The 54,068-nt window shown below is 37.2% G+C and overlaps 4 protein-coding genes across 4 annotated transcripts in view; all 4 read left to right on the plus strand.

Moving 5' to 3' along the window:
• The first annotated feature begins 17,522 nt into the window (after window positions 1-17,522).
• On the plus strand, window positions 17,523-19,232 carry LOC112045078 (catalase-like). Its single transcript, XM_024081144.2, has one exon. The coding sequence runs from the start codon at window positions 17,749-17,751 to the stop codon at window positions 19,084-19,086; it is 1,338 nt and encodes a 445-aa protein (XP_023936912.2). The 5' UTR covers window positions 17,523-17,748; the 3' UTR covers window positions 19,087-19,232.
• Window positions 19,233-20,315: 1,083 nt separating this feature from the next.
• On the plus strand, window positions 20,316-29,766 carry LOC112045079 (catalase-A-like). Its single transcript, XM_052882611.1, has 4 exons — window positions 20,316-20,432; window positions 21,092-21,340; window positions 21,680-21,850; window positions 28,330-29,766. Exons 1-4 carry the CDS (start codon window positions 20,316-20,318, stop codon window positions 29,764-29,766), a joined length of 1,974 nt encoding a protein of 657 aa, XP_052738571.1.
• A 14,555-nt stretch (window positions 29,767-44,321) lies between these two features.
• On the plus strand, window positions 44,322-47,311 carry LOC112045081 (catalase-like). Its single transcript, XM_052882612.1, has 2 exons — window positions 44,322-44,378; window positions 45,845-47,311. The coding sequence occupies exons 1-2, from the start codon at window positions 44,322-44,324 to the stop codon at window positions 47,264-47,266; spliced, it is 1,479 nt and encodes a 492-aa protein (XP_052738572.1). The 3' UTR covers window positions 47,267-47,311.
• Window positions 47,312-52,428: 5,117 nt separating this feature from the next.
• Window positions 52,429-54,068, plus strand: part of LOC112045082 (catalase-like) — a 2,778-nt gene continuing 1,138 nt past the window's right edge. The window contains exon 1 of the mRNA XM_052882613.1: window positions 52,429-52,536. Coding sequence (XP_052738573.1) covers window positions 52,429-52,536 — 108 coding nt within the window. The remainder of the gene's footprint in view (window positions 52,537-54,068) is intronic.

Consider the following 54,068-nt stretch of genomic DNA (forward strand, 5'->3'; position numbering starts at 1 on the left):
GCGTAAAGCCCTGTCCCCTGTGTGGAAAGGACCATTCAAAGTTGTGAAAATACATGGTAACCACACATTGTCGTTACTTATAAATAGACGACATGTTAAACATCATTATGATGAGGTAAAACGCGTCGAAAACAATGTCGCGGACGCGAACCCTTCCTAATTTTTAAAGTTAAATTTAGTTTAGTATTTAGGATATTAGTAGAATAATTTAACTGTTAAGTTCAATTTCTTCCTTACAGCATACTGGCCCAAGGACAACAATATGTTCATCCTATCAACGCAAGCGCCGGTATATATTTCGATCCTATGGGCGAACTCAAAATTAATAATGGCCATTTAGATGTGGTCACTCCTTTCGACATCTCACACATCGAGCCTCATTTAAAAAATATTAACTCTGTTTTGGGTACAACACGTTTCCTATGTAATCAGATTGAGATCGAAACTACAAGCCAGTTAGAATGCCAAAATGCATTAGAACCACTGATTGTCAGGTATAATGATATATCATCCATGTATTCCTCTATTGCTCACCTTATGGGTAATAATAAATATAAACGTAGTGCCTGGATTGGTGGAATAGGTACTCTATCCAAAACTATTTTCGGAACTTTAGATGAAGATGATGCTATTAAGTACGATAACGCCATACAAAATTTACATAACAATGAAAAGAAAATAAGCTCATTAGTAAAGGAAAACATCCTAGTCACAGCCTCTATCTTTTCCAAATTCAACAATTCAATTCGATCAGTAACAATTAATGAAGCCAGGCTCAACGAAGGTCTGGACGTACTTTCATTTAAATTAAAAAATGTAACAAAAAATTATAACAAATTATTAGTAAAATCAAATATTGACTCTATCCTCCACAGTTTGGAAACCTCTGTCCTAACTGTATCATTTCAATTAGAAGATATAATGAACGCTATCATGCTTAGTAGTCAAAACATTCTACACCCGTCTATCTTAACTCCTACGCAACTGTATCAGGAATTGGTTGATAATTATAGGTACTTGCCTACCGATCTTAAATTACCCGTAGCCTTAGAATTAAGTCGTATCCATTTACTAATGAATATATCGAATATTATTTGTTATAGTTTAAATAATAAGATTATCTTTGTATTAAGAATACCTTTAGTATCTTCTAAAGAATTTAGTTTGTATCATAGTATAGCATTACCTACACCCCATGATAGTTTTAAGCCAGATTCCTTTATTTTCATTGTACCTAGTAGTAAGTATATCGCATTGACCAAGGATAAAACCGAATACTGTAACCTCGAGTCTTTGAAAGAGTGCAAAGTAATAACCCTCCAGGAATTCTTATGTGACGTCAAGACAATTTACTCAACAAGTGCAAACCCGAGTTGTGAAAGTGAACTTATTTCTAGTGTTGTCAGCTCATTACCCACTCATTGTCAAACCGACCTCCTATATGGACATTTAGACATTTGGAACCAACTTTACAATAACAATTGGATTTATGTACAATCGGAAAGTAATAAATTATACATAGAGTGTATTTCTAAAAGAATCGTAGAAATTAATATAATTGGTACAGGAATTATAAACCTACCTAATAATTGTAATGCCTATTGTAAAAGTACTAGATTAATACCTAAGTTTAATAATATAAGAATTAATGTATCCAATTTCCATAGCGATTTCAATATTATAAATGACTCTTGCTGTAAACTAAATAAATTTAAGAATCAATTGAATAATGAACCTCGTATTAAATTACAAAACGTTGACTTAGACATCTTCACCCCTGAAACTAAATCGAAATTAAAATCAATATCCGTTGAAGCGGACAAAATAATTAACCAACACTCTTTTATCAAATACGAGGCCCACTATTCTATTATTTTAATATTAATAATATGTATAATCTTTTTGTTTATTATAGTTAAGTTGATCTTTTATATTAAAACACGCAACCGTCCTTCCCGCAGCTTTCCAATACTGTTTTCCCGATCATCCCCTGTGGACATCCCTATCAATCAAACACCAAAACCTGATCCCGTTGTCCCTACTAAGGCCAACAAAATCAACCAAACTCCAGAAGATATACCATCCCCTAGCATCAGGAGTCACATCTGACCTCCTGCACACCACCTTCCTAAACTTCGTATTTTCATCCCCGAAGTTTAGTCTACCCCAGGGAGGTGTTATAACTGTTCCCTGCAACCCTTCCTGCTGACCTTTTCACCACCTAAGCCTCTTCCTAACCGAACTAGCTTCCACCCGCCAGACTAGCCCTCAGTCTCATCCCGGATTCCATGCCAGACGGTTGTTTAAATTAATTTGTCAATTATTTCTTTTTAAAAAGGCCTAATCCAGGTCCCTTCCTGCTGACCTTTTCACCACCTAAGCCTCTTCCTAACCGAACTAGCTTCCACCCGCCAGACTAGCCCTCAGTCTCATCCCGGATTCCATGCCAGACGGTTGTTTAAATTAATTTGTCAATTATTTCTTTTTAAAAAGGCCTAATCCAGGTCCCCTCTAACATTTGGTGGCAGCGTAAAGGGATTTCTTGGAAAGTCCCCGGTACCGTCTCCGTATCTGTAAATCGTTTTGTGAAAAATCTGTAAAACAAAATTGTGTACCTATATGTGTTTTGTGTTTTGTATTTTGTGAGTGAAACTGTGAGTGAAACTTCTGCAAGATCCTGTGCCTTGCTAAAGGCCCTTTGCTGCGCACTGCTCGTGCTGTAGCCGGCCTTTCTCCATTGCAGCTGGTATAGCGCCGGCTAGCAACAAATAACTACTTCCGTGAAACGTCTCGCACACCGTGTACAATGATAATACTAGTCTTGTCAGCACTCATGTGAGTAACCCTTGGTCATTGCGCTTCTCAAAGTTGTATTGTGTTATTTTATAAGGTCTTTGTAATTCGTTTTTAATTTTAATTATTCAATATTAATATCTAATAAAATGGCAGAAAGTAGGTCGCAAAGTCCTAAATTAGAAAGACCCGAAGTCACTGTAACTGATACAGAAGAAGAAACCTTTTGTGCCCCAGGGCCTACCACAAGATCAATTTCAAAAAAGAAAGTTGCCGCAGTTGCTAAAACAGAAATAGATTTGTCAACTTTATTACAGTTCATAAAACCATTCGATGGCTCTAGGGAAACCCTAAATTCATTCCTCGTAAATTGCAACAATGCTTACGAGTTAGCTTCTGAGGTTCAAAAAGATATCCTCTTTAAATACATTCTCTGCCAATTACAAGGTAAAGCACAAACAGCCTGCTCAGTAAAAGAGTTCACAAACTGGCTCCAACTGAAAGAATTCCTAAAGACCCAGTTTAGTGAAAGAAAACATTACACTCATTTATTAACAGACCTGCAGGAATGTAAACAAATAAACAACGAATCCGTGAGCCAATATGCTTTAAGGATCGAAACGTACTTATCCAAATTACTAACCGAAATTTCTATCTCCCACGGACATAAAAGTAGAGAGATGATAGGTCGAACGGCAGCAATGGAGGAATTAGCACTCCATCATTTCCAAATGGGGCTAAGTGCCCGAATTTCCAACATAGTCAGGTGTAAATCTCCAAAGACCCTTAATGAAGCGATCAATATTGCCATCTCCGAAGAAAAAATCCAACAGTTCTTAAATAAACAAAATACACTCAACATGCGCGATAAACCCAATTTCCCAAGGCCGAATCAACAATTTGTACGCCGTGGACCAAATCAACCGCTTTTTTCAAATTTGAACCGCCGCGAACAAGCGCGCCCATTTCTCAACTATCAACCTAGGCCAAATGTAACCGTTGGGTCTTCTCCTATTATTTGCCGGTATTGCAGAGCTCCTGGACACACTCTAGAGCAATGTCGTAAAAGACAGTACAACAACTCTCGTTACACAGCCGAACAAAATCCAACAAGACCACCTCAACGAGTCCACTTTATGTCCCCCGAAGATGAAAACCTAGTAGAGCAAGGTTACGACACTGTCGATGCAACAACCGAACAAAAAAACGATCAACCATCCCGCCTCGGTGTCGGACGGGACTTCACCATGGAGTAAATGGCACCAAACACTGTGTCCCAAAATCAAAAACGAGTCCGCTACATGGACTTAACACTGTATCCGCTGTATCCGCTGTATCCACTGTACCCGCTGTATCCGCTGTATCCGCTGTATCCACTGTACCCGCTGTATCCGCTGTATCCACTGTATCCGCTGTATCCGCTGTATCCGCTGTATCCACTGTATCCTCTGTATCCACCGTATCCGCTGTATCCACTGTACCCACTGTATCCATACAGCCTTCGAAAAGGCCAGCTGAAGTATTCGAAATCTCTAACGATCCTGCAATAATGTTATTACCTCATGTGCTCGTAGAATCTCCAATATCCGACATACCACTGTCCCTGCTAGTAGATTCAGGATCATCAGTAAGCTTAATTAAACACTCCTGCCTATTGCAAGGACATCCCAAACTGGTGAAAGAAATAATCCAACTAAAAGGTATCGACTCATCCCAAGAATCCTTAGCAACTCGAGGTCACTTCCAGTTGAAACTACAATTACCCAAATCCAACATCACACACCGATTCCATGTCATTGATAAAATACACTTACCCTATGATGGAATTATAGGTTCCGACATGCTCAATACACATAATTGCAACATTGACTACTCCAATAATTTACTTCACCTCGGTAAATCATCCTTAAAATTACATTTTCATGAACCATCATATCTGATTCCTCCAAGGTCCGAATTCATAATTGAATGCTCAGTTCGTAACCCTCAAGTAAAAGAAGGAGTAATACTAGATCAGAAAATCTCTGAAAGTCTTTTGATAGCCAATAGTGTAGTTCGTGTGAAGAAAAATAATAGGATAAACATATCAGTAGTAAATACATCGGAAGAACCCGTAACTCTGAAATCAGACCTTAACTTAACGCTGACTCCTATCGACTCATCTGAACTCAATAAATATCCTTATATTCCTGTAAACCACGTTAACACCTCACGCGACTCTTTTACCCGAACCGAAGAGGTACTCGAACAATTACGTATTTCTCACTTAAACAACGAAGAAGCAGAAGCTCTTTTGCAATTATGTTCCGAATTTTCCGACATATTTCATCTTCCAGGTGAAAAACTAACACACACTGATGCTCTGAAACACGAGATAAAAACAACGTCAGAAACACCAATCCATACAAAAACCTATCGTTTCCCAGAGATCCATAAAGCTGAAGTACGAAATCAAGTCAATAAAATGCTAGATCAAAACATCATTGAACCATCAAACTCCCCATGGTCGTCACCAATATGGGTAGTCCCAAAAAAACTAGATGCCTCTAATACACAAAAGTGGCGAGTTGTAATCGACTACAGAAAACTTAATGACGTCACGATAGGCGACACCTATCCTATTCCTCAAATAACGGAAATCCTGGACCAACTTGGGAACAGCAAATATTTTTCTACACTAGACTTAGCGTCTGGATTTCACCAAATTCTGCTAAACGAAGCCGATAAAGCCAAGTCTGCATTTTCGGTTCCCGAAGGTCATTTCCAATTCTTAAGGATGCCTTTTGGTTTAAAAAATGCACCTTCGACATTCCAAAGGCTTATGAATTCAGCCTTATCGGGACTCCAAGGTATCCGGTGTTTCGTCTACCTAGACGACATAGTTTGTTATGCTCATGATCTCCAGTCACATATTTTCAACCTAAGATCCATCTTCCAAAGAATTAGAGACTTCAAATTAAAACTCCAACCTGATAAATGTGAATTCTTAAGGCGAGAAGTGTGTTATTTAGGTCACATTATCACAGAACAAGGCGTAAAACCAAATCCTGATAAAATTAAAGCAGTCATTGAATTCCCAACACCAGAGACCCCCAAAGACATAAAATCTTTCCTTGGTTTGGTCTCATATTACCGCCGCTTTATTCCAGATTTCTCAAAAATTTCTAAATCCCTTACCAACCTCCTCAAAAAAGAAACACAATTTAAATGGGAAAACCAACAGCAGCTCGCATTCGACACCCTTAAACATAAACTAACAACTGCTCCTCTACTAATTTACCCCGATTTCAGCAAACCGTTTATATTAACATGTGACGCATCGAATCATGCAATAGGTGCTGTCCTCTCTCAAGGACAAATCGGCAAAGATCAACCAGTGGCATTTGCATCACGCACACTTAATAAAAGCGAAATTAATTACAGCACAACCGAAAAGGAGTTATTAGCAATATTGCATGGTTGCAAAACGTTCCGTCCTTATCTTTATGGCAATAAATTCCAAATTGTTACCGACCATAGACCATTAAAATGGCTCTTCAACCACAAGGACCCAAGCAGTAAATTACAACGCTGGCGATTAAAGCTCGAGGAGTATGATTACGAAATTATTTACCGTACAGGGAAATTAAATTCAGCAGCAGACGCTCTTTCCAGATATCCAGTAAATCCTATTCTTCCTGAAAACAGGGAAAATCTAAATCCCAACACTACAGATAATATCCACCATGATTCCGACACTGAAATGCCTATAATCGCTCAAGAAAGCCTTGAGGAAATGTTAGGAACAGCCATCAGCCCACTTGATAACACTAACTTAGATTTTATTCCCCTAGATCTTCCTACTCCTACAGAACCCATTCAACCTGTAAGTCCGCCCAATTTAAATTCCTCTCCTGCTGTAGACCCCCTTTCAATATTAAATGAATTTCAACCAGATACCCAACCTTCGACTAGCTGGCAAAATTTAGATAACTTACCTACAACCATACCAGAACAACGCGATCCAGTTTCTCCAATTCCAATACCTGAGAATTTATCTTCTCCACTTCCCTCTCCAATATCCGAAGGTTTACCTGTATCCGACGAGAGTAGTAGTACAAAAACGGAACCCTTATAATCTCACTCGCGCACATTTTATGTCTGTCTGTTTTCTCCGAATATACCAAACCAATCCAGTTGAAATTTGGTACACATATCAATTGGTGTGACCCAAATACAGGGATGTATCGCGAATAGGTAAAATTTAAATATAGGGGGCACTTATGGGGGTAAGATGGAAAGTTTAAAAATAATACTTTTACAAACATCATTGTGTGATACATCAAATGAAAGACCTTATTAAGAGCATTTTAAGGTTTATTTTTTTTTGGAATTTTGAAATAGATAGTTTTTAAGTTGTCCAAGAAAATAGACCATTCCCCCCCTTTCTAAAAAACTATCAAACCTGAAATTTTGAAAAAAATACAGAAGTTAGCTTTTTACTTAAAAAATCCAGAAAACCTTAGAAATATAAATTTTTGAATACAAAGGTCACTTCTGGGGGACAATATGAAAATTTCAAAAAAAAAAAGAACTTTTTTAAACTGCATCGTGTGGTACATCAAACAAACGAGCTTGGCATTGGATCGTAAATATATATTTTTTTGTAATTTTGAAATAAATAGTTTTCGAGTTATTCAAGAAAATAGACCAGTTCCCCCCCTTTTCTCCGGAACTACCAAACCTAAATTGTTAAGTTTTGTTAAATACTGTACTACTATACTATCATAATAATTTAAAGTCAAATCAAATAAACCCAGAAGAAACGAAGAAAATTATATAATTATTAATTAGTTAAAATTTCAGGTCAGTTTTCAAAAACATGATAGATTAACAACGTTCGGAACCATCGTCACGCGAGTTCAACTCGCACTTGTCCGATTTTTTAATATTGTATGTGTGTGCTAATAATAACTTGCTCATTTTACCAGTTATAACTCATTTTACCATTTAACAGTTATAATGGTCATAAGTCAGTGACGAATTTTGTTTTTAACCGACTTCAAAAAGGAGGAGGTTCTCAATTCGGTCGGTATTTTTTTTTATATGTAGGTACACCGATTATTCAAAGACGCCTGGACCGATTTCAAAAATTCTTTTTTTTGTTTGAAACGGTATAGTCTCCATTTGGTCCCATTGCCATCATGTCAAGATCTAATGATGGAATCCTGGAGAAATTGAGGGGAACTTTCGAAAATTATATGGGTATCTAGTGTGTTCGTAAACTTTTCCATTTAGTACTTTTAAGCACTACCATTTCATGAAGGTTTAAAATCGATCTGATGATGGAGCCATAAAACAGACGAGGGGACTTCTCGGCGATTTACAGCAGTTACCTTGTGTTTGGGCTTGATTAATTCGTATTGCTGATGAGTTGTGTCTGTTATTAGGGGTCTGATGATGAAGACCAAGGTCAATTAAGGGAACCCCTTAACGGTTTACGGTAGCTACCTTGTGCTTGGGCTTGATTAATTTGTATTGCTGAGAATTTTGTACCAAGATGGGTTGTGACTGTCTTTAGGGGTCTGATGTATTCGTTTGAGATCAAATTTTACACTAAAAATGGAAAAATAATAAAAATTTTAATAAAAAAATACAACCGACTTCCAAACCTAAAAACGTACCCACTAAACTAAAAAGCGAAAAATAACGTCATAATATTGCCTTACCTGCTGATCAGTATGCAGGCGGTGCTTAGCCGGTGTTGTCTTACTTTAAGCCATTTCTGACAGGACCACATGAAACAACATTGTCTGCAAAATCTAAATCTATAAGATATTCTCACATGGCTTGAATTAATATATGTATGATATTGCGAGCTATGCAAGGAAATACACATTGAACACATTTTCTGAAAATGAATTTGTTGTTTTCCATAAGATGACATTTTGATGACATCTTAACATAACATTGTCATTTTTTCACAGATAGCGACGCGCGTTCGTTTTTTAGGGTTCCGAACGTACGTAGTACAAAAATGGAACCCTTATTTTTTCGGCAAATGCACTAAATACAGCCAGTATTACTAATAAAGTACACAACAGTCTGACCTTAGATACATAAATAATAGTCTGACCCACCATGATATTGATATCTTTCAGGACACCTTGTTAAAAAAGAAATTGACATCATTTCTGTAAATATTATTATTATTGTTATTTTTATTAATTAATTGTATTATTGTTTATTTTTATCTAATATATAAAATTCTCGTGTCGCGGTGTTCGAACTTGAACTCCTCCGAAACGGCTCGACCGATTTTGATGAAATTTTTTGTGCATATTCAGTAGGTCTGAGAATCGGCCAACATCTATTTTTCAAACCCCTAAATCCTAGGATAGGGTAGCGGTAGGGTAGCGGTAGGGTAGGGGTAGGGTAGGGTAGGGTAGGGGTAGGGTAGGGGTAGGGTAGGGTAGGGGTAGGGTAGGGGTAGGGTAGGGGTAGGGTAGGGGTAGGGTAGGGTAGGGTAGGGGTAGGGTAGGGGTAGGGTAGTTGTAGGGTAGGGTAGAGTAGAGGTAGGGTAGGGGTAGGGTAGGGGTAGGGGTAGGAGTATGGTAGTGTAAGGTAGGGATAGGGAAGAAGTGCAAATAAATAAATTAATAAGTCAAAGCGAAGCTTGAGCGAGTCCGCTAGTATATATATATTTTTTAACTTGAAGTGACATTTATTTTAAATTTTAACTTTAGCTTATGTATTAATTAATGACATCCCTTTCTTAAGCTCAATTATTTGATATTTGATTTTGACATTCTAATTAATATTGTAAACCTTCTTGGTTTTGACATTTTAATTAATATTGTAAACCTTCTTGATTTTGACATTTTAATTATTTTTTTATTATTGTAAATTTTTGGTAAATTATTTTAGATTGTAGGTTAATCTTTTACTTTAAGTTTTTAACCGGACTCTGCAGTGTTGTGAATGCCTGTAAAAGATGGCTGCAGTAGTTCAAGAATTTTGTAACTCACTTATTATAATGTTTTCTGCTGTCATTGTTGGCGTTACAAATAAATAAATAAAGTAAATTAATATTTTAGTATTTCTGTTACAGATAAGGTTGTCATATAATGTCAAAATTAATAAATTGAAAGAATTACCTAAATGTTTTTTTATTATAATTTACCTCACAAAGTTAATTTTATTCATAAAATGTTAAGCACTTATTTGCCATAAAAACTCTTTGCTAAGTCTTAAAAAGTACTGTTCGTATTTAGACGGATGATTAACGTTTTAAATTACATTACATGTGCGTTTTACTTTACATTACGGTACGGTTCGTAATGAGATACATTACAATACTGAAATTGGTGAAATTAGAGATACTTTACGAGCAAATGTGTTATAAATATACTTACGTAAAACTTGTCATGTTTAATTTATCACAATATGCAAATATTTTTTTTCATGAAAAGTTCCTTTTTCCTCTGGTTTGCTTGAATAACAGAGGCACATAAGAGTTTATCAGTTCATAGCAATTAGAAGATTTTTATTAGAGCAAGTTCTAGCTTAATAATATATTATACTTATGGAATTATAAATAAAAATATAAATATTTCTTTGCTTTGTTTTATAATGTGCGACCATTACTGGTACGTTTTTGCTAAAACGTGGAGTGCGCCAGACCTATGCAACGCAAGTTACAAACAAAACCTTATAGGTACTGTAGGTTTCAACTTTAACTTCCTATAGGTATAATATTTGTTATATCTGGCAAAAGGTTTCTTCAAGACCCAAGTCGAATTCTCTGCTATCAACTGGAACTGAACTTTAAGTTATTGACAATTATTTACGTAGGCTATAATATTATAAGATTTTATTATCACGGAACCCTTATAGTTTCGTCATGTCTGTCAGTCTGTCCACAGTTTAGCGCAGAGACTTTTAAGTACAACTAGAAAGCGATAACATTATCCTACTAATATTATAAACGCTAAAGTTTGTATGGATGTTTGGGTGTTTACTCTACCGCCGCTACTACTGAACCGATTTGGATGAAATTTGTAATGGAAATACCTTTTACTCTACGCTACATACATTCACATAGGCTAATTTTTATCCCTAAAAATAGGTTTATGTAGAAGTACTGTTATAGAGGAGGGTAGTAGTAGAGAAGGGGTAGGGTAGGGTATAAGTAGGGATGTTTGTTTGGATATATGTTTGGACGTTTGTCACTCTTTAACGCCGCAACTACTAAACCGTTTTGGCTGAATTTTGGAATGGAAATACTTTCTCTGGATTACCACATAGGCTACTTTTTATCCCGGAAAAATCCATGGTTCCCGAAGGATTTGTGAAAAACAAATTTCACGCGGACGTCCGCTAGTTTTCAATATGAAACAGCATTCATTATAATGTAATGAGCGTATCAGTCAAGTAACAAAACCATTATCCATATTCATAGGTTATTATTGATAGAGAAATGAACACTGTACACATAGATATGGTGAAGTAAATTAATATTCATTATCCTAATTTATTAAGTTTCACTTTATCATAAACAGGTAAATTGCCATACAAATGACGCAGGAGGTATTTAGGTTATATGCTCGTATTATAAAACACTAGCGGACGCCCGTGACTTCGTCCGCGCGAAATTCCATTTTTTTACAATATTCGCAGGAATCGTGGATTTCGAGAATAGAGAATAGAAGACGGTATAGATAACGTCCTCTATTTTTTAATGAAAGTCCTATTAAAATCGCTTAACCGGTTTCGGAGATATATTATGCACTTGAGAAAACACGGTTTAAAATTAAAGATAGATATTTAGATAGATAATAATAATTACCCCTTACATAAGGGTAAAACAGTTTCTATACGGCAAATAGGAAGAAAAGTTATGTTCTGGGCATACAGTATAGGGACACGCAGTGTAGGGTTCCGTAGATTACATTAGCATTTTAAACCCATAGAATGCACAAAAAAGCCAATAGCGATGCGATACTATAGATGTATGCTGTAGTATAGATGAGAAAATATTATCGTCTTCACTTTACATGAAGGAACGGAATCCCAATTTTTTTTTAAATTTTTCATTTTACCACTTTATGTTAGACATTGGTGTATCTAAGATTATTTCCTGGGGTGGGCCTGGGTTTGGCCTACATATCACTGAACAGAGTCGACACTCAATATTAAAATTTCGTTAGCAATATTTGTGGATGAAACGGCTCGACTTATTTTTTTTTTTGTATCTATGGTAGGTATTAGAAAAGGTCCTAATATATTTTTCAAAATCTTAATTACTTATAGGTTTTTCTTTATTATAAGTTGTAATTGTTATTATTTGATATTTAAAATGATTTTGTGTAAAATTATAAGTATTTCGACGTATATAATAGAATTTTCTATTACACTGGAATATTCTAGGGTGGGCCCGGCCCACCCGGCCCACGCGCTATATACGCCTATGTATATAGACGATATGCTTATGCCAAATTTTAGCTTTCTAGTTTTGACTCTGAGTTATCTTACTAACAACTTTAACGTTTTTATTAACAGCGGAATTTGTATGTTTCTTGCTGCAAGTACGTTTTTCAAGGTGCTCTACAAATGGCCATCGGGACTAACTGTTATAGTTTCTCTTCTGATTTCATAATGTATCCTACTTCCGTGAATTTTTTCACGAATCCATATTCAACTGTTTAGCTGGTTGACAGGAGGGAATGTCCCCATTTGACTCTTAACAAAAAATTGCACTTAAAACCTTAATATCTTACAAAGGGATGACTAGGTTTAAATATATTGATGTTAACTAATTTATACAGAAAAAGCAAAAATTGTCTGGATATTTGCAAAATAAATAAGATTAGAAAATTTAAAAACCTATTAAAAATATTTTATCGTAATTAGATGAAAACTCATACAGTTTTAGTTTTACATTAATTTAGACATTTTTAAATCTACGAATATATAAACATATAACAAAGATATTAGTAATTTTGTTTGAACGCCCATACAAATCTAACGATCAATAAGACCTACGACGTCATTAAATCGTATCATTTAGTATGGGGCGTTTTTCAGCAGCGTGGCAGCGCCGCAAATCTGACCCTGTAAATCCCTGTAGCTGCGATCATTACGCAGTTACCCTGCTACTTTTACAATTTATATGAAATGAAATGAAAAATGAAAATTTATTGTTTTATCAAGTTTACATAGCTGATTGGGCTGGGACCTTCTATTAAGTACTAGACCTGTATCAGAAAGCCCCGCTCTTCCTTAACTATAATATTATTATAATTATAAAACAAAAACAATAATTTTAACATAAATCAAATAATACATAATTTTCTTACAATTCTAACATGCAAAATAAATGAGAAATAAGAATAAAATTGTTTGCATGTGCATGCGTGCGTGTGTGCGTGTTTGTATGTGCGCGCGCGCTTGCGTGTGTGTGTGTGTGTGTGTGTGTGTGTGTGTGTGTAATTGAAACTGAAGTGGAATGTGTATCCAATCTAATATTCCTGTTTATTATCTTGTCTTCAACAGATCTTCGGTTTCATCATAGGTAAGGCCCTGTAACCATGGAGAGAGCTTCCCCTTGCAGTCAAAGTAGTTTAAGGGGTAAATACCCAAAAGTTTATTAAGTCTATTGTATAACATACTTGATCGTTGCTGATTCGTTGCTTTGTATGATTTATATACAACAAATACAAATACAAATAGCCTTTATTACTGATAATAAGATACATTTATCAATTTGCCTTTTGGCATAGGCCTCCCCTAGGCTTTTCCATGTATCTCTGTTTGCAGCTTTTCTTTGCCATGTTGTTCCAGCTACCTTTCTGATATCGTCCTCCCATCTTATTTTTTGTCGTCCTTTCTTCCTTTTTCCATCTCGAGGGTACCATTCAGTAACGTTCTTTGTCCATTTTTCCTTTTTATTTCTTATCATGTGGCCCACCCAATTCCATTTAAGCTTTTTCACTGTGTAAGTGACATCTGTGACTTTTGTCTTACTTCTTATATTTTTAAGTTTAATTTTATCTTTTAACTTGAAGTTTAGAATGCTTCTCTCCATTTTGTTCTGACACACTCTGAGTGCTCCACCCTGCTTGCTAGTAAGGGCCCAGGTTTGTGCTCCGTAGGTTAAACATGGTAATGATTTATATACCTACAATTTAAATAACTGTCATCATCCCTAAGAGTGTTTCCAAACTCACCATATTGTTTAAAGGAACTATCCAAAAACACCCCCAATCCCCAATTTACATGTAGGTACTCTAAAAAATATTTTTTAAGAATTAATTTTACGACTTAGTCAAAAATTTACATACTCAAAAAAAAATTACATGGTAAAATTACTGCTTTCTGCTAGTAATAGTCTCTGAGTTAAGCCGCGAACAGACAGACGGACATGGGGAAACTATAAGCGTTCCTTGTGGGATACGGAACCCTAAAAACGGCCAACTGCGTGTCGCGCAGTGTAGTGTTCCGCTACGATTCAATATTTGTAAGGTTATAGGGAGTAATATCTGGATCTACTAAGCCGATTTAGAAAATTCCATTATCAATAGAAAGTCAAGATATTTGTGAGTGCCATAGGCTATATTTTATCCCCTAAGGGGAATGCCCACCGGGCCATACAACATACAACAGTATATGGAGATGATAATGTGATGTCTATAAAAAAAATATATATTTTTTTAACACTCTTCTTGGGCAAAATGTTTGCCGGTGTACCAAAGCGGCGCCAAAATTTGAAGCTCTACCTATTTTTTTGTATTATTTTGTTTCCTTTACTGACAAGCTTAACAAACAAGAAATCGAACAAACAAATAAATTAAAAGTCATTAAAAATATCCTATAATCAGGCTGTATGGTCAACGATCTTAGCTTATACTCCTTGTGGACAAATTAAATATGAATTAAAATGTCATAAAATGTTGCAGAAAACTTTTTTTGATAAAATAAGGATTTTATTAGATATAAGTAAATTGTTATTTACTTAGTCGAGGTTACCACACCATTGATGAGTTCCTTAATGATAAAGATGCTTGGAGGTCGTTGGATCAGGTTCCACCTGCACACAGGAAGTAAAAGAAAACTGTAAGAAATTGTAATGTTGTCATCAATAATTGTAAATTATAATACTACATGATCTTTTTAAAAATAGCAACTGTTGAGTTTCTTGCCGGTTTCTTTTCAGCAGAACCTGCCTTCCGAACCGGTGGTAGAATCTTTACAAATAGTCAGCTGACGTATCAAAAGTGCTTGTAAACTGAGCCTACTTGAAATAAATGAATAATTTTTTTTGGGATTGCCGGGTGGTTAGGAAAGGCCTAGGCCGGGAACAGGAATTCCCCTTTCATGGGAATGGTAACTCGCGGTTGAAACGGTAGGTAGCTGTCAACCCAAAAAAATATACAATATAATAGAAATTAAACTAGATATTAAAATATGTTAAATAACTACCAACATTATCTTAATTATTATTTGTAGTCTATTATAATAGTTAGTTGCACTATCAATTACGCAATACGCGTGCAATAAAAACGTAAGTATATATAATAAACTCCGTACTAGTTTATAATGTTGCGTATACTGTTGGATGTTCAATCCAATACATTTTAAATAATTAATTCAAGTAGATGGTATTGTATGAACTAAGAATGCTTGTCTTAGTTCTAGCAATGTCGGTATCGGTGGGAGCAATGTATGAGGAACCACTGGACCCGGTCAGTGACCAAATACAAATTTTCAAGCAAAAGACGGAGGTATGTTAATTATTTATTTATTAGTCCACTAGTGACTGTTACAGTTCGTACATCATTACAATCTAAAAATACAAACACAAGGCTCTGTACAAATTTTAATAAAGCATGCCTTTTTCCGTAATATTTAAATCAGTTTACAGTTTACAAATGAAAACAGTTTACAGTTAAAAATAGTTACTTTCTAAATGAGAAACATTAGTTTAGTAAATCTAGTAAAACTAACTTGCGATATGTCCTTGATTAGTCTATGTTGATACTCGATAGATCGGCTTAATGCGTTATATAATTTAGATAAGAATGTGAGATCCAATAAGTTCCTTCTTTTGTCATCTATCATCTTCTATCGTCATAAATCTAAAGTGTCTTATTCGGTCGCTGTACGAGACGAGTGTTTTGTGTATAATCGCTGCTTAAAATGCCTGATCTTTTGTGAACATTCTCTAGTCTTAGATAGTGGGTAGCATATTGTGTCGCCACACCACACTGAAAGAGCAAATACACACTGCAGTAATCTAGATGAAGGCGGAGTAGAGAGTTCTACAATAATTAATCATAAATATTATAATTATAAAAATAATCATAAAATTAAGGGGCGTCTCCTATAAACGCGCTGACGTACAAGAAGATATTTACTGCCTCGTTGATCCAATGGTTAGACTTCCGATAACAAGTTCGTTAGTTCGAGTCCTCGGTCGGGCTGTGATAAATTGAGCTTTTCATATCTTCCGAGAAATTATCAATATCAGCCCAGAGTTGGAGTCCGTTCCGGTCATTATCATTATCATATTATTAATATCAAATATAAATGGGTTAAGCTTTTTTTCACTAGGAACCCTTATAGTTGGCCATGTCTATCTGTCCGTCTGTCCTCCATCTGTCCGCTGTTTAGCGCAGAGACTATTACTACTAGAAAGCTGTAAGTTAGCATGAGTATGTACATAAAAAATATGAACAAAGTCGTAAAATAAAATTTAAAAAAATATTTTTTTTAGGGTATAAATGAAGTAATGTCCCCTACGTGTAGTGATGATTATTTTATTACTCGTTTATATCAAAGTGTGGGGTATCGTTGGATAGGCCTTTGAAAGACTTAAGGGGTCTTTTACAAATACTTTTCGATTTAGGGCCCCTTTGTAAAATTCAAGAGCTTTGTTAGAGTCGAGGCTTAACGGTTGTTTATGGATACGTGAAAACATTAACAAAAGTAGGATATATAATGAAATTATAAGGAAAACTATAACAGCTAAGTAGCAATTGCTATTTAAAGAGTCGACCAACTTAAAAAAACTTAAATGGAAACCAAAAATTGCATACTAATTCCGTTGTTAATTAAAAAGATAAAGTTGTAAGATAACTCAGAGTCTATTAAAACTAGAAAGCTGAAAATTGGTTTGAGTATGTATATTTACGTCTCGTGGTAAAGGAAATTTGAAAAAAAAAATTAGGAAAGGTACCCTAAATTTTTTTAAACATTCTTTTTACCATTTTATAGACGTGATTAATAAGGGTATATCTCATATCAGTCTATAATAAATAGACTCTTGAGTTATCTACTAAAAACTTTTTCGATTTAATTTTCGAATTCCGTCTCGTTTTGTAAGTTGGTAGTCTATAACTCTTTAAATATCAATAGCTACCTAGCTGTTATAGTTTTCCTTGTAATTCCATTAAATATCATACTGTTGTAAGTTTTTCACGGAACCTTAATGTTTTATAAATGGATCCTAAATCGAAAAAATTGTGGTAGAAAACCCCTCATATCTTTCAAACTATTTAACGATATCCCACACTTTGAAAAAGATATCATGCCCACTTTAAATGTAGGGGAGGTAAAAAAATATTTTTACGACTTTGCAAATTTACATGCTAAATTATAGCAATAACATTCTTTGCGCTAAGCCACGAACCGACGGACGGACGAACGGATAGATAGACGGACATGGCGAAACTATGAGGGCTCCTTGGGGAATACGAAACCTTAAAAATATTTGTGGGTTTTATGATACATAATATGAACAACATATATCGCAACGTATCTTAATTGTTGTAACAATAATCTGGATAGTATAACAACTTACAGTTCTTACCTTTTCAGGGTCCTATAGGAGTTTTAACTACAAGTGCTGGCAAACCTATTACCTACTGTGAAGCTACCAGCACGTTCAACACCCCGCTGGTGAACAACGAATTCTTCATGGACATGATGACTCATCTCGCTAGAGAGAGGATTCCCGAACGTATAGTCCATGCTAAAGGCGCCGGAGCTTTTGGTTATTTTGAATCAACAAAAGATATTTCACATATCTGCAAAGCTGACTTTCTAAAAAAAGGAACGAAGACTCCGGTAGCTATGAGATTTTCAACATCTCGAGGATTCAGAGGAAGCAATGATCTAGACCTAGATGTCAGAGGATTCGCCGTGAAGTTTTATACTCGCGAAGGAAATTTTGATGTGCCTGGATTTAACACTCCTATCTATTTATATAAAGAAGCCCTTCACAGTCTGCCTATCTTCCATACGTCGAGAAGAAATCCAGCGACTAACGCTCTTGATGCCAATATGTTGTGGGATATGATAACTTTGATTCCTGAGTCAATTCATATGATGATGTTCGTTTTCGCCGGTTATGGTCTTCCAAAAAGCTACGTATATATGCCCGGTTTTGGAATTCATACGTATCAGGTTGAAAACAAAAAGAAGGAGCAATATTTTATAAGATTTCACTTTTTGCCAGATGGTGGCATCAAAACCTTATCATCTGAAGAAGGTGTACAACGCGGAGCTATGAATTCTGACATATTGACGATAGATTTATACGGGAGGATTGCCAATAAAACGTACCCTAGTTGGACAGTTAGTATACAAATATTAACTTTAGACGATGTTAAAAAAGAAGGGCCTAAAATATTTGATGTCACAAGGACTATACCACTCAAAAAATATCCATTACATAAAATTGGTAAAATAGTGTTGGATCGAAACCCTAAGAATTTCTTTGCGGAAGTAGAACAGATGGCATTTTGTCCAAATCATTTAGTACCTGGTATAGTTGGAGCGCCTGACAAACTATTTGAATCACGTAGAATAGCCTACAGAGATACCCAATTGTATCGTTTGGGAGGGAATTTTAACAGTATTCCTGTTAACTGTCCGTTCCAAGTCGAAACACATACGTATAATAGAGACGGCGTACCTCCAACAGGAGATAATCAAAGAGGCGTTCCTAACTACTATCCTAATTCTTTCCATGGTCCTGCTCCAGTTATGACAAAGCATTGTTCAAGTTTAATTAGCATCGTAGAGACCGAGGCATATAACTTTGACCAAGCTGCTGAAGTATACGCCGAAGAGTTTACAGATAAACAGCGAGCTGAATTAATTAAGAATGTTGTTTTTGCGTTGTCTACCGTGGTTGAGCCTATTCAGTTTAGAGCGCTGAGATGGTTTACTAAGATTCATCACGAGTTTGGATCTCTTGTAGCACAAGGGTTGAATATAACCATAACGGACAAAACGATGAAAAAATATTAATAAAATAATCTAGAGTAGATGAAATATTTATGCTGGTAAATAATACTTTAAGCTTTTGTTTATTTCATAATTTGATTATTGGAGATTCGTGATCAAACAAGTACTATTGTTTCAAACAAGTTTCAATTTCAAAATTACCTTAAAAATGGGCAGATATCTGCAAATTTATTTTACCTAATTTTATAATTGACGTTATTATGTTAAAATTATAATGAAGTTTTGTAATTAAAAAATCTGTCAATCACTGAGACATTTAGTCGTACAGCATGGTTCAGCGCAGTTTGCTCCATTCACCTGTATTACTCGTTAACTCATCATCCACTCTCTTTACGCACAAGTCCTCTATCACACACTCCAATCTTCTCTTCTTTGTCCTTACTCTCCTCTTGTGCCCCCTCCAATTGCAATTTCATCATTCTTCTGGTAATATGACTTTCATTCCTCCGCATTACATGTCCATACCTAGCCTTTTACTTTCAGATTTTCTGTCACTGGCGCCACATTCAGGCTGCCTATTAAATACTCATTCCTTATTTTATTCATTCTTTTACAGAAACTCATTAGTAGTGTGAAAGTAACATACGTATTTCGTTGGCATGCATCCTTCTACTATCCGTCCCTTTTACCGCCCAACATTCCGATCCATACAGCACGACAAGACTTATAACCGTTTTGTATATTTTATCTTTAAGTCTAAGAGGCATTCGAGGGTGACGTAGTATACCTGTCGACCTGTCACCATTTCATCCATCCCGCATTAGATCTACTTTTCACGTCACGGTCCACATTGCCGTCGTTTTGAAAAGCGAGCCGAGGTACCGAAAATCTAAGGAAGCTGGTAGGATTACACCGTTCTTCCTGTATGTTGCAGAGGGGCCAGGGTAATATTTGAAAATAAAGGTATGTTCAATTTAAATTATAAGTACATTTTCTTTCTTTTTTGACGGTTTTTAGAAAAATGTATATAAATGGGTACAATCGATTTATGGAAATTAAATTAGATATTAAAATATGTTGAATAATTACCAACATTATCTTAATTTGCAGTTTGTTAAAATAGTTGGTTGCACTATCGTTTATGCATGTTATAAAAACGACGTATATAATAAATTCTGTTCAAGTTTATAATGCACATCCTGTGTTGGATTTCGTTCAATCAACACATATCAATTAATTGATTCAAGTAGATGGTATTGTATGTACTAAGAATGCTTGTCTTAGTTCTAGCAATGGCGGTATCGGTGGGAGCAATGTATGAGGAACCACTGGACCCGGTGGGAGCAATGTATGAGGAACCACTGGACCCGGTCAGAGACCAAATACAAATTTTCAAGGAAAAGACGGAGGTATGTTATTATAAAAAAACCATTGTTTTTGTTTTTTCTTTGCCCGTAGATAAGAATGTATTGTATATCGCCTGCAGCATCATAAAAAGTATTTAGCAAGAATTTCATCTAAATATTGTGCTACTTGTTTTTCTCTTTTCAGTTCAATACACTTAAGCAGTCGGGGTTTTTGTTTTTTTAAAGAAAAACTTCTTTAATGGCGTTGTGCACTATTTTTTTGGATGGGTAAAAAATATGATTAATTCAAGCTACGGTAACGCACCGTGAGGCTTCACTTCGGCCGCGCCGCTAACTCATAATCACAATGTAAAATGCAAAATTGGTAATGATGTAATTGTAGATTTTTCAAAATTTTATCCGTGAGGGTTGAAGTTTTTTGATTAAATCGTTCTAGTTTTGAGTTCTATTTTTGTAAAATGATTAGTAGACTATTTAATATATGTATATACATATAAATCATGCGAAAATATTAATAGAAGGGGCCAAATAAAGTTTGCTAGTTATGTTTAAAATGTTAGAGGTACGTTAGTGGGTATTTATGATTACTTTATGATAAAAATTAAATATATTACGACAATCGCATCGCAATCAACGACTATCGTGACTGTTGTAACAATGATATGGATAGTATAATATACTAACAGTTCTTATCCTTTCAGGGTCCTATAGGAGTTTTAACTACAAGTTCCGGCAGACCTGTTACCTACTGTGAAGCTACCAGCACGTTTAACAAACCGCTGCTGCGTAATGAATTATTCATGGATGTGGTGGCTCATCTCACTAGAGAGAGAATACCCGAGCGTATAGTCCACGCTAAAGGCGCCGGAGCTTTTGGTTATTTTGAATCAACAAAAGATATTTCACATATCTGCAAAGCTGACTTTCTAAAAAAAGGAACGAAGACACCGGTAGCTATGAGATTTTCAACATCTCGAGGATTCAGAGGAAGCAATGATCTAGACCTAGACGTCAGAGGATTCGCCGCGAAGTTTTATACTCGCGAAGGAAATTTTGATGTGCCTGGATTTAACACTCCTATCTATTTATATAAAGAGGCCCTTCACAGTCTGCCTATCTTCCATACGTCGAGAAGAAATCCAGCGACTAACGCTCTTGATGTCAATATGTTTTGGGATATGGTAACTTTGATTCCAGAGTCAATGCATATGTTGTGTTTCGTTTTTGCCGGTTATGGTCTTCCAAAAAGCTATGTATATATGCCCGGTTTTGGAATTCATACGTATCAGGTTGAAAACAAAAAGTTTGAGCAATATTTTGTGAGATTTCACTTCATGCCAGATGCTGGTATCAAAACCTTATCATCTGAAGAAGCTGTACAACGCGGAGCTATGGATGCTGACACATTGACGTTAGATTTATACAGAAGGATTGCTAATAAAACTTACCCTAGTTGGACAGTTAGTATACAAATATTAACTTTAGACGATGTTAAAAAAGAAGGGCCTAAAATATTTGATGTCACAAGGACTATACCACTCAAAAAATATCCATTACATAAAATTGGTAAAATAGTGTTGGATCGAAACGCCAAGAATTTCTTTGCGGAAGTGGAACAGATGGCATTTTGTCCGAATCATTTAGTACCTGGTATACTTGGAGCGCCTGACAAACTATTTGAATCACGTATATTTGCCTACAGAGATACCCAAACACATCGTTTGGGGGGAAACTTTAACAAAATTCCTGTTAACTGCCCGTTCCAAGTCGAAACACATACGTATAATAGAGACGGCGTACCTCCAACAGGAGATAATCAAAGAGGCGTTCCTAACTACTATCCTAATTCTTTCCATGGTCCTGCTCCAGTTATGACAAAGCAGTGTTCTAGTTTAATTAACATCGTAGAGACCGAGGCATATAACTTTGACCAAGCTGCTGAAGTATACGCCGAAGAGTTTACAGATAAACAGCGAGCTGAATTAATTAAGAATGTTGTTTTCGGGTTGTCAACTGTGGTTGAACCTATTCAGTTTAGAGCGGTGAGATTGTTTAATAAGATTCATCAGGATTTCGGATCCCGTGTAGCACAAGGATTGAATATAACGATGACGGACAAAATTATGAAAAAACATTAATTAAATATAACGCTGTGCCTAAATCCCTTAAGACTAACTGAAGTATAAGCTGGTAAATTAGTCTTAGCATTTGGTTATCTGATAAGGAACTATTTTAAATGAAATTTTAAACTACTTAATTTTTATTTGCTTTAGAGATCTAGGTGATCAAACAAGAACGATTGTCTGAAACATAATTATATATGACATTATCGTGATATTGTCATTTATAAATATCCGCAAATTTATTTTACAAAATAAAAAATACAGAATTTTTACTTAAATAGATATCCTTATATACCTACCTCTGGTTCAATCGTGTATGAAGTAGGTACTGCTCCTATTTATGGGATATATTATGTGGATAACCATGCTAAAAGGCTCATTATCAATGAATAAATAACAAACTCTAAACTTCAAAGTTAAGAACAGCGCCAAAAGGTTGTCCGTCTTTTAGGTTTTTACAAAATATATGTGCTGCACTGTTACGATGTTAATCTATCATATAATTTTTTTTAAGTAAAATTATACAGGCTGTCCCGTAAATGGTACGAAATACTCTACAGGCTTACAGTTGACACCAAGGCCTACTAAAATAAGAAAATAAGTTTTATTTAGCCGAAATCTACGGTTTTTAGGTTACATTGTTTTTTCTACAAAATACTAAAATCCCTACCTTCAGTGCAATTTAGTCGTACCATGTGTTGGATAATTACTAATGCATTTTTGTTATAAGTACTCGGAAAATAGTTTTAAATAGTTGTTTAAACTAATGAAACTATAATTTTTTCTATTGCAAAGTAAGTTTTTTCCGAAAAAACAGTCCTAAATTTTTTCATATTAACGATTTTCTTTATAAGTACTTTTAACGGTTAAAAGGTTAAAACAATGTAAGTAGAAATAAATTTTTGTAAATTTTTTTTGAATAATTTGGAAACTATTTAATATACAAATTCCAAACAATACATTTGGGACAATTACAGCTCTTCCATTTGGTATGTAACACGATGCAGTTTGAATTTTTTTTATAATTTTCCAACTTAACCCCAAAAGTGACCTTTAAATAAAAAGTTTTAAAGTTTTCAGTTAATCATTAAGTAGAAAGTTATTTCTATATTTTTCTCAAAATTTTAAGTTTAGTAGTTCGGAGATTCAAGTTTGACCTAACCACGAATAGTCTATTTTCTTGAATAACTTGAAAACCATTTATTATAAAATTCAAAAAAAAATTATATATTTATGATCTTCTTATCTTTCATTTGATGTAACACGCAATGCAGTTTGCAAAAGTTTTTTTCAACTTTCCATCTTGTCCCCCCATAAGTGCCATATTTAGATTTCATCTATTTCTGTACATTACGAATATTATTCAAACGAGTACATACTACGATAAAACGACGAGATTTTTAATGTCGATATTTCGACGTAGTTACATGGATCGTGGTCACGACGGGACAGAGGTTTGTGTCGGAATGGTCCCCTTGTATTAAAAAATAGTTCACATCAACGGAGAGAACGACCTTTGGAAGTCAAAAGAAGAATGGTCTACTTACCTTTTGTGAATGGGGTAACTGATAAAATTGGATCGGTGCTAACAAAAACTACAACATCAAGACTGTGTTTACTCCTTTACAAAAGATCGCCCACATGATGCGTTCTCCAAATGATCGTTTGCCATACCAGTGTCCGGGTGTGTATAAGATCGATTGCAGCTGTGGTAGCTCATATATTGTACAAACGAAAAGGCCCATAGAAAGCCGTGTAATGGAACATATACGAGCGATAAAAAACAACGACCCGCAAAAGTCAGCGATAGCTGATCACATTCTATAACCGGGAACTAAACATTGGATCGAGATCCGTAGCCCACGCATCCTTTCCACGGACCGCCATTATATACTCCGAGTAGTTCGAGAAGCCATTGAAATTCGAAAATATAATAATTTCAATTGGGAAGATGGTTTCCAATCAGCCAGCGAGTGGAACCCAGTTGTAAACTGTGTAAACCATGAGGGCGCCCTGTAAAGCTGAATAGCAAAAGCGATGTCGTAAGTGTGGTTTGCCGGAGCAGCCAAAAGCGTGAAGTTGTTGAAAAAGAACAAGAAAGAGGGTAGATCGTTTCTGCCCTTAACATCTGCTGTCAATTTCGCATCTCGCAAAATTCAGTCCCGGCGTGACGTATTAGTATATTAATCTATGGTCGTGACCACGATCCCTGCAACTCGGTCAAAATATCGACATTAAAAATCTCGTCATTTTATCGTGGTATGTACCCTTTTAAATAACATTAGTAATTAACAACCACGAAATAAGTTTAAATTCATTTATTTCTGTACACCTCTGCGTACCAAATTTCAATTTAATTGGTCAAATAGATTTGGAGATAATTGACTGGATGGATGGACATTCGGATGTGCGTGAGTGATCATATAAGGGTTCCGTTTTTACGTTCCGTTACGTTCCATTACGTTCCGTTACGTACGTTCGGAAAACTAAAAACAAAAATTCAGACAGACAGCCGGACCGGGTAAGGTTCGTTACTACTAACCGTAGGCACTTAAGAACACAGTTATCTTGATATGACAGACAGACACTTAAATTTTATTTATATGTACCTATTGATAAACTGATACCGAGATAAACAAAGAGTTGTTGTTTGAACGAAATTGAATTTCCTCTCTGTCTTAAAATTATTAGTGAAAGAAAACCCAGAAATTCAATAGGTCGCAGAAGAAGTAATATACCTACCAATAAAACATTTGCATGTAAAGTTGAGGGTTGAAGAAGTCGCCAGGGTCATCATCATATCAGCCAATGGACGTCCACTGCAGGACATAGGTCTTTTGTAGGGACTTCCAAACATCACGATACTGAGCCATCTGCATCCAGCGAATACCTGCGACTCGCTTGATGTCGTCAGTCCACCTGGTGGGGGGTCGACCAACACTGCGCTTTCTAGTGCGGGATTCCTATTTCGGCAGATGCCAGGGTAATATTACCTATTTAACATTTTATGGTGCGTGTAAAATTTCCAAGTAATGATATTGTCTTTCTGTTTTTCGGTCCTTAGAAAAAGAGTAAATTATGGAAATTAAACTAGACAGTAATAAAATATGTTGAATAATTACTAGGTAATATTATCTTAATGGCTATAGATAAGTTAGTTTACACTGTCATTAATTTATGTAAGAAAAATCCGACCAACTGCGTGGGGCCACGCTTAATTACAGGGTTCCATAGATTAAATCAGCACAGGAAGAAACCACTAAATGTTTAACATCTTTGTGGTACCAGCTGACGAATGTACTACCATTTTACAGTCAGCTAACATTTTTACTATGATAAATTTTCAATCGAGAAGAATAAAAGTTTTTTTTCCTCTAAAATGTGTTTCATTTTTAACCGACTTCAAAAAGGAGGAGGTTCTCAATTCGGTTGGTATTTTTTGTTTTTATGTATGTACACCGATTACTCAAAGACGCCTGGACCGATTTCAAAAATTCTTTTTTTGTTTGAAACGGTATAGTCCCCATTTGGTGCCATTGCCATCATGGCAAGATCTGATCATGGAATCCTGGAGAAATTTAGGGAAACTTTCGAAAATTATATGGATGTCTAGTGTGTTCGTAAACTTTTCCATTTAGTACTTTTAAGCACTACAATTTCATGAAGGTTTAAAAGCGATCTGATGATGGAGCCATAAAACAGACGAGGGAACTCCTCGGCGATTTACAGCAGTTACCTTGTGTTTGGGCTTGATTAATTTGTATTAATGAGAACTTTCCACATAGATAGGTTGTGACTGTAATTTAGGGGTTTGGTGATGAAGACCAAGGACAATTAAGGGAACTCCTTAACAGTTTACAGTAATTACCTTGTGTTTGGCCTTGATTAATTCGTATTGCTGAGAACTTTGTACCAAGATGGGTTGTGACTGTCATTAGGGGTCTGATGATGAAGACCAAGGTCAATTAAGGGAACCCCTTAACGGTGTACGGTAGCTACCTTGTGCTTGGGCTTGATTAATTTGTATTGCTGAGAATTTTGTACCAAGATGGGTTATGACTGTCATTAGGGGTCTGATGTGTTCGTTTGAGATGAAATTTTACACTAAAAATGGAAAAATAATAAAAATTTTAATAAAAAAAATACAACCGACTTCAAAACCAAAAAACGTACCCAGTAAACTAAAAAGCGAAAAATAACATCATAATATGTTCTACCTGCTGATCAGTATGAAGGCGGTGCTTAGCCGGTGTTATCTTGATTTAAGCCATTTCTGACAGGACCACATGAAACAACACTGTTTGCAAAATCTAAATGGCTTGAATTAATACATCACCGGCTTAGCACCGCCTTCATACTGATCAGCAGGTAGAACATATTATGATGTTATTTTTCGCTTTTTAGTTTACTGGGTACGTTTTTTGGTTTTGAAGTCGGTTGTATTTTTTTTATTAAAATTTTTATTACATATTCACTGTCTAGCTGATGCGCATTCCACCGTAATGTTTCTGGTAACTTTTATCCCTGCAATGTATGTCGTTAACTATAATAATCTAATAATTGCCCATGCCAATGCCCATCGGCCCATCGGCCTATCGGCCCATCGGCCAATACAACGTCGGCCCCAGGAACCCAGGTGTAGATGAAGATGATAATATGACTGTATTGATAAAGATCTGGTTAAATAATAATTGGTTTAATAAAAGTATGTTTCTTGAAGAAAATTATATTTTTGCTCAAAAAGTTCGCCGGTGTACCAAAGCGGCGAAGTAACATTTGAAGCTGTTTTGTTAATTCTGTTAATAGCAAACTTAACAAACAAGCAAACAAACCAACCATAAATAAGTCTTCAAAAAATGTCGCAAAACTCAGGCGATGTGGTCAACGATCTATGCCTGTTATCCCCGTTGGGATAAATTAAAGATGATTTAAAAATGTCGTAAAACGTTGTAGCAAACTTTTGTTTGTAAATTGCCGGGTGCTTAAGCCATGGCCGGGAGTTAGGATCTGGAATTCTTTTACTTCTTTGAGAGGCTGTATCTCGTCTACCCACAATCAAATCCCAGCTGGCTATTCTAAGGCAACACAGAATGACACTGACAACGTCTGTTCTTATGGGCCTGAGGTTATCGCTCGTGAAATCTGTTCCTTGCTCGGGGACCATCGTGCTAAATTACAACTTTCTAGTTGTAATAGTCTCTGAGCTAAACTGCGGACGGACGGACGGGCATTGCAAAAGTATGAGGGTTCCTAAATGACTACGGAATCCTAAAATTAACGTATAAAATATTCTCTGAAAAAGTATATAACGCAATGTGCTATATATTTTTAACAACTCGTGTATTAGATTATGTTCAATTTAACATTTATTTCTATTAATTGATTCAAGTATTGGATGAATTAAGAATGCTTGTCTTCGTTCTAGTAATGGCGGTATCCTTGGTGGTGAAGGGAGATGAACCATTAGATCCAGTCATTGACCAATTACAAATTTTTAAAGAAAAGACGGAGGTATGTTATTTTATAATTACTTATTCTAAATTTTGATACTATATCTACGAATTCAATGGAAAATCTACATATCGTACTATTTATATTATTTTCTGTGATATAGTAATGAGTATTTGGTATCAAAAAAAATTCACAAAGTGAAAGAAATGTTAACGTAACTAACGTTAACGGAGTTTTATAGTTATCTCAAAGAAAACGTTTAATAAGTAAAATAAGTAAAAATATTGGATCCTATTGTAATCAATCTTGACAGTTTTGAATAATAATCTGAATAGTACAAATACTTACAGTTCTTAACATTCCAGGGTCCTATAGGAGTTTTAACTACAAGTGGCGGCAAACCTATTACTTATTGTGAAGCTACCAGCACGTTCAACACCCCGCTGGTGAACAACGCTTTCTTCATGGACATGATGACGCATCTCGTTAGAGAGAGACTCTCTGAGCGTATAGTCCATGCTAAAGGCGCAGGAGCTTTCGGTTATTTTGAATCAACAAAAGACATCTCACATATATGCAAAGCTAACTTTCTAAAAAGGGGAACGAAGACGCCAGTTGCTCTTCGATTTTCAACATCCCGAGGATTCAGAGGAAGCTCTGATCTAGACCTAGACGTCAGAGGATTCGCAGTGAAGTTTTATACTCGCGAAGGAAACTTTGATGTTCCTGGATTTAACACTCCTATTTATTTATATAAAGAGGCCCTTCACAGTCTGCCTTTCCTTCATACGTCGAGAAGAAATCCAGCGACTAACGCTCTCGATCCTAACATGTTTTGGGATATGATCACTTTGATTCCAGAGTCAATCCATATGATGATGTTCGTTTTCAGCGGTCGTGGTCTTCCAGAAAGCTACGTAAATATGCCTGGTTTTGGAATTCATACGTATCAAGTTGAGAACAAAAAGAAGGAGCTATATTTTATAAGATTTCACTTTTTGCCAGATGCTGGTGTTAAAAGCTTACCCTCCGAAGTAGCTGTACAACGCGGTGCTTTTAATGCTGACATATTGACGGTAGATTTATACGGCAGGATTGCTAATGGAACTTACCCTAGTTGGACAGTTAGTGTACAAATTTTAAGTTTAGATGATGTTAAAAAAGAAGGGGCAAAAGTATTTGATGTCACAAGGACTATACCACTCAAAAAGTATCCATTACATAAAATTGGTAAAATAGTGTTGGATCGAAACCCCAAGAACTATTTTGCGGAAGTAGAACAGATGGCATTTTGTCCGAGTCATTTAGTGCCTGGTATAGTTGGAGCGCCTGACAAACTATTTGAGTCGCGTCGACTCGCATACAGAGATGCCCAATTGTACCGTTTGGGAGGAAACTTTAACAGCATTCCAGTTAACTGTCCGTTCCAAGTGGAAACACATACGTATAATAGAGACGGCTTATCTCCAGTTGGAGACAATCAAAGAGACGTTCCAAACTACTATCCTAATTCTTTCCATGGTCCTGCTCCAGTAATGACAGAGCATTGTTCAAGTTTAATTAGCATCGTAGAGACTGAGGCAGGCAACTTTGACCAAGCTGCTGAAGTATACGCCGAAGAGTTGACAGATAGAGAGCGAGATGAATTAATTAAGAATGTTGTTTTTGCGTTGTCAACCGTGGTTGAGTCTATTCAGTTTAGAGCGCTGAAATTATTTGCTAAGATTCATCAAGACTTTGGATCCCGTGTGGAACAAGGATTGAATATAACGATGACGGACAAAACTATGAAAAAATGTTAAGAGATTCATTTGTGCCTAAGTTTCATAAGAATAAGTGAAATTTAGCTGGTAAAGTAGTTATCGCTTATTTGACAACTTGATTAAGAATTTTTCTTCACCAAAAATGTAAATGTTAATTGTCTAAAAATGGACGATACGTTCTCGTTTCTCTTATATCCCCTAATTTATAACCTAAGAGACTTTGTTTAAGTTTTGTAATAAAAACAATATCCGTCTGTAATTGACAATTTTATTCGTATACTAGCTGACGCCGCGTGGTTCCCATACCCGTAGGAATATAGGGATAATATATAGCCTATAGCCTTCCTCGATAAATGCGCTATCTAACGCTGAAATATTTCTTTAAAATCGGACCAGTAGTTCCTGACATTAGCGCGTTTAACCAAACAAACAAACTCTTCAGCTTTATAATGTTAGTATAGATTCCAGCATGCTTTAGCGTAGCATACCTCGTCATCTAATCGATAATGGCACAATTATTAAATGTTAAATTAAAAGGTTATATATATATGATGACATGTTTAAATAGATAGACCGCCGATAGACGTTCATGCTGTATCAGATGCTGGACATGGCCTCTTGCATGGACCTCCAAGCACAACGATGTCAAGTCGTCAGCATTTGACTTTCCTTAGTGACATTAAGCACAAAAAACTTATATAAACAAGCATTATGTAACATCGTCACGTCTTTTTTAATTTTTTTTTATTCTTTACAAGTTAGCCCTTGACTACAATCTCATGGTAAGTGATGATGCAATCTAAGAAGGAAGCGGGCTAACTTCTTAGGAGGAGGATAAAAATCCACACCCCTTTCGATTTCTACACGACATCGTACCAGAACGCTAAACCGCTTGGCGGTAGGTAACTAGCCACGGCCTAAGCCTCCCACCAGACAGACCTGGCCCTCTACCCAAGTGGCACGTCTTTCTACGATCGCAAACGCTTCAAAAACTAGAAAAATGTATGGGAATGACAGATCTTGATCACGTGACCTGTCGATAGCAAATCTCATTTTTCTAATTTTCGACGCGTTTATGATCGTAGAAAGAGAATCGACGTGCCACTTGGCTACAGCATCTTGACCAATTAAGACAACCTCAATAGGCTCAGCCGTGGATCGGCCCCAGGACCTTCGTCTTGTAAATCCACCGCGCATACCACAGCGCCACGGAGGCCGTCAATAATTAATAAATTTTAATGCATTAACAATATCTTGCAAGTATTAATTATTTCTGATGTTTGTTCAAGTGTAGACTTAAATAAAATTTTGCAACATAACCTTGAAAAATATTACTTTTTAACTTACGTACAGCACAAACGTAGGTAGCTCTGTTTATTGTCTGTCTGCAACTTTATTTAGCTAGTCAGTTTGGTCGATTTTATTTATTCATCTTTGTATTCTCTCTTGTTTGTCTATTTTTAATATTTATCTTAATATTAGCCGTCCAAGTAAACGTTTTAATGATCCTATGTTACGGATTAACTACAGTTGACTATTTGTGAAGACTCTACCACCGGTTCGGAAGGCAGGTTCTGCTGAGAAGAATGCACGGCAAGAAACTCAACAATTGCTTTTTTAAAAATAATCATACAGTATTATAATTTACAATTGATGACAACATTATATTTTTACTTCCTGTGTGAAGGTGGAAGCTGATCCAAAGGCCTCCGAGCATCTTTATCATTAAGGAACTCACCAACGGTGTAGTAACCTCGACTAAGTAAATGACCTCAGTAAGCTATAGACTAATCTATACTAATATTATAAAGCTGAAGAGTCTGTTTGTGTGTTTGATTGAACGCGCTAATCTCAGGGACTACTGTCGATTATAAGCTTATAATTGACTTGCGACCGCCAAGACATCGTCCGCATGGAAATTTTAGAATTGTAAAGAGTAAAGACAGAGTAAAGGTGAAGATGATTGTTGCATAACTTCAAACGTTTCCTGTTTGCCACATTTTATCATTGATGCTCCGCTCCTATCGATCGTGCCTATCCTACAGCCTTCCTCCATTTATTACGTCTATCTAATACAAAAATATTATTTTGTTTAAAAATTAAATACAACTTCTTCAAAGACTTCAAAATGTAAAGTCACTTACCTACCTACGAAACAACTCTATCTGAATAAGGGTTATATTGTTAATAATAATGCATGTGGGTAATAGGTATTTTTGTTCGGGAGACATAAGAAAAAATAAATAAAAAGCAACCTTGATGCACATTTCCATGAGAATGGAGCGAGTTTCGTTTGATATTCAAATTGGTGAATTTAATTATTTCTGATGTTTGATCAACTGTGTGAAGACAATAGTGGCCTGGAACACAACCTTCAAAACTGTTAATGATAATACACTTTTATAAACAAAGTGTTTCAAGTGGATCATACATACTGTCTGTACATACACACACTGTTTATAAAATAAATATATACACGGACAATACACACATTGATATCTAGCACCAAACTAAGCACACCTCTTGTTATAGGTAGGGTGTTATTCAGATAGCATGGGTACGGTAAACAGTTTGCCTGTATGACGTTCATAATACGAAATATTATCGTGAATCGCGGAAAACAAACAAAAAAGAGAAACACACTGTCACCCGCACCATCCGCACCTACATGAACCGAACTGTAAGATACTATACTAGTAGGTATACATATACACTTTAAGCCAAATGCCTGATAAGCCTACGACCTACGAGAAATTAATATATCCGGCATTCCACGGAATTCCAACAACTTATTAGTAGTACAATCTATACTTATAATAAATCTGTAGAGAGGTCAATTCTGTACATGAAATACATTTCCAAAATAACTATCAGGGGGTGATTAGTGATCGATACTGATGCCAAAAATGCAATCAGTAAAATTTTTGCCTGTCTGTCTGTCTCGCTGTCTGTCTGTCTGTCTGTCTGTATGTTCTTTATAGAAACAAAAACTACTCGACGGATTTTAACGAAACTTGGTACAATTATTCAACATATCCTGGGCAGGTTATAGTATACTTTTCATTACGCTACGATCAATAGGAGCAGAGCAGTGAAGAGAAATGTTGAGAAAACGGGAGAAGTTACTCAATTTTTTAAGCTTCCGTCGCGTGTACTGCCTTAATGGTTAAAGCTACATAGAAATCATGTATGACAGAAATGTTCTCCTTAAAATTATCTATAAAAACACAATAGCATATATATGTCTATCTTTTATGGTTGACTCACAATAACACGTGTAACTCCCGATAGCTTAGCAGTTCGGAGCTTTCTAATTATATTTGTCTACTCTTATGTTTATAACACTCATCACTCATAAGAAAGTTAACATTATTACCTATTCAATAAAAAAATAATCATAAAAATCGGTAAAGAAACACCAAAGTTATACATGAAATACGCTAAGCCATCGCGCGTGAATACTTTGTTAATGCTTTAAGGACTTTAAGGATTATTTTTGTGTAACGATTGCCGCGCTCGACGCGACTCGCGGTGGGAGGAATAAATAAAGAAGTGCAGCTTTAACGAGTAGGGTAGGGGTAGGGTAGGGGTAGGGTAGGGGTAGGGTAGGGGTAGGGCAGGGGTAGGGTAGGGTAGGGTAGGGGTAGGGTAGTGGTAGGGTAGGGGTAGGGTTGGGATAGGGTAGGGTTGGGGTAGGGTAGAGGTAGGTTAGGGTAGGCTAGGATAGGGGTAGTAGAAAGTTTACAACGACTTTCGACGAACGAACGAACGCGGACGAAGTCGCGGGCGTCCGCTAGTGATAAATAAAACTTATAATTTTTATATTCAACAGTTAATTATTATCTTAGCAGATATTTTGAAGGCATTCTTTCTTGTATTCCTGATAATCTTGATGCAAAGTCGCATGAAAACACTAGTTTATTCATAAACAAATAACTCTTTTGCTGCATTTCATGCAGCGAGTAAATAATGAATGATCCGGTATATAAGAGCAAAGACTAATAGTTATTGTGTACACCACTTGAGAGTTCAGGTTGGTGAAGTACACCAGTTCTGCCGCGAGCATGTTTGCCTTACTGCTGTTGATGGCCGCGTCGGCGGCGGCGACTGAATACGATCTGGTGAGTGACGTCATTGATCAGCTGACGGAGTAAGTACCTGCCAGCCGACTGCTGCTACACGTGTCGTGTGCAGCTCCTGCAGTTGGTGCTAATGCTGAATGTTTATTACACTCAGCAAACTTTCCCACAGTACCCGTGATAGATGAAGAGCCAGCGATACCAGATCTTCGTCATTATATAAAAGCTGAAAATTTGTCAGCTCTTGCTTCTACCGACATCGAACCGGAACGCTAAATCCCTAAGCGGTACGTCTTTGTCGGTAGGGTGTTAACTAGCCACGGCTGAAGCCTCCCACATGCCGAAAATTGATCTCCTACTGTTGAGTTTAGGCCGTGGTACTTTAGGAGTAGTAGTATCTAGAATCCAGACTCAACCGTTTAAATATAATGTATATTTTTTTATTGTGTCCTCGGCATACTACGTATACTATTTATACGTATATATATTTGGGGCTAGATAGTGATGTGTGTATTGTTTAAATATATTATATATTATTACATCCCCGATCACCAGTCGCTTAGAAACGTTTCGAAAAACAATCAAGATAAAGTCCTCTAAAGTTTAAAATAAAAATTTAAGGGTCTCTAGCGTTTGGTCGGTATAGAATCTAGTGTCTACTGAATAGGATATAATTTCTCATATTTTGCAGAAGAAAATATAAAAAAATTACACTTTGTACCTACATAAACTGTTCAGGGTTTGGATCCTTTAAACAAACTTTCAGCCTTTATAAAATGACGAACGGCTGTCGCTGGCTATACCGAGAAACAGTAAAAGTTTCTCAAAACAGGAAGTCATTATTATCAGCCCGCTACAGCCAGGCCTCTCTCCATACATCAGAGGGGATATGGAGCTTACACCCACAACACAGCTCCTATGCTAACCACTATCAGATGTTAGTGATAATGACCGGAATCAATTCAATCAAATCAAATCAATATGCAATTATTTCAAATAGACTTAGTTTACAATCTTTTTTGAAACGTCAGGTAATAATACAAACTCGCCTTGGTCCGAAAAGAGCCCACAATAAACTCAGCCAGGCTTTTCCACGATTTGATTAATACGGCTTAACGCGTTCTCCAGGGGTGTAACACCTCCGGTGTGTAACCGACTTCTCAATTCCGACTTCTCAACTCCGGGCTGAGTTTATCTAAAAATTACCTAGAAGAAAGAAAAACTCAGTACCTCATACAGCCCGATCCATTTGAACTCTAAACCTCGTGAACCAAGAAGGCCACCTACGAGAGGCGTGCACAAGACTTTGACCACACAAATAGGGTACTCTATATTATGTACCAATAGTAAAAAATGGAAAATTATTTCTCCATTCCTCAGTGTAACGAGTCCTTACAATGCTTTTAATATTTATGAAGTGCACGCTACTGCTAACCTCTGAACCAACGGTAAGAGTAGTTTATTATTTGTAGGGTCCGGAATTTGGTGGCGACCTTTGCTACGCGCAACCTTTTGAGGAGCCGATAACTAACAATGCTGAATTTGTGAATGACATCACCGCCTTGGTTCGGGAAAAAATTCCTGAACGCGTCGTTCACGCCAAGGGCACAGGAGCGTTCGGCTACTTCGAGTTGACACATGACATGTCACGCTACTGTAGAGCCGACTTCTTGCGGGGGGTCGGCAAGAGGACTCCGGTCGCCGTGAGGTTCTCCACGGGAGCAGCGGAACGAGGAAGCTCCGACTCCATCCGGGACACTCGAGGATTCGCAGTCAAGTTCTACACGAAAGAAGGGAACTGCGATATGGTCGGATTTCATACAGAAATGTATTTTTACAGCGATCCACACCGTTTCACTACAGTTGTGCACGGAGTAAAGAAAAAACCTGATAGCGGTATGTATAATTATGATACATACTTCGATGCAATTACTGAATTGCCAGAGACGTGTAATTTTTTCGTGAATCTTTATTCTAGTCACGGTATACCACTCAACTACCGACATATGCCTGGCTTCCCGATTCATACGTATCAACTAGTAAATAGTTGTGGTGAGTACTATTTTTCCAGATTCCATTATATGCCCGATTTAGGCGTTAAAACTTTGAAGACCATGGACGCTTTAACACTAAGTTCAACGGATCCCGATTACTCAGTGAGAGATTTATATGAAGCAATTCAAAGAGGCGATTACCCATCTTGGACAGTCTACGCTCAGATTTTAACCATGAAGGACGTTAAAAAACACGGTGCCAAAGTTTTCGATGTAACAAGAAGCCTTTCTATAGATGATTTTCCCTTATTAAAAATAGGCAAACTTGTTTTAAATAAAAATGCTAAGCACTTCGATAAAGAAATAGATCAGCTAGCCATGAATCCAGGTAATGTGGTAAACGGAATACTCGGAGCGCCCGATAAATTGTTTGAAAGTCGTTCATTTTTATACAGGGACGCACAGTACCATCGTTTGGGTAAAAATCACAATAAAATCCCTGTTAATTGTCCCCTTCACAAAATATTAACTTATAACAGAGATGGAATGTATCCAGTAGGGGACAACGAGGGATCTGCACCCAACTACTATCCTAACACATTCGGAGGGCCCCAGCCCTTCACGCCTGCATGGCCCAGCAACTGCACAAGAAAATACAGGAAGGAAGGCTTAATCCAAATAACAGAAAGCCCGGCCTATAACTCTGACCAAATCGTAGAGTTTTACAACCAATTGACCGACGAAGGGCGGCAGATATTATGCGATAATTTGGTGATGGTCTTAAAAACAACAAGTCCAAGAATCCAAAAGAAATCCGTCTATTTGTTTGGTAAAGTTCACGAAGACTTAGCAAGGCGCTTAGCCAAAGGTTTCAATAGCACGGTATCAAACTATGAATAAATAATGCATTGAATAAAATAAATAATTATTTTTTTATATGCATCTGATATGTGAGATTTATTTTTAATAATACAAATGTTGCTAAATCAAATGTTGTTGTATTTAGATTTTTTTAACTACGAAATAACCTACAAATAACACTTTGTAAGTTTTTTAATTTTGTAATATTCTTGACATTTGTATATAACTGTTTCGAAATAATTATTGTAGCTACTGTTTTTCTAAAACATTCCTGTTTTGTTTAATATTTTAACGTTTTTCATTTATAATAAATATAAATAAATAAAAATATGCATAAAAATTTCACTTTAATTTCTTGTCAAGGTTTGTAAATGTATTCTTCTTTCACCTCGTATATGCCGTGTCTGAGAGTCCCAGTTCTTTCATGGCTCCTTCCTTTAAAGCTTTGCCTCGTGACAGGTATACAAAAATTACCTTAGTTTTACGCTCGGTTGCCACCTCACAGCAAGCCGTGGGCCTCCTCGAGACCTGAGTACCGTCGATGATCAATGTCGGTTCATCCGCCGCCATCTCTAATGCATGCCCCGGCAGACATTAAGACATAATAGTGATTACAGCGAAATTTACGAAATAAATAAAAAATAACAACATTTAAAAGTCTGCACATTCCAACTTTTTTTAAACTTAGTATCTACTACTAAGCCTAAATTTACAAATTGCGACACAATGCATAGAAAACAGTTTCTGGGCAATTAAATACTTAAAATTACTTACAAACGTGTAGCGTTTGTAAGTAATTTTAATAAGAAACTTTTGGTCTAATATAATAAAAAAAGCAAAACGTTTATATGATTCTCAAGAAATGAATAAGGCAGGAAATAACATTAAGCATTATGGAATACTCTTAAAAATATATGTTTCACATCTAAACCAAGGAACAACTGTAGTCAGTTACTGGTTAGTAATTCAAATACATATCTAACGTGTAACAATGTAAATAAATTCTTTGTTACTATAGGTAAAGAACATGCAGACAAAGTCTCATTGAATTCACAGACATCGGCTTTTTCTACAACATCGACGTCGGTAAATTGTCTTTCCTGATTTGTCCTGGAACAAACCGACACTGATGAAATTGTCGCTACCATTGGCACCTTAAAATCGGATGCTGCCACTGGCTGGGATGGGATCTCTCCAAAAATACTCAATAGATTCTATTCTACTTTGGCACTTATTCTTTGTCATATTTTTAATCACTGCTTTGCTTTAGGATCCTTTCCTAAGGCTTAAAAAAAGCAATTATAAAAATATTATATATTAAAATGGCAACGAAAAAGATATAAGTAACTATCGTCCTATTGCCATTCTTTCAGCTTTAATAAAGGTGCTCCAACGTTTAGTGTACAACAGGCTAATTCGTTACCTTGAGCACTTTCATTTAATATTGACTCAGCAATTTGGCTTCAGAAAGAACAAAAGCACTGTGGATACTATTCTAGCACTCACTAATAACATCATAGACCAGCTAAATAAAGGTATAAAAGTAGTAACAGTCTTTTTAGATCTTGCAAAAGCGTTCGACACGGTACCTATCCACATCCTATTACTCAAGTTGGAAGGAATGGGCATACGCGGCAATCAATTAATTTTTTTTCGTAGTTACCTTACAGATCGAACTCAGATTACGAAAATTGATAAACACATGAGTGACGAGCTACAAATAACATATGGCGTTCCGCAGGGCATCATCCTAGGGCCACTTTTATTTCTCATCTTCATAAATGATCTTTCTAATCTATGTTTACCCAATGCGCAAGTAACCTCCTTCGCAGATGACACTGCAATTACTTTTTCCGGCAAAAGTTGGTCTGAAGTTCAGACTACCTCTTAAAGTGGATTTGATCATGTATACGGCTGGCTACTCTCCCATGCGTTGACTATCAATATTTCGAAAACAAAACTAATAACTTTTTAAATCAGCCTTTCTTCTCAGCTTAACATACCCATATTCCTGAAAGTTCACTGCCGTTGCGATAAGTTGCTGTAAGCTGCCAATGCGCAACCATAGTTGCAACTAATCAAATTAAATACCTTGGCATTATCCTGGATAATCATTTAAACTTCAAAAATCATGTCGATTTAATTAGTTGTAGGGTTCGAAACTTAATTTTTATTTTTAAAAATCTGTGATATGTTGCTAGGTAATCAACTAGTGATACGTAACGTGTATTTCGTATCTATTATTTTGTATTGCATTTCATGGTGGGGTGGAACTGCCAAAACTACATTGCGCAACGAGCTATTTTAAAAGTAAACCAACCTTTCGGCCATTTTTGTATCCTACCACTGCACTATACAAAGAATGTGCTGTGCTTACTGTTAGACAATTGTTTATTAATAACGTAATTCTACATCAGCACAAAATTACGCCTTTCACACGTCAACAAAATATAAATCGACGCAAATACAGAATTTGTACTTTGCCTGCTCCTAAATTTACCTTTACCAGACGCTTCTTCTACTTTCCTGGGTCACACCTATACAACAAAATAAGTACTGAAATCACCATCTACGACCTGACACTCACAAAATGTAAAAACAAATTTAAAAAATTTCTTATGAATAAAACATATGAACAAACTGAAGATATGTTACAATCTAGATTAATTTAACTCAAATTCTCATCATAATAATTATGATAGTATTATAATATAAGTATCAAAAGACTCACACACAAACACACACACACACACACATACAAATAAACGTTTTTTTTCTTTTTTTTAAATTCAATAATATTTTGCCGTCATCATCGTCATTAACAATCCTTAATCGCCACACTGTTGAGCATGAGTCTCCTCTCAGAATGAGAAGGGTTAGACTAATCCACCACGCTGGCCCAATGAGGATTGGCTAGACACGAAGAGAATTTAAAATATTCTCAGGTATGCTTACGATCTTTTTCCTTCACCGGTTGAGACACGTGATATTTAATTTATTAAAATGCACCTGAAGGTAAGTGATGATGCAATCTAATATGGAATCGGGCTAACTTTTTAGTAGGAGGATGAAATCCACACCCCTTTCGGTTTCTACACGACTACGTACCGGAACGCTAAATCGCTTGACGTACGTCTTTGTCGGTAGGGTGGTAACTAGCCACGGCCAAAGCCTCCCACCAGCCAGACCTGGACCAATTAAGAAAACCTCAATGGACCAGCTGGGGCTCGAACCCAGGACCTCCGTCTTGCAAGTCCACTGCGTTACTGCGCCACTGAGGCCGTAAAAAATGCTCTGGGCCGGATTCAAACCTATGCCTGCCGAATCAAAGGCAGACATCATATGCATTAGACTAACATGGCTGGTTTGATATTCGAAACTTAGTCGATTTTGAGTCCGGGAAAATGGGTTGCAGTTAAGCGAAAACATAAAGACCAATACGACTAGTATTCGACGAAGGAACATTGGTCACAACAATAGCTAACCCGATGGGATGGTCCATACAAGGTGGTCACCCGGATAAATAATGTGCCATACAGGATCCAGCGACAACCACGGGGACCCTTCAAAGTGGTTCAAGCTATCATCAAGGCGATGATCGAGGAAAAGAAGAAGCTGCGTAGGAAATGGCAAACCATACGGTGCCCGACCATGAGGTTGCAGCTCAATGCTCTGGCAGCCAAAATGTCGGAAGCGCTCGAAACTGATGCTAACGAGTCATGGCACAAACACACACACACATACAAATAAACAATTGAGCGAGCTGGCGATGACTGGTCCGGCATTCACCGCCTCTGCCGCCATCTCTCCGGAAAACCCCCTCCGATTAGATACCCCCCGTTACCGAGTTCCTGGATTTCCTAGGGACACAGTTTACACCGAACCCGACCACCTATGTGCAGCAAGAAGAGACCATCGAGCAGCACTTAAAGAATTACTTCGAGTCACCGATAGAACCGACAGAGGACCCCGTCGTGTTCTCCCCCGGACAAGTCCTAAGGATGATTCGACGAACTAAACTGCGCAAAGCACCCGGCTCTGACAGAGTCACCAACGAAGCCCTACGTCTCCTCCCTCCGCGAGCAATCGCGACGCTGACGCGGCTATTCAATGGCATCCTTCGCACCGGGCACTTCCCCTCAGCGTGGAAGCTCGGCCGAGTCATCCTTCTCCCCAAACAAGGGAAGAACATCCTGCTGCCTGGAAGTTATCGTCCAATCACGCTGCTGTCAACCACCTCGAAGGTCTTCGAGAAATTGCTCCTGCGGCACATCACACCCCATCTCCAGCCACGCGACGAACAGTTCGGATTCCGTGCCGAACATAATCAAAAAAAATCAAAAATCATTTATTTCAAGTAGGCTCAGTTTACAAGCACTTTTGACACGTCAGTTGACTATTTGTAAAGATTCTACCACCGGTTCGGAAGGCAGGTTCTGCTGAGAAGATACCGGCAAGAAACTCAACAGTTGCTCTTTTGAAAAAGTCATACAGTATTATAATTTACAATTAATAACAATTACTGTTTACATTTTTTATAGTTTTACTTTCTGTGTGAAGGTGGAAGCTGATCCAACGACCTCCAAGCATCTTTATCATTATCATCCAACATCTACTTAGTCGAGGGTACTACAACATTGATGAGTTCCTATCAATGTTGTAGTACCCTCGACTAAGTAGATGTTTTTTAACACATTGCTTAAAGCTATGCATTGGCAGGTCCATCACAGTCTTGGGGATCTTATTATAGAAGAGTACACCCAAACCTACAAAAGATTTTTTTACTCTTTGGAGATGATATGCAGAAATAACTAACTTATGCCCGTGTCTAGTAAGACGTGGGTTTAAATCTCCTTTTCGTTTGTACAAATTAATATTTTGTCTTACATATACTATACTGTTATATATATATTGACAGGCTACTGTTAGTATACCTATTTCTTTAAACTTTTGACGAAGGGACTCGCGTGATTTTAATTGATATATTGCTCGAATTGCTCTTTTTTGAAGAACAAATATAGATTGTATATCGGCAGCCTTGCCCCACAATAAAATACCGTAAGACATTACGCTGTGAAAGTACGCAAAATAAACAAGCCTAGCTGTATCAACATCAGTAAACTGTCTTATTTTTCTCACGGCAAATGCCGCTGAGCTAAGTTTACCAGACAGTTTTTCTATATGTGCACCCCACTGAAGTTTACAATCCAAGGTCACTCCCAGGAAAACTGTGGAACTCTCCATTTCCAGTGTTTCACCATCGATCATTATAGACTTATCTAATTTTTTAACATTTGGCAATGAAAACTCAATACATTTAGTTTTCTTGGCATTCAAAAGTAGATTATTTGCAGTGAACCAATGCGACACATGCGATATGGCACGGTTTACGTCGTCAGAGTTATCTTTATTTCTGTCGGACTTAAAAATTAAGGATGTGTCATCAGCAAACAGTACAATCTCACATATGCCGCTGACATGGTATGGTAAATCGTTTACGTACACTAAAAATAGAAAAGGACCCAGAATTGAACCCTGTGGGACGCCCATTATGGTAGTGGAACCGTGCGACTTTATATCATTTATGCATACCTTCTGCGTTCTATCACTGAGATAAAACATTCATTCCAAACAACAAACATTCCACGACACTCCAAGTAACGAGGGTACTGCACCACCTCGCTGCCGCCTTTAACAAGCGAGAGCACTCCATCACAGTATTCCTCGACATGGAGAAAGTGTTCGACCGCGTCTGGCACACTGGATTAGTGTACAAGATGTCCACGTGTACTACTCTCCGCCGAGTAGTTAAGATCGTGGCCACCTTCCTACAAGACAGACGTTTCGTTTTCAAGTGGCGGTTGAAGACGTCTTATCCACAGTACGGCCCATCCGTGCCGGTGTGCCCCAGAGAAGCTGCCTGCCTGTCAGCACTTGCGAGGGATTGCACCATACCATCGGCGATCGCCGGACGCACGAGGCTTGCCACGAGAATTGATCTCATGAGCCCCCGGACACGACCGCTTCCTCACTGCTGGCTGATGAGCGCCCGCTAGACCTCTGGTGGGCTCGACCTCGCCGAGCAGTGGGAGAAGCCCCACACGGAAACGACCTCTCCACCGCAGCTCTGCAGATCGCTGGCGACTCTCGCGGGCTCGATCGCAGTGCGGATATGACACTTCTGAATGGACGCCATGGACCACGACAGTGGTCCCCAGTGGACCCAGTGACCCGCCTATTGTCGCAGGCGGCGTTTGAAACCACCGAAAGAGGCCATCGCCGAGCCGGTAACCTCGAGACCCGTGAGGGTCTGCGTGGATGATCTCTCGTCGGCTCGGGGCAGTTGACTTCGAAACCAAGTGAAGTGAACATCGCATTGATACGAGCGATACAAGTGAACTCCACTAAGATTTTGGACAACGAATTACCTACGTTTGAAAGTGTGAATTGATACTCGGATTAAGGAGTGCAATAAAGTCTTATACGAGTCACCAGGTGCGGTAGTTTCGGAGAAAAGGGGGGGATAGTCTATTTAGTCTATGAGGTTTTCCGGCAATCTTCAAGTAGAAAGCTAACTTCTGTATTTTTTTCAAAATTTCAAGTTTGGTAGTTTCGGAGAAAAGGGGGGATATTTTCTTAGATAACTTGAAAACTATTTATTTATAAATTACAGAAAAAATATATTTACGATCCTCTTGCCAATCTCGTTTATTTGATGTATCACACGATGTAGTTGCAATTTTCATCTTGTCCCCAGAAGTGACCTTTATATTCATAAATTTTATATTTCTGAGGTTTTCCGGAAATTTTCAAGTAGAAAGCTAACTTCTGTATTTTTTTCTAAATTTTAAGTTTGGTAGTTTAGGATAAAATGGGGGGAATGGTTTTTTCTTAGATAACTTATTAATTATTTCTGATGTTTGATCAACTGTGTAAAGACAATAGTGGTCTGGAACTCAACTTTCAAAATCTGTTAATGACATAAATGCTGTCTGTACATAAAATACACAAATACTGTTTATAAAATATATAAAATAAATATATACACGGACAATACACACATTGATATCTAGCACCAAACTAAGCACACCTCTTGTTATAGGTAGGGTGTTATTCAGATAGCATGGGTACGGTAAACAGTTTGCCTGTATGACGTTCATAATACGAAATATTATCGTGAATCGCGGCAAACAAACAAAAAAGAGAAACACACTGTCACCCGCACCATCCGCACCTACATGAACCGAACTGTAAGATACTATACTTATACACTTTAAGCCAAATGCCTGATAAGCCTACGACCTACGAGAAATTAATATATCCGGCATTCCACGGAATTCCAACAACTTATTAGTAGTACAATGATAATAAAGCTTATATTATTTATATTCAACAGTTAATTATTATCTTAGCAGACATTTTGAAGGCTAATAAATTAAAATGTAAAATAATGAATCAAATTTTTTTGGATCCCTGATAATGTTGATGCAAAGTCGCGTGATACTACTAGTTTATCCATGAACAAATAATTACTCTTTTGCTGCATTAAATTAAGCGAGTAAATAATGAATAATTCGGTATATAAGAGCAAAGACTAATAGTTAATGTGTACACCACTTGAGAGTTCAGGTTGGTGAAGTACAACAGTTCTGCCGCGACCATGTTTGCCTTACTGCTGTTGATGGCCGCGTCGGCGGCGGCGACCGAATACGATCTGGTGAGTGACGTCATTGATCAGCTGACGGAGTGAGTACCTGCCAGCTGGCCCCTGCAGTTGGTGCTAATGCTGAATGTTTATTACACTCTGCAAACTTTCCCACAGTACCCGTGATAGATGAAGAGCCAGCGATACCAGATCTTCGTCATTATATAAAAGCTGAAAATTTGTCAGCTCCTGCTTCTACCGGCATCGAACCGGAACGCTAAATCCCTAAGCGGTACGTCTTTGTCGGTAGGGTGTTAACTAGCCACGGCTGAAGCCTCCCACATGCCGAAAATTGATCTCCTACTATTGAGTTTGGGCCGTGGTACTTTAGGAGTAGTAGTTTAGAATCCAGACTCAACCGTTTAAGTATAATGTATATTTTTTTATTGTGTCCTCGGCATACTACGTATACTATTTATACGTATATATATTTGGGGCTAGATAGTGATGTGTGTATTGTTTAAATATATTATATATTATTACATCCCCGATCACCAGTCGCTTAGAAACGTTTCGAAAAACAATTAAGATAAAGTTCTCTAAAGTTTAAAATAAAAATTTAAGGGTCTCTAGCGTTTGGTCGCTATGGAGTCAAGTGTCTGGTGAATAGGATATAATTTCTCATATTTTGCAGAAGAAAATATAAAAAAATTACACTTTGTACATAAACTGTATAGGGTCTGGATCCTTGAAACAAACTTTCAGCCTTTATAGAATGACGGTCTGGCTGTCGCTGGCTATACCGAGAAACAATATAGGCTATAGAAAGAAGTTTCTCAAAACAGGAAGTCATTATTATCAGCCCACTACAGCCAGCCCTCTCTCCATATAGTAGAGGGGATATGGAGCTTAGACCCACAACACTGCTCCTATGCTAATCACTATCAGATGTTAGTGATAATGACCGGGATCAGTCAAATCAAATCAAATCAATATTCATTTGTTCCTAATAGGCTTAGTTTACAAGCTTTTTTGAAACGTCAGGTCATAATATTATGCATAAGATAATGGCGATAATAATTATTCGAAAACTTGTAATTAAAGTTACGAGAGTTCCAAACGCGCTTTGGTCCGAAAAGAGTCCACAACAAACTCAGCCAGTTTTTCCACGATTTGATTAATCGACGGCTTAATGCATTCTACAGGGGTGTAACACCTTCGGTGTGTAACCAGCTTCTCAACTCCGGGCTGAGTTTATCTAAAAATTACCTAGAAGAAAGAAAAATTCCCTACCTCATATAGTCCGATCCATTTGTACCCTAAACCTTGTGAACCAAGAAGGCCACCTACGAGAGGCGTGCACAAGACTTTGACCACACAAATAGGGTACTCTATATTATGTACCAATAGTAAAAAATGGAAAATTTTTTCTCCATTCCTCAGTGTAACGAGTCCTTAGGACAATGCTTTTAATATCTATGAAGTGCACGCTACTGCTAACCTCTGAACCAACGGTAAGAGTAGTTTATTATTTGTAGGGTCCGGAATTTGGTGGCGACCTTTGCTACGCGCAACCTTTTGAGGAGCCGATAACTAATAATGCTGAATTTGTGAATGACATCACCGCCATGGTTCGGGAAAAAATTCCTGAACGCGTCGTTCACGCCAAGGGCACAGGAGCGTTCGGCTACTTCGAGTTGACACATGACATGTCACGCTACTGTAGAGCCGACTTCTTGCGGGGGGTCGGCAAGAGGACTCCGGTCGCCGTGAGGTTTTCCACGGGAGCGGGTGAACGAGGAAGCTCCGACTTCATCCGGGACACTCGAGGATTCGCAGTCAAGTTCTACACGAAAGAAGGGAACTGCGATATGGTCGGATTTCATACAGAAATGTATTTTTACAGCGATCCACACCGTTTCACTACAGTTGTGCACGGAGTAAAGAAAAAACCTGATAGCGGTATGTATGATTATGATACATACTTCGATGCAATTACTGAATTGCCAGAGACGTGTAATTTTTTCGTGAATCTTTATTCTAGTCACGGTATACCACTCAACTACCGACATATGCCTGGCTTCCCGATTCATACGTATCAACTAGTAAATAGTTGTGGTGAGTACTATTTTTCCAGATTCCATTATATGCCCGATTTAGGCGTTAAAACTTTGAAGACCATGGACGCTTTAACACTAAGTTCAACGGATCCCGATTACTCAGTGAGAGATTTATATGAAGCAATTCAAAGAGGCGATTACCCATCTTGGACAGTCTACGCTCAGATTTTAACCATGAAGGACGTTAAAAAACATGGTGCCAAAGTTTTCGATGTAACAAGAAGCCTTTCTATAGATGATTTTCCCTTATTAAAAATAGGCAAACTTGTTTTAAATAAAAATGCTAAGCACTTCGATAAAGAAATAGATCAGCTAGCCATGAATCCAGGTAATGTGGTAAACGGAATACTCGGAGCGCCCGATAAATTGTTTGAAAGTCGTTCATTTTTATACAGGGACGCACAGTACCATCGTTTGGGTAAAAATCACAATAAAATCCCTGTTAATTGTCCCCTTCACAAAATATTAACTTATAACAGAGATGGAATGTATCCAGTAGGGGACAACGAGGGATCTGCACCCAACTACTATCCTAACACATTCGGAGGGCCCCAGCCCTTCACGCCTGCATGGCCCAGCAACTGCACAAGAAAATACAGGAAGGAAGGCTTAATCCAAATAACAGAAAGCCCGGCCTATAACTCTGACCAAATCGTAGAGTTTTACAACCAATTGACCGACGAAGGGCGGCAGATATTATGCGATAATTTGGTGATGGTCTTAAAAACAACAAGTCCAAGAATCCAAAAGAAATCCGTCTATTTGTTTGGTAAAGTTCACGAAGACTTAGCAAGGCGCTTAGCCAAGGGTTTCAATAGCACGGTATCAAACTATGAATAAATAATGCATTGAATATAATAAATAATTATTTTTTTATATGCATCTGATATGTAAGATCTTCCTTTAATAATACAAATGTTGCTAAATGAAATGTGGTATTTAGATTTTTTTTTACTTCAAAGTAACCTACAAATAACACTTTGTAAGTTTTTTAATTTTGTAATATTCTTGACATTTGGATATAACTGTTTCAAAATAATTATTGTAGCTACTGTTTTTCTAAAACATTGCTGTTTTGTTTAATATTTTAACGTTTTTCATTATAATAAATATAAATAAATAAAAATATGCATAAAAATTTCACTTTAATTTCTTGTCAAGGTTTGTAAATGTAGATAAGAAATTCGATGCTGAAAATCCATAGGAAGAGGACTTAATATATGGACTAATTACCTATAGAGTAAGTAGTTCGTGAATATATGCTTCTTTTTCTTTCACCTCGTATATTCCATTACACGCGGTCTGAGAGTCCCATTCCTTTCATGGCTCCTTCCTTTAAAGCTTTGCCTCGTGACTGGTATACAAAAATTACCTCAGTTTTACGCTCGGTTATCACCTCACAGCTAGCCGTGGGCCTCCTCGAGATCTGAGTACCGTCGATGATCAATGTCGGTTCATCTGCCGCCATCTCTAATGCATGCCCCGGCAGACATTAAGATGGCTGTCCACTATTATGTCTGTACATAATAGTGATTAAAGTTACGAAATAAATAAAAATAAAAATATTTAAAAGTCTGCAGCTTTCGGGGAAACTCCGCGATATCTTTTCGTCCAAAATTCCTCAGTCCCTGAAGACAAAAGTCTTCGAACAGTGTGTGTTGCCAGTGATGACTTACGGATCCGAGACTTGGTCGCTAACTGTGGCCCTCATAAAAAGGCTCAAAGTCACTCAGCGGGCAATGGAGCGAGCTATGCTTGGGGTTTCTCTGCGTGATCGAATCAGAAATGATGAGATCTGCAGAAGAACCAAAGTCACTGATATAGCTCAGCGAGTCGCGAAGCTGAAGTGGCAGTGGGCAGGCCACATAGTTCGAAAAACCGATAGACGTTGGGGTCCCAAGGTGCTGGAATGGCGACCCCGGACCGGAAAGCGCAGTGTTGGTCGACCCCCCACTAGGTGGACGAAGACGTCAAGCGGGTTGCAGGGAGCCGCTGGATGCTCGCGGCTCGAGACCGTTTTGTTCGGACGTCCATGCAAGAGGTCTATGTCCAGCAGTGGACGTCCATCGGCTGGTAATGATGATGATGATGAAAAGTCTGCACATTCCAACTTTTTTTTAATTTAGTATCTACTACTAGACCTATATTTACAAATTCAGTAATATTTTGTCGTCATCATTGTCATTAACAACCCTTAACCGACACACTGTTGAACATGAGCGACCTCTCAGAATGAGAGAGGTTAGGCTAATCCACCACGCTGGCCCAATGAGGATTGGCTTACTGAGGAGGAGACACGAAGAATTAAAAATATTCTCAGGTATGCTTACGATGTTTTTCCTTCACCGGTAGGCACATACCTAACTGAAAAGTTGGTGGTGCATGCTCTGGGCCGGATTCAAGGCTGCCTTCTGAATCAAAGGCAGAGATCGTATCCACCAGGCTAACATGGCTCATTATTTGTATTATTGGTTTGATATTTGAAACTTGTCCAATTTGAGTGGTCTCATTGATGCACCCACAGATATAAATGGTAACTAGATTTATAAAGTGCCAATTCTTTGTATTGAAACTAACGTACCCGGGGGCGTGACCTAAACAAACATATAATAATACTTATCACACTGATAAACTCTTCATGTAATTGGCACTTTAGTGAAAAAAGTTAGTTTGTCACATTTTTTAAATGTTGCCCTTACTTTAGAGTTGAATATTATTTATTCCTTTTGTCACAGAACAAAATACAGTGTCAGTAAACAAAACAAGACTGCTAGTACATGCGCGGAAACGCTTGCGAAACTCCGCACACCCGGGTGAAAGTGGGCCACGCCCCCTTGCTACTTCTATCCACAGCGCTAAAAGCGTTAGCTTTTAACGCTGTCTGTTCTGTGGATGCACCAGAGTTGCTTGAACGCTTATGGTTCACAGTATCCCGCAAAGAAAGCCGCCTACATAACCGTAAAACGTTTTGTTTGCCGGTCGCTAAGACTAACCTGGGCCACCATAGTCCCATGCACCGCATGCAATCTTTTGCAAATGGTGTCCGAAACCGTATAGATATCTTCAGCGACTCAAAGCTTAAATGTATCCATTTCAATCAATGATATTTTATACTGGAGATGGGGCACTAGCGCCACTAGCGCATCGAAACAGATGCGGACAAATGTGGAAATTTAACTTAATTTCATAGTCGCTTATTATATATATATACAACGAACGTTGTTTAAAAAATTAATACCTAAATATCGTCTACAATGTTGAGTTATGTATTCAGGAAGTGTAAAAACTGTATATACACAAATATATAATGGAATTAAAGACAAAATTGTGCATGTGTGCGCTCAGGTCAGGTCAGTTTTTGCGGTGATTTTGTTGGGACGTAACCTATCTATAGTATAAAGTTATCATTGATTTCTATTTTCGCTTTTATTTTTCTTTATCTTTTTGTGTGTTTTTTTAAAGTAAGTCAATATTTTGTACCCAATGTACGCATGTAGTGTTTACACCAAGTAGACTCATATCATAAATTCGTGTAGTACATACATACAATAAGGGTCCGAATTTATCGATTTTAATTAATAAAAAATTTTAATAAAAAAATTCAACCGACTTCCAACTCAAAAAATAACTTTAACTAAAAAGCAAAAAATAACATCCTAACTATGTGCTACCTTCTGATCAGTTTAAAGGCGGTGCCAAGCCAGTGATGTTTTAATTAAACACGGTTAAACTACAAAATTTATGTGGTTCTTTCAGAAACAGCTTTAATTAAAACACGACACTGGCTTGGCACCGCCTTCAAACTGATCAGAAGGTAGCACATAGTTAGGATGTTATTTTTTGCTTTTTAGTTAAAGTTATTTTTTGAGTTGGAAGTCGGTTGAATTTTTTTATTAAAATTTTCATTTTTTTATTTTTAGTGTTAGCATACCTACTGCGTGTGTACAGTCACAACCTATCTAAGTGGAAAGTTCTTATCAATACAAAATTATCAAGTCCAAACACAAGGTAGCTACTGTGAACCGTCGAGGAGTTCTCTTCACTGTCCCTCGTCTTCATCACCAGACCCTTAATACAGTCACAACCCATATAGGTGGAAAGTACTCATCAATACAAATTAATCAAGCCCAAACAAAAGGTGACTGCTGTAAATCCTTGACGAGTTCCATCGTCTGTGTTTCGGCTCCATCATCAGACCAACTCCAAACCTTCATAAAATTGTAGTGGTTTAAAATACCTTATGGAAACACTAACAAACGCACTAGCCGTCTCTACAACTTTCGAAAGTTTCCCTCAATTTCTCCAGGATGCCATCATCAGATCCTGACACGAAAAAAATGGGACCACCCTGGAAGTAAACCCTTCAAAACAAAAAAAGAATTTTCAAAATCGGTCCATAATTGACGGAATTATCGCTGGACATACATAAAAAAAAAAAAAACATACATACAGCCGAACGTAGAACCTCCTCCTTTTTGGAAGTCGGTTAAAAAGTTAAGGATTTCTTATAAAACTAAATTTAAAAATGATATTTTTTTTTTCAATTTTCCAAACGTTCCATTTTGTGACGTCATAATGTGATTTGATGTACTACACTTCAAACTTATAATTGTTAACTAAAATGTTTGTGAAACGGTCCGTTTGTAAAGGATTTGAGAGGGCCTAGTGGCAGTTTGATACTGTTAATGTCACGTAACGTAAACGCGAATTTATAAGGAATTGAAACAGTGCCATCTAGTGGCACTACTGCACAACTGTTTAAATTCCATATAAATTTGCGTTTACGTCAACGTGATAGTAACATTATGAAAATATTGAAAACTCTCACTAGGCACACTGAACGTGACGACATGAAGCAGTTGAAATATAGACCATCATGGCCGACAGGCGTTTTGGCTCGTTTTGTTAAAAAATTTAAAATTTTCATGTAAGTATTCGTCACAATTTTTTTTCAAACATTTCAAGGCCATTTAAGGCCATTTAAAAAAAAGTGTCAACTGGCCTATTACATAACAATATGTAGTATTTAGTTTTTTAATAACTTAGTGCAATTGTGCCAGTTATGTACACTAATAAAAAAAAAATAAGTCCATTAGTGTAGAAACTACAATGCCACGGGAATGTTAGAATTATAATAGTCTTTGTGTTGTAGGTCGATAAACTAAATGATAGGTATAAAACCGGATGGAAAAATTAAAACGGCACCTGCTTGATAGTAGAATGGATTAAAATTAATTATGGTTAAATAATGTATTCAACTTTATCGTGAACCAGTGCACAGCATTATTTAGCATTTTTTTTTATTTTATTTAAACCACTTTATTGCATGGAAATATTACATACCTGTAGAATATAAAGCTAAAAAATAATTATAAGGCGACCTTATCACTTACACTATTGTACTAATTGTTATTATTATTATTTTTTTTAATTTTCCAAGTAATGGAAAATACGGCTTTATGTTTGTTACTAACTTCGTCCGCGGAAATTAAACATTTTGCAAATACCACATGATATCATGAAGTTTTCCGGGTTAATTTGGCCTTTATGTAGGTATATAGCGGGTGGGCCGCTATATACCTACATAAAGGCCAAATTAGCTATTTAAAAACAACATAGTAGTAAGTAATTTGCATGCCAAATAGGCAAGATTACATGTACTATTTACATCACCTACCACCTATCTTCATGTACCTATTTGCAAATAAATAAGTTGATTGATTGCAATCATCTTCATCACAATATTTCCCAGGTAATCGAACTCACGACCTTGGGTGCTGTAGGCACTACCCGCTGCACCAATCAGCAGTCAAAGAATTAAATAAAAAAAATAAACTCGTTTATTTCAATTACCGTTCAAGTTTGCTGCACTATCGGTAATGCGAGTGTAATAAAATATACTTATATAATGTACACTTTAGGGTATATAAGGCACGGTTTTCAAAACTCTTGTTGGATTATGTTCATTCAAATATAATTAATCACGAGATTGAGTACTGAGGATGATTTACTTGCTACTAACGCTGGCGATGGCGGCGGCCAAGGAAAAGGATCCAACACCGAGGGACCCGGCTACAGATCAAATCGTTCTTCACAAGGAAAGAACGCCGGTAAGTTAGTAACAACTACATCCATACTTAGGGTTGCCAGGTCGCCGAAATTAAAAGCCGGACAATCCAGTCAGTTTGGCCTGATATTTGGGTAAAAAGACCGGACAGTCTACATTATTGAGGATGTTGTGTACATCTGTACTACATTACGTACTCAAACATACATTCATAGGTCTGAAAATTTTTTTTTATGTCAAACCATTCATTCAAAATCAATCATATATGATTATTAGCGTACATTTTATTTCTCGTCGCTCTCACGTTTGTGAAATGTAAAGCCTGATAAAAGCCGGATTTATACGTTTATTTCGACCGGACACGGAATAGAAAAGCCTATCCATGTCCGGCTCTATCCTGACACCTGGCAACATATCCATACTTAATATTAAAAATGCTAAATTTAGTCTGCCTGTCCTTGTACGGTAAACCGCTGAATCAATTTGGATGAAATTTGACAGAGATAAACTGGACCTTAGAACGTAGACAACTTTCTACATAAAATCCATGGTTCACGCTGGATATGTAAAAAACTATTGTTTGCGAATGGAGTCGCGGGCGTTCGCTAGTTTATAATATAAAGTTACTAGCGGATGCCAGGCGATTTCATACGCGTTGTTCTTGTTCCCGTGGGAATACGGGGATAAAATATAGCCCATGTTCATCAGGGATAGTACAGGATTTTAATGGTGAAAGAATTTTTCCAATCGCAGTAACCTATAACTAATAGTAACTGATGCAATGCAAACAAATAAACAATCAAATCTACACTACAAGTTCTTGTTCCCATAGGAATAAGGGGATAAATTATAGCCTATAGCACTCAGGGATCAGCTTTCAAACAGTGAAAGATTTGTTCAAATCGATTCAGTAGTTTCCGAGCCTATTAAATTGTCGCAACTCTCGAAGCGATTAGTTTTGAAGCCTATTCTAAATATTATTTGACGGCCTCCATGCCGCAGTGGTATGCGCAAGTGGATAAACAAGACGGAGATCCTGGGTTCGATCCCCAGCTGTGCCGATTGAGGTTTTTTTTAGTTGGTCTAGGCCTGGTTAGTGAAAGGCTTCGGCCATGGTTATGTTTAAAACTTCAAGATATGATGTTAATAGAGAGAGACGAATATATTAGAATTCCATGGCTTCACGGTGCTTCATCGCGTGGCAGATAGATCTCCGAGCACCCTGGACTTGTGACCGATGGGTGTGGGGTTAAGGATGCCCTTGACAGTTCACTCACCTTCTCAGTTCATCTTGTTCTCCCTGTCTAGACTTTAGTTAGATCTTACTCCTCTCGTACCCACTTCTATTACGGACAGAATAAAGTAATCGACTTGGTATTACATGGATCTCACAACTTTTTGCGGTAGAATAACTGATTGCGAGAATTGCTACATTTTTCAAGTGTTGTTTTTACGGCGTACAGACTAACTAACTGGTCATTTTTAGTTACATAATTTTATTTAGTTAAATATTATCACCTAACGTGGTACTGTTTATTTACTTTTATACTGTGGTCCTTCGGAATGTTAGTCTCT

Source organism: Bicyclus anynana, chromosome 7 (assembly GCF_947172395.1).
Source record: "Bicyclus anynana chromosome 7, ilBicAnyn1.1, whole genome shotgun sequence".
Classification (NCBI taxonomy): domain Eukaryota; kingdom Metazoa; phylum Arthropoda; class Insecta; order Lepidoptera; family Nymphalidae; genus Bicyclus; species Bicyclus anynana.

Coding starts and splice junctions, on each gene's coding strand:
- LOC112045078 (XM_024081144.2), top strand. CDS start 17,749: ATGGACATGATGACTCATCTCGCTAGAGAGAGGATTCCCGAACGTATA.
- LOC112045079 (XM_052882611.1), top strand. CDS start 20,316: ATGGCGGTATCGGTGGGAGCAATGTATGAGGAACCACTGGACCCGGTG. Junction 21,341..21,679: donor AAAAAGGAACGAAGACACCG/GTAGCTATGAGA, acceptor CATACGTATCAG/GTTGAAAACAAAAAGTTTGA. Junction 21,851..28,329: donor AAACTTACCCTAGTTGGACA/GTTAGTATACAA, acceptor TTAACATTCCAG/GGTCCTATAGGAGTTTTAAC.
- LOC112045081 (XM_052882612.1), top strand. CDS start 44,322: ATGTTTGCCTTACTGCTGTTGATGGCCGCGTCGGCGGCGGCGACCGAA. Junction 44,379..45,844: donor CGGCGACCGAATACGATCTG/GTGAGTGACGTC, acceptor TATTATTTGTAG/GGTCCGGAATTTGGTGGCGA.